Consider the following 61,598-nt stretch of genomic DNA (forward strand, 5'->3'; position numbering starts at 1 on the left):
CGGCGCCGCTGCGGCCGATCGCACTCCAACGCCCAAGTCAGTGACGGTATCACCAAATACTAAGAGAACAAGAACCGTGCAAATCCTCTCTCACAGTAAGCTCTATAACTCGCAAGCGTAAAGAGTATAATCTGAACGTGCGTACCTCAGAAAGTTCGTTGAGAACTCTTATATACCTGGTTGTTTTCTCTCTCCTGGCAGTTACAGACCTGGACACGTGGCTCGCATCCAGTCATACACGTGCCATCATCTGGAGCCTCCTTGACTTGGCGCTGCTTCTACTCTCATTTTGGCTAAGTTACTTATGCATGGTACTGCCCAGTGCATAGCTAACTTGGGAGTGCGATCTCTACTGGAACTGGCGAGTTAGGGGCCTTCATACACCTTCCCTGTGGTCTCGCCGGCCGCCTTCATAATCTGCTTCTCCTTCATCTTTGGCGATGTGCTTGCTCTGGCGATCTCCAATGACTAGGTCGCTTGAATCTACATCTGGCGACTTCATCTTTAACCTGGTGATCGCCGATTCTGGTAAGCTGGAGATCGGAACACGCCAATTTAACAACTGGCGACTACACGAGCCCCCCGACTTCCTTCCCTTCTGCCAACCTGGCGCCTTGTCAACACGCCTATACTGTAGCAGGATGCCACGTCATCACTCCCGACTACCAGGGCGGTACAGAATGATATACCAACAAAAACACAATGGAATTAATATGATGGAATTTGTGTGGATCTATCACACAAATATAAGAACTCAAACTAAAATTAAAAAAGCACCAAAGGATCAAAACACAGCAGATTCCAGATCTAGCATTCAAACCAAAAACAAGAAACAATTAAATCAAGAAGAGTACTACTAGGATTTGTTGACAAATATGGAAACACATGACTTAGAAAAAACTTATGCATTCATAAAATGAAAAGACTCAAGAACATCATATGACCCAAATGAAATTTCAAGCAAGACTCAAATACCTAAAAATAAAAACAGCAACACAAAGATATCAAGAATCCTACACAAAATTGAAAATAGATGTTCAAGCACAATTTTGAACAAACCCACCGATTGAAATGATTAAACAAGCATTCAGATCATATTAAAACACAAAAACAACAAGACAACTTGGAAAAAAATGAACAACTTTGAAATAAGAAGAGCCAAATACAAATGAAATGCTAGACAAATTACATGCAAGTGTGAGCACATGGCAGTACATGAGAGCACATGGAAAATGTGAGCACATGGGAGCCTAAATGAGCACATGGGGAGGGGTGTGTCTAGTTTGTATTCTCACCCCCTCCATGGGCTTTCTAGACCGGCCTTGGTAAATTTAGAGGTTTTCTTAAAAACTCTAAGTTTACCTAGGTTGGTGTTTTAGGTGCCAAAATTAATTCTAAGAAAAAATAGAAATAAAGTTCCTATGCTAATTTTGACAAGAAATTAAAGTCCACTCTACACTATAGTTTATGGCATTTGAACATGTAAAAAAAAACGTCTTCTTGGATACTCTTGGCCATAACTCTAGGGTTGGCCCAAATCTACCCTTTGGTGGCTTGCATGTGGGCTTGTGCTTGGGCCTCTTCCATCACTGGGGAAGTGTCACAAATGTATGCAAAATGAGGTGTGAAAAGTTTGGTTGCAAAAGGAATTGATCTTGGTTGGGATTGGCTTAGCCAAGTTGGGTGGATTCGCTTTTTGTGCCTTGGTAGCAAAATTGGTGAATAAGTGAACTCATGGTTTTTGAGCAATCTTGGTGGGGAATTGTCACAAATGTATGCAAAATGAGGTGTGAAAAGTTTGGTTGCAAAAGGAATTGATCTTGGTTGGGTTTTGGCTTAGCCAAGTTGGGTGGATTGGCTTCTTTTGCCTTGGAAGCAAAATTGGTGAATAAGTGAAGTCATGGTTTTTGAGCAATCTTGGTGGGGAATTGTCACAAATGCAACCAAAAAGAGGTGTCAAAAGTTTGGTTGGAAAAGTTATTGATCTTGGTTGGCTTTTGGCTTAGCCAAGTTGGGTGGATTTGTTTTTTTTTTTTTTTGGCTTGGTAGCAAAATTGGTGAAAAAGTGAAGTCATGGTTTTTTAGCAATCTTGGTGGGGAATTTTCACAAATCTATGCAGAATGAAGTGTGAAAGGTTTGGTTGCAAGAGGAATTTATCTTGGTTGGGTTTTCGCTTAACCAAGTTTGGTCGCTTGGCCTAGTTTTTGTGTCTTGGTAGCAAAATTGGTGAAAAAGTGAAGTCATGGTTTTTGAGCAATCTTGGTGGGGAATTGTCACAAATGCATCCAAAATGAGGTGTCAAAAGTTTGGTTGCAAAAGGAATTGATCTTGTTTGGGTTTTGGCTTAGCCATGTTTGGTCGCTTGGCCTAGTTTTTGTGCCATTGTAGCAAAATTGGTGAAAAAGTGAAGTCGTGGTTTTGGAGCAATCTTGGTGGGGAATTGTCATAAATGCATCCAAAATGAGGTCTCAAAAGTTTGGTTGCAAAAGGAATTCATTTTGGTTGGGTTTTGGCTTAGCGAAGTTGGATGGATATGCTTTCTGTGCCTTGGTAGAAAAATTGGTGAATAATTGAAGTCATGGTTTTTGAACAATCTTGGTGGGGAATTGTCCCAAATGCATCCAAAATGAGGTGTGAAAATTTTGGTTGCAAAAGGAATTGATCTTGGTTGGTTTTTAGCTTAGCCAAGTTGGGTGGATTGGCTTTTTGTGCCTTGGTAGCAAAATTGGTGAAAAAGTGAAGTCATGGTTTTTGAGCAATCTTGGTGGGGAAGTGTCACAAATGTATGCAAAATGAGGTGTGAAAAGTTTGGTTGCAAAAGGAATTGATCTTGGTTGGGTTTTGGCTTAGCCAAGTTGGGTGGAATGGTTTTTTGTGCCTTGGTAGCAAAATTGGTGAATAAGTGAAGTCATGGTTTTTTATTAATCTTGGTGGGGAATTGTCACAAATGTATGCAAAATGAGGTGTGAATAGTTTGGTTGCAAAAGGAATTGATCTTGGTTGGGTTTTGGCTTAGCCAAGTTGGGTGGATTGTGATGGCATTGAGCTCTTCTCTTTTACGGTTTTTGGGTGGTTTACGGAAGCTTTAATGGGTTGTAGGTTGATCAAGACTCTCCTAGGAGTTGTGGTAGCCTTGGAGGTGCATGAAGAGTAGGGAATTGAGAGAGGTTCGGCCAGTTCTCTTTGGTTGGTGAAAGGTTTGAAGATTAAGGCCCTAAATCTAGAGAGATTTAGGCGAGGGAGTATAAATGGCTTAAATTTGGCAGCATTTCAATACTCAAAATAATCTTGTGAGAACATGAGGTAGGCTCCTCCTTAAATAGCATTTGGAGGACCGGAAATGTAAATGCAAATGAAGAGGAAATGCTAGCAAAATTACGTGCAAGTGTGAGCACATGGAAGCACATGGGAGACATGAGCACATGGGAGAAGTGGCGCCTAAATGGAGGTAGGTTCTAGAATCCTTCGTTGTGTGGTTGGTCTAGAACTTACACCCATCAGGTCTAGTTAAATGGGTCGGTCCTAAGTTTACTGAGAAATAGGTATTTCTAATTAAACTTAGGTTTAGCCTTTTAAGTACCACTTTGCATGTTTCATCACATTTACAAAATGACTTAAACTATGCTACTTTGACTAGAAAAGTAAGAAGAACTATCACACACTAGAGTCTATGACATGTAAAAATGTGTCCTCTTGACCCCTCTTTGACCATGACTCTAGTGGTTGCCTCAATGTAGCATTTTAGTGGCCTCTCAAAGGATTGGTGTTGGGGTCTCTTCCATCATTCCCTCCCTCTTGGAAAGGATTTGTCCTCAAATCCATTGCTTATTCTTCTTCATGGCTAGGGGGATGGATGTGGCTGGATGGTGACCATCATCTCCTCCTCCTTGAGAAGATCTATCCTCAGATCTAGAGATTTGATCTCGGATGGCAGCCTTGTGTTTCTACAACTATACTTGTCCTCCCGGATCAAACGTCCATCTAGGGGAATTATCAAATAAAGCAAATGAGTTAGATTAAGTAGTTATATAAAAATGAAGTTGTCATTCTTTTTGTTTTTCTATTGTTTTGGGCAACTTTTCACAATATTTTTCTTTTGATTGTTGTATTTGTTCTTTAATCCTCTTGTGTATTTTAACAAATTCGGTCTTTGTTACTTTTTCCTTAGGCACAAATCTTTGTGGATTAGGAAATGGTAACAAATCAAAAGGAAAAAGAGGATTAAGTCCACATGCAACTTCAAATGTAGAAATATTAGTAGTTATGTGGACTACTCTATTGTATGCATGCTCACTATGGAAAAGATACTCATCCCAAGAGTTGTGGTTGTCTCTCATGATTACTCTAGGCAAAGTAGAAAGAGCTATGTTTTCAATTTTATTTTGACTATTCTTTTGAGGATGATAAGAATTTGAAGAGTACAACTTAGTTCCAAGTTTTTCCAAGAAAATCCTCAAATAATGGTTTTCAAATTTTAGAGCTCTATCCAACACTATGCTTGAAGATAAACCATGAAGACTTATCACTTCTCTAAAGAAGAGTTTATCCATATCCATAAGAATGGAATCAAAACCTTTTGTTGTCCTAGGAAGCTCTAATATAAAATCTAGGCCTATGACTTCCCATGGATCATTTGCAAAAGGTAAAGGATTATAAAGTTCATGAGACATCGCCTTAGATGTATTTTTAAAACAAGAAATGTATCTAGGGTAATGTCTTTGAACATCATTTCTCATGGGTGACAAGAATTTTCCTTCTAAAAGCTCTAGAGTTTTATCAACTCTAATTTGGCCCATGAGTTCTCCTTTACGAAAAATTTCTCTTTTATGTGTGAAAGTAGTCTCGTTGATACGACCATTGTTCATGAAAATTTTAATGCTTTGCAATGGTTGTCTCAATAAGACATGACAAGTTTCTTTAGGTACTACCTCGCATAAAAAATTATCTTTGTAATTGCCTATAGATAACTTGTCCTTCACTTGATGATATCTTAGCATGTATGTAAAATAATCTACTATCTTTTTATCTATGCAAGGCCCTTTTAAGGATTCTCTCTTTTTCACTAGGCTTGCAAGTGTTCCTTTACAAAAGGTAAGGTTAGGTTGTTCAACAAGAAGCATATTTTCAAAGGTATTTTCAACTTTTCCTTCTTGTTGAATGACCTTGTGGGAAGGAACACTTTTCTCCCACGTCTTTTGTTTCCCAAGGGTTTTCTCTTGATTTTCTATTTTTACATTTTCATCACTCTCACTAGCTACTTTTTCTTGGCTACTATCCTCATATTTGTCCCTTAAGATCATAAATCTTGCATTGGAACATTGAGATGCTAATTGATCATTACCAAGGTATGTAAGACATGGAATTTTTCTAGCTTGAGTGTGTGAGATATGCTTGGATAGGTTTTGGGAAACTTCTAGAGATGTTTCTTTTATATGTTCTTCCCCTCTATGGAACTCATTCTTGTCATAAGATACATAGTATGAACTTTGTTTTTGACTTGATTGTTTTCTCAAAATTTGTTTTTCAACTTTAATGCTAAGTTGAATCAAGTGATTTAAATCTCTATAAGGTAAAAGTTCAACTTTGTTTCTTATCTCAAGTTTGAGACCACTTAAAAACCTAGCTATGGTGGTATGGTTGTCTTCGTTAATCCTTGCCCTCTTAATATATGACATCATCTTTTGCCAATATTCTTCTACACTCATATCTCTTTGATGAAGTCTTTGGAGCTTGTCCATCAACTTCCTATTGTAAAGTGAGGGAATATGGCGACATCTCAAGGCTTCCTAAGGTCATTCCAATATGTAATGGGAGGGTCCTTGTGGAGATGTCTCTCTCTTTTTAGGGCATTCCACCAATACATAGCATCACCTTGAAACCTTAATGTAGCTAAGGGTACTTTCTTTTCTTCACTCACATGGTTGTAAGTTACTCTACCCTCATCTCCCAATATAGATATGTTTCTACATCTTCTTTTCCATAGAAATGAGGTAGCTCTACCTTAACCTCCTTTAGGTTTTCTTGTCTCTCTTTTCTAGCTCTCCTAGGGGATGATTGATGATATTCATTTATCCTAAGACTTTCTTCCCCAAAAGAATCATAAACTTGAGAGCTATATGCATGAGAATGTAATATTTTTGAAATTTGACACTTATCATCCTTTGCTTTTGTCAATTCATTAGTTTTGGCCTCATTCTCCAATTGTTTAGATGAAATTGATTAGAAGTGAAAACTTTGTGTTTAGAAGTACTTTACTTTAAGAAAGAAGAGGAAAGTTAATGAAGGTAGCTTCCCAGGTAAGAGAGGTGAGTCACAAAGGACTACTTAAATACCAAGTCTTGCCTTAGCCAAAAACTATCCCTCAAAATCTTCACACAATTCTTTCTTTAGGTAAATCACTTAGAACACAATGAGGATGGAGAAATCAAATTTTATGCAAGAAAACAATGCAAAGCTATCTAACAACTAAAGCAATTTATCCAAGCTTTAAACAATGATAAGCATAAGCAAATTGATCCTGCCGGTTGACTAAGCGCAAGAGCGTTGCCTCGTCACGGTCTTCCTCACCAACTTGACACCACGTGCCCTCCAAGTCCACACCACAAATGGCCTCTCTGAGAACCTGAAAAACACACGGTGGCGCCTCTGCGGCCGGTGGCTCTCCGACGCTCAAGTCAGTGACAAGAGCACCCAAAAAACTGAGAGAAAATATGCTCTGTAGGACCGTACTGAAAAGCACACAACCCTAGCAGAATGAGCCGTAATGAAAATGTACCTCTGCAAATTCTGTTAAGGTTATCTTTATAGCTGGGTTTTTTCTCTCTCCAAGTCGTTATGCTTTTGGACGCGTGGCTCGCATCCAGCGTTGCACGTGTCGCCATCTGGGCTGGGATGGCAGGTAGCACCCAGCCCTACACGTGTCATCATCTAAGCAAGGATAACTCGAGCGTCACTTCTTTATTTCTCCCAGCCCTACACGTGTCATCACCTGGGTTGGAGTAACTGAGAGCATCAAACCCTACACGTGTCGTCATCTGGGCTGGGGCAACTTAAACGTCACTTTTGCATAGTAGTCAGTCGCGCGGCTAAGTCCTCAACTCAAGGAGTAAACTAACACGCGACATGCTCTAGAGCACCACCCGACAAGGCGAGTATCGAGTGCAGCAAAGTGCACCATCTCTGTGATATCGCTTGTCTCTAATGGCACCCTCCTTACCGTTGCGCCATGTGTGTTCTGGCTGAGGAAACCTTGCCATCAACGAATGTCCACTCTGGGAATCCCGTCGCTGATAGGTGAGTTGTCCCCTCAACCCAAACACCCTTCACGCCCCATGCTGGCGCAACAATCGCCTCACTGGAGTTGTACACTTGAACTTACACCTCTGGGCCTTCACCAGCTTCAATCTGAGCTTGTCGGAAGATCTGGCCACGTGCTTCCTGCGGCGATATCGAGCTACATGATCGCCAATTGCCAAATACGTTGATGACGAGCCAACCCGGCGACAACCGGGCATGTTCATCGCAGAACGCCAGTTCCATGAACCGGCGACCACGCTCACCTCTGAACCATCCATCTTTTCTTGCCTACGTGTTCCACTGAGCACGCCCCCACCTAGGCACATGCAACACATGTCATCACACCCGATGACTTTGTCAGTACACAAGCGCCCCAGTCTCGAGCTGCGACTTGTTTAGTGAGGAGACTAAAGAGGTTTAAATCCGGCGGCTTACGTGGCTTTGCGCGTTGGCGCTAAAACTGTTCACCGACTTGACATTTCACCAACTCCTTCGATCATTCGACACGTGGACCCATCAACGGCCATTGTTCACTGTCATTTGCGCTTCTCGCAACGTTCGACATTCTTCGAAACTCTTAAACCCTTCGCGCCATTTCGTTGTTTCATTATCTTCCACCTCTCTTCGAACTCTCAAAACGCTCCAGCGAACGCTCCGATTCTCCCAACCTCCATCCTTTTGGGCTCTCTTCTGATCATACAAAGGTAACTCTTTTGTCACTCCTACTGATATTTGCTACATTTTAATCGGTTTGCATCATCCAATACTTTTCTGGAGCATACGTTGTGGGATGTTTCTCTGTTTTGTTTTCCTTTTTCCTCGCTTAGGGTTTCTCAACCTTTCTCTGCGAACCCCTATTGTTCTTCCTTCTTCTCCCCTTCTGTCAAGTCTTTCTGTTTGCGAACTCTTATGCCTTTTCGTCTTCTTGCAGCTTCATCACTGACTCGTCCAAAAACCACACCAAACCCTCCTCCATCTCCTCGCAACCCTCCAGCGAAAACCCGTAGGGCAAACCCCTCATCTTCCCTCGACCCCCCAAGGGGTTCCAACGTCCCTTCCGACCGAGTCGCGAGACCCGTGTCCTCTCATCCCAGCCAACCACAACCAAACCCACCACAAACCAAAGCGATGGTGAAACCTCTCCCAGACTATAAGCGTCTATACCCGTGGGCCTCCGCGACCTTGTTGGGTGAAACCTCATCCGTTAACTCCGACCTTGACATCCTCCGCCTCAAGAAGGGTGACAGGGAAAACCTCTCTTTCAATAAAGAGCATGACAACAGAATGGTCGTGCGGCCTTGTCCTCCCGGTGAGCCAATCTGCACCGATGATCAAGGGAGCGACGAGACCCCCTTCTGCTTCATATACACAACTATGTTCAAGAAGGTCAAACTCCGGTTTCCCTTCACACGCTTCGAGAGGGAGCTTCTGACCGAGCTCGACATTTCCCCTGCCCAGCTCCATCCCAACAGCTGGGCGTTCGTGCGAGCTTACCAGATTCTCTACGCCCACTTGGGATTCCCGGCTTCTGTCGACGTATTCTTGTACTTGTTCGAGGCGAAGAACCCGGGTGATCGCCAATGGGTCAGCCTCAACGGGGTCGCTGGGAGGTCTATCCTCTCCATTTTCCAGCAATCCTATAAGGATTGGAAGGGGAAGTTCGTGCGTGTGTGTTGCAACGATCAAGACCCTGCCCTTCTCGACGGATTTCCCTTGTACTGGGTGAACAAGGGAAAGAAAGACTCAAGCTTCAGGAAGGCCCGGGGGCTAGAGAAAATGGGAGACCTCGACAAGGACTTGTGCGGCTTCAGGAAAAGGGTCACCTCTTCCAACGTGGTTCTGCCCACTTCCTCCATCATCACCTTCGAGTTTCTCGAAGACCAGCTAGATGTTCACATAGGTTCGTTCTCGGGTCTTTGAGATCCCTTAGCTTATACTTGTATCGCCCTGCCTTTGCTTTGATGTTGCTGTTACGACTCTCATGTCGTTTTAACTTTCCCACGCATTGTTTTCTTTTGTTTATCTTTCTGTACCTCGTTGACTGTCGAAACTTTGTGATAACTGTGTGTCGCTAATGCAGATATGATGCTGGGGAAGAATCGGATTGCTGAGCTACGCGTCATAGGCAAGCTCCACAAACTCGCGGCGGGTTCCCAAACCGTGCCAAACTTTGTTGCGGAGATCGCCGCTGCTCAAGACAAGTCCCCGCTGGTTGGTCCACCCACAACTGCTGCTCCTCCAGCCCCCCAACGTGAGAAACTCCCCTTGAAGAAGGCTAAAAGGAAAGCCCCAGGGTGGTATCAGACGAAGAAGCGGATGAAAGCACCGAAGACGGGCTGGTCTGCAAGAGGAAAAGGAGGGTTGTGGTCGAGCCTCCAGCCGTTGAGAGCGCTGCCCTAAACTTCATCGAGAACCCCCCCCCCAGTGCCTCCACACCATTCGAGTCTGCTGGGGATGTCCTTGTTACAAACGCCTCAATGGCTGAGGCCGCTCCTGAGCAGCTCGCCGACACGCAGATTTCCTCTCAAGCTGCCGACACTAGTGCAAAAAGAAGAAAAGGATACGCTTTATTTAGTGCGGCTTTTGCGCTACCCGCTTTCGAAAAAAACGCGGTGGCATTTTTGAAATTATTTTGATTTACGAATGCGGTTATTTGAATAACCGCATTCGTAAATCAAAGCGCTTGATTTACGAATGCGGTTATTTGAATAACCGCACTTGTAAATCAAAGCGCTTGATTTACGAATGCGGTTATTTGAATAACCGCATTCGTAAATCAAAATTCTTTGATTTACGAATGCGGTTTTACCTTTAACCGCATTCGTAAATCCTTTTTTACCTTAAATTTTGAAGCGCGCCACACACAATTTCAAACTTTATTTCTCGTCTTTGCCTTCGTTTCGTGTTTGCACTCTGAGTTCGTCTCCTTCTACTGCATCTGCATTCCATTTGTGCAATGTAAGTTTCTTGAACTCTCTTTTTTCCTCTTCATCTTCACAAATATATGCATAAATGTTTTTCGTTTTTCTTATATATGTTTTTTTCCTTGCATTAGTGGTCTCGAAGCACTCTTTCATTGTCTTCGTGGTTTCTTGTGGATTTTTTGGTTTGCTCCGTTGCTGCTTCCCTGTCCGTCGTCGCTTCTGCTGCCGCCACCGTTGTTCGCTCCCGTGACTCTTCATCAATCTTGGCTTCACACAAGATTGACGATGTTTTAAAATTTTTAATTTTTTTTAATGATTCGGCATATACAAGTGCGGTTAAAGCAAATAACCGCACTTGTAAATGGTATTTATAAATGCGGCTATATAGCCGCATTTATATTTCTTGATTTACAAGTGCGTGTTGATCAAATGCGGTTATAAAGCCGCATTTATAAATTCAAAACAACCGCATTTGTTTTATGTTTCTGCACTAGTGCGAAGAGCTCCCGACCTCACCACCGCACCTTGAAACTTCCCTCGCCATCCAAACTTGTGAGGGCAGTGGTGAGCACCAGCCTCCGCCCCCACCGTCAACACCGGGCCTTCCGACTTCTCTCCAAGAGGCCTTGAAGAACTTTAACGCCCGCCAACATGCTATGGCCAACGAAAACCTTCCTCACATCGTCGCTGAAGGATTAAAAGACCACTTGGAGAAAGTCGAACTCGACTGTCGCATCAACAAAGAGGCGGCCAGCACCGCGAAGGCTGAAACCGACAAGGTCAAGTGCGACATGCTGCTGCAAGGCATCGAGTTTTCGCGGGTCGAGAACGCGCTCAAAGACGAGCTCGTAAGCGTGCGCGATGACAAGAATGAGCTGCGTAGAAAGCTGCATGATAAGGTTCAGGAGACCATAGACTTGGAGAGTAAGCTCGTCCCCCTGAGGAAGCAGGTTGCGGAGCTGGTGGAGGCGAGAAAGGCCGACGAGGCTCAAGTGTCCAAGCTCGAGAAGAAGTCAACCGAAAGGGAAGTTCTTCTGGGCAAAGTCGAGCAAGATCGGGATAAGGCGATCAAAGAACTAGGTGAGACTGCTGCTGATCCTGCCGGCAACTCGAACGTGGAGGAATCGCTTCGTAGCACTCTCTGTCCCGTCTACGCGACTGTGTTCTCTGCAAAATCACACAGACGGCGCCTCTAGCGGCCGTTTGCACTCCGACGATCAAGTTAGACCACAGAACCACCAAATGAGAAAACTAGTAGTGTGTGTGAAAAACTCTTGCTCTCTATTTTTCGTCCCCCCTCAATCTCTCCCTGATTCTCTTTTATGTCTCTCTCTCTGCTTCTGGGCCTAACAGAATTCTGTTATGCTTTTCTGGCATGTGTCAGAACCCTGTTATGCTTTTCTGAGACAATGTACCTCCAGAATCAGTAGAGTGTGGGTGTCTGTGTGTGTCTGTGCGTCTCTGCGCTTGGCTGCGCTTGTCTGTACCTTTAGCGGTACGGAGTGCACCTTTATCTGGACCGCACCCCTCTCAGATGATGACACGTGGAGGCATGCGACTCACATCTAACCACACACGTGTCACTTACTGGAAGGGCTCTAGCGCTTCTCTTTGTGTGCTAATTTATTCCCTTGCGGAGTAACTTAGCATATTTCTTTCATCTGGGCAAATCGCATACTCTCAGGAGAACGCCAGGTGTGGTCGGTCTAGGCACACTCACCAAGCGTTGCTCTCTGCGTAGACGGCTTACCCTTCACGCACGTAATGGGTTGAGGGAGTCACCAATCACTGATCGGTTTACTAGCTCCCTCAGGCCACTCTCGTGCGCGATTCCCTGAGATGTGCTCATGCGAGGTCCATGTGTAACGCTCTCGCTGGGAACCTCAGTCCCAGTTTAACTGCGTGTAACACGAGACCCCGATGACAATGCACCCGATGACTGATCAGTGCTCTATTTGCATCTCGCGTTCTGCCCCCAGGCGTTAGTCTGGGAACTGGTTTGTTGATGGCCATTTGGCTACTGACCACCGATCACCGTTCTGGGTGATCTGTCCCCTGACCTCTCTGCCGCCTGATCTGTCGGTGGTCACTTGATTACTGACCCCCGATCACCGCTCTTGGCGATCGCCTCCCTGATCTCTCTGTCACCTGGTCCACGTGTCACCCTGCGAGTGGTCCACGTGGTTCTCTGCTGTTGACGTCATCGACTACCGATGACCGATCGGATCACAAGCCCCCCAGTCTCGAGCTGTGAACTCGTTCTCGGGGAAGAGACTAAGTGGTCGTGCCCTCAGTCCACGTGGCAAGTGAGACCGCATCACGTGCCACCTCACGTGCTGCTTCTTTAACGTTTGGACTTCCTTCCTTAATCTTGCGACACGTGGCCCCATCGACGGCCAGCGTGGTGTGCCGCTAGCGCTTCTCTTGTTCAAATTGGCGCGCGCCTTCACTGTTCCTTCACCTTCTTCAATCGACTCTTAGACTTCCTGCGAACTCTTTCTCTGCGCACCCATCTTTCTTCAAGTTTTCTGCTTCCAAACCTCTTGCGATCTTCCAAAGGTATGGTTTTTCTTCTTCCTGGATCTATTTAGGTCATCTTTACCGATTGCATTTATCTTTCTCGTTATCATGCATTCATCTTCTCTATTTTCCCTCTCTCGACCCGCGCTAGGGTTTTTTTTTTCGCGTTCTTGCTCTGATTTCTGTTTCTCCTTCTTCCTCTTTTCACCTGGGCATCTCTTTCTCCTTCCCCTTCTCTGTTTTCACCGAACCATTCATCATTGCCTCTTCTTCCATTCATTCTGACTTTTCGTTTTTCCTCCATTTGCAGCTATCTCGCGATGGGTCGCTTGAAACAAACCGCACGCATTATTGCCTCATCTTCTGGTGCACAGCCTTCCGCGAGTGCGCCAGCTCCACCACCGCCTGTTGCCACCTCCTACCATGACAACGCCAGGGTCTACGACTGGGCCCCCCTGGCGTTGCTGGCCGAAACATCCACCCTGCTACCACAGGGTCATCTCACCTCCCTTCTGAGCCATGACCCGGATGAACCTTCGTGCGCCATAGACTGGGAAAACGATTTCAACATCCAAGTCTGCATTCCTCCTCGAGGGATGCCCATCTACGCGGACGATAGGGCCACCAATGGGGTGCCCTTCCTCTTCATCTACTCCGCCATCTTCAAAAGGTTGAAGCTACGCCTGCCATTCACCTTTTTCGAGAAGGAGCTGATGATGGAGTTGAACGTCGCGCCCTGCCAACTCCATCCAAATGCCTGGGCTTTCATCCGGGCATTCCAGATTCTCTGTAACTACTTCGGGCACAACGCCTCTGTGGATGTGTTCCTCTATTTCTTCGAGGCGAAGAATCCTGGGGACAGGTCCTGGGTTAGCCTGAACGGGGTTGCTGGACGGGTGCTCCTGGGCCTATACCAGCAATCCTTCAAAGACTGGAAAGGCAGGTTCTACATGATATCTGCCACCCCACAAAGTCCAAACCTGCTCGAGGGGTACCCCCTCTACTAGGTTCCTGGGGTTGAATTCAAGAAACCCAGGGACCTTGAAGTCATGGCCCCCTACGAGCGCGAGCTATGTGGGCTGTTCCTGGGGGCCAAGTACAACTCTGCTCGCCTCATCAAAGATGAGTTTGATGTGGTGGCTCTGAAAAAATACATAGGTAGCTCTTTTTCTTCCACCTCTTAGGATACTTGCACCTTCTCACGCATGCTTGTATATATTTTGACTTACTTGCGTAACTTGGCCATCTAACTCTTCCTTTTCTCATCTATGTAGATTCAATGTCAGGGAAAGACAGGAGGCAAGCTTTGCTGGAGCTTGCCAAGCTTCGGGGGACCAAGGGAACTGGCTCCTCTTCTTCTACCACCGAGCCCATTGCAGCCCCCCCACTCTCGGTCGCGCCAGCTGAAGGCCCCGAGCAAGGAAGGAAGAGAAAAAGACTGGTGAAGGCTTCTACTTCACTTGCTACTGCTGCTGCTGCCTCAACCGAAGAGGAAAGCTCTGGCTCTCCTCTTATACACCGCCAGAGGAAATTGCCAGCGGTTGAGGGGGCCTCATCTCTCCAGCCTGGGGAGATCGAGGTGGTGGAGGTAGAGGAAGGTTCACCCCCTCCTCCCTCTACTCAACCTGCCCCAGAGCCCACGTGCCTTCCCTCTCCCTGCCAACAGCCGCCTCCAGCTTCTCAACCGTCATCTCCCCCCCAGCAGGCCAATCTCTTGGTCCATCTGCTCCTCCTACTGGGGGCGCTTCCGCTCATCCGGGGGGTCTCCCGCCACCACTGCCAACCTCCACTGCAACTGCTGAATGTGGTGGATCCAGCTCGCGACCAAGCGCCTCTGGAGCTAGCCACGAGAACTTTAGCAGGGTCATCACCTTGTTTCGACAGCTCATCAGCAACCGAGAGCTCGTCGAATGGAACGGTGATGAGGTGGACATGCACCTGGCCAGGCAGATGGTGCTCTCTTTGGAATTTTCCACCCAGCACCGCAAGCAGATAGCCCTGAAGAAGAGGGTAAGGGAGCTTGAGCACGACAAAGAGTCACTGCGAAGTGACTTCGAAGCTGCCCAAGGGTCCGTAGAGCTGATGCGGGGCATGGTGGAAAAGGCTAGGAGGGAGTACCTAGCGCAGGTCCAAGAGACCATCAAGACGGAGATCTTGATGTGGCAAACTCTTAGCTCACTGGACTGCGAGGTGGTGCAGCTACGGGCCGAGACCTCCTCCCTACGCCAACTGAACTCTCAACTAGTGGGGGAGCTCGAGTCCACCAAGGAAGCGGCCGCTGCTGGAGAGAAGAGGCTTGAGGAGGTGGTGGGCAAACTGTCTGAAGCCAAGGGCCAACTGGAAGAAGTTGCCTCCTCCCTTGCTGCCCTTACCACTGAGAGAAATGCTGCGGAGGCCTCGAAGCAAAAACTGGAGGCGGAGAAAGCTGATCTGATGAACGTGGGTGCTGATGCCCTTACTGAAGGATTCGAGCTGGCACTCGAGCAAATCCGATGCGTTCTCCCAGACTTGGACCTCTCGCAATTCAGCATTTACCACGAAGTGGTAGATGGAAAGCTCACCCCTCCTCCCCCTTGATCTCTTCTCTTTCTTGTAAATTTTTACTTCTGCACAACTTTTTTAGTACTCAAAATTTGTATAAGACTTGGTTGTGAATACATACTCTCAATTCGTATAAGCTTCTTCTCTTGTATTTTTCTTGAGCTTCGCCTTTCTTCATGCGCTCGACTAACTGTTAGCTAGCTTAGGTTTAGCGCGATCTTAAGCTTTGTCTTTCCCTTTGCACACGACTAAGTGTTAACCAGCTTAGGCCTAGCGCGATCTGCCTCCTTTGATCTTGGCCTCTACTTGATCACGACTAGCTACTCCCTTAGCCTTGTGTTTAACAGTTCTTGTGCGCTGCTTTGCACCACTAACCAATCACTGACGACTCATCAGTGATCGTTCTTCGATCTTCACTTAGCTTCTCTGTCGCTCTAGCGCTAAGTGCATAGAGGATTTTGACATCGATCGCTCGAGGTGATGCCTCGTTTTGGGGAAAGAAAAGTGTTTCTCGCTAACCCCTCTTACTTTCCCCAAGGTCATCACCCTTCGGCGGATTGAGTCGTTCATTCCCTGCCTCACTCCTGGGGTGAGAAGGGTTTTGGACTAAGAGCCTTACTGGGCCAATATTGGTGTATGCCAAGTGGGTAAGGACATTTGTCAAAATCTTTCCTTTCCCTCTCTTGGTCTTACTAGCACCCCTGGCTTTTCAAACCCTTAGCTGCCTGCGCTCACACCTGGGGTGAGGAAGACTTAGATCAGTGCCAGTACTTGCGCCTAGGACGAGTAAGGCCTAACCGATCACCTGCACTTGCACCTGGGGCAAGGAGGATTTTAACTTTAATACTCGCGCACACTTGATATGCTGGAAATTTATTTTTTTTTCATTGGGTGGCCTCGTCAAAAACCCTCCTTAGGGAAAAGAGTGCCCCCTTGTCTGTTCAATTGTTTCCACTACATACAAAGCATGTATCTTTTAGCACGAGAACGCAACTACTTTACAACTTAACTGAAGTAAAATTTTAAATGGGTGGCGTTCCACGTTCTGGGGATTGCTCCTCCATCCAGAGTTTCTAGCCGATAAGCTCCGTTCTCCAACGTCTCAATCACTCTGTACGGGCCTGTCCACTTTGGAGACAGCTTGTTCTCCATCTCATTCTGATGCGCCTTTCTCATCACCAGGTCACCTTCCTGGAAGCGCCTGAGCCTCACCTTAGAGTTGTGCCTCCGTTCTACTCTTCTTTTTACGGCTTCAGCACTGACTCTGGCTTCTTCTCGCACCTCGTCCAGTAGGTCGAGATTCACCTTTCGCTCTTCATTGGACCCTTCAGCAATGAAATTCAAGAATCTGGGGGAGCTCTCCTGTATCTCCATAGGGATCATGCCGTTTGTCCCGTAGACAAGGCTGAAGGGTGTCTCATGGGTGCTGGACTGTGGGGTGGTATGATAAGACCATACAATTCTGGGGACCTCCTCTGCCCAGCCTCCTTTAGCCTTGTCTAGTTTTCGCTTTAGCCCCCTGAGCAGTACTCGATTGGCCGAGTCCACCTGCCCATTGGTTTGTGGGTGTTCCACTGAAGCGAAAACCTGCTGTATTTTTAACTCTTCACACATCTTCCTCAGCTGATGACTCGTGAACTGGGTGCCATTGTCGGAGACCAACCTCTTGGGTATTCCGAAACGGCAGACGATGTTCTTCCAGACGAAGTGCTCGACTTTCTGTGCAGTGATGTGTACGACTGGTTCTGCCTCCACCCACTTGGTGAAGTACTCGATGGCCACGATGAGAAACTTCATCTGCCTTATCACCAGGGGAAAAGGTCCTAGGATGTCGATCCCCCATGTGTGGAATGGCCACGGGCTATGGATGGACCTCAACTCCTCAGGAGGTGCCTTGTGCCAGTTTGCGTGCAGTTGACACTGTTTGCAGCACTGAGCAAACCTTACGCAGTCTTCCTTCAGCTTTGGCCAGTAATACCCCGCGCGGAGTATCCTACTTGCCAAAGCGCGACCACCTACGTGGCTTCCGCACACCCCCTCGTGCAGCTCAGACATGAGTCTGGTGCATTGCCGCCGTGCACACAGTCCTGCACAGGGTGAGAAAATCCAAATCTAAAGAGGTTTCCATCTATTAGAGTAAACTTACTTGAACTCCTCTTTATCCTTTTTGCCTCTGCCACGTCGAGTGGGAGTACACCATCTTCTAAGTATAACTGGTATGGCGTTATCCAGGTGTCGGGTTCCTTCACCGCGTGGACCTCCATCAACTCATCGATCTTCGACGGTCGCGCTCTCACCCTCGGTGCTTTCAACGTTTCTTGAGTCAACGACCGATGACCGATCGTCAGACGCTCCATTGATTTGCACACATGAAGTACCTGGTTGTCCGACACGAACGCTCGCGGTACCTTCAAGGTCTCCTGAATGACGGTCCTCTGCTTCCCCCCCTTGCCTGAGCTGGCCAGCTTGGCAAGCAGGTCTGCTCTGGCATTTTGCTCTCTTGGCACGTGCAGCAATTCGAACTCGATGAAGGACGTCTTCAGGAGCTGTACATGCTCCAGGTAGGCTGCCATCTGGGGATCCTTTGCCTGGAACTCCCCTGTGACCTGCTCTGTGACTAGCAAAGAGTCGCTTTTGGCCAGCAGGTTTCTTGCTCCCATTTCTCTTGCTAGCAACATTCCTGCGATCAGGGCTTCATACTCCGCCTGATTGTTGCTAGCCTTAAGGCAAAGCGGAGGGACTGCTCGATCAGTACCCCGTTCGGGCCTTCCAGGATGACTCCAGCGCCGCTCCCCTGCTGATTAGAGGAGCCATCCACCGATAACACCCATCGGAAATCGGAACCTTCTGCAGGTGTCGCGATCGACGACAGCTCGACTACAAAGTCCGCGAACACCTGCCCCTTGATCGGTCCTCGGGGCTCGTACTGAATGTCAAATTCTGACAATTCCACCGCCCACTTGACCATCCTTCCTGCTACGTCAGGTTTTTTCAACACGTTTTGGATGGGCAGATCTGTCATCACCACCACTGTGAAGCTGTGGAAGTAATGCCTGAGTCTCCTTGCTGAAAAAACCACCGCCAGGGCAGCCTTCTCGAGGGCCTGGTACCTTGTTTCAGGGCCTTGCAGCACCTTACTCACGAAGTACACAGGCCTCTGGGCCTGATCTTTGTCTTGCACCAGGACTGAGCTGACTGCTCTCTCCGTCACAACGAAATATAGACGAAGAGGGGTGCCTACCTGAGGTTTTCGCAAGACTGGTGGGCTCGCCAGGTACTCCTTCAGTTTTATGAAGGCCTCATCGCACTCCTGTGTCCAAAGGAATCTGCTGTTGCGTTTAAGACACTGGAAGTACAGATGACCCTTCTCCCCTCCAGCGGACATAAACCGGGATAAGGCTGTCAAGCGACCGGTGAGCTGCTGCACCTCCTTCACCGTCGTCGGGCTCCTCATTGCCACGATTGCTGCGCACTTCTCTGGGTTAGCTTCGATTCCCCGCTCTGTTAAGAGGAAACCCAAAAACTTCCCATCCTCCACGCCAAAAATACACTTCTCAGGGTTGAGCTTCAGTCTGTACTTGGCGATGGTGGTGAATAGTTCTTCCAAATCAGCTGCATGATCCTTCGGCTGGGTGGGGCCTTCTCTCACTGGCGATGACCGCCCTCGCGATCCCTGACTCGCGAGGAGCGATCGCGCCTTCCTCTTCTTCTTCCACCTGAGCTACCTGGGAGCCCCCCACCGTAGCGTTCTCCATCCTCTGAGCACCCTGTGTTTCCCTAACCACTGATCGCTCTTCGCACACACCTGGTGGGGGTGTCGTGGTGACGTGGCATACGCTTCTCTTCTGCTTTAGGCTGTTCTCATAACAGCGTCTAGCCTCAGCCTGATCCGACTTGAAGGTTATTACGGTCCCCTCCATCGACAGCAGCTTCAGCTTCATGTGCCTCGTTGATGGTATTTCTCCCAACCTATTGAGGGTTGGCCTCCCCAACAAAATATTGTAGGCGGAAGGGGCGTTCACCACCAAGTACTTTATCCTTTCAGTGCGGGCTGTCGTTCCATCAGTGAACGTTGTCCTCAGCTCAATGTATCCCCGCACCTCTACCTGATCTCCTGCAAAACCTAGAGACACCCGGTATACAGCCTCAGTTGATCAGGGGACAACTGCAACTTGTTAAACGTCGGCCAGAACATGACGTCTGCCGAGCTTCCTTGATCTACGAGCACTCTGTGCACTCGTCTTCCTGCTGTGATGAGGGAAATGACCACATGGTCGTTATCGTGCGGGATAACGTCCCGTAGGTCAGCTTTCCTGAAGACAATATCTACTTCAGGGTAATGGCTCTCGTCTATCGAGTCTACCACCATAACCGATCGGGCGTACCTCCTTCTCTGCGACGCGGTGCATCCCCGGCCAGAGAAGCCTCCCGCGATTGTTTGCACTTTCCCGTGCACAGGAACTTCATGCTGCTGTTCTCCAGCCTGGGATCCCGACGCGCGATCACCCTGCGGCTCGCGCAGGTAATCTGCTAGGAACCCCGACTTCACCAACTCTGCCAGTTGGTGTCCCAACGCCAAACAGGAGTGGAGTGTGTGGCCAAAGGCCTGGTGAAACTCACACCACTCATCCTTCTTTCTACCAAGTACCTTATCAGTCTTCTCCGGTACGCGTAGTCTTGCTGCTACACCAGGAAGCGCGATGAGATCCGCTAATCCCACCATGAAATTGTATCTTGGGGGTGCGTTATTCTCCCTTGCACGCCCTCTGCCCTGGTCCTTGCCTGGTGCGTAGGGGCGAGGTTTTTCCTGCACCCTTTTCCCCTCCTTGGCCTCATGCACCCTTGCTTGCTGCGGTTTCCCTTGCCCTCCACGCGGTCTTGGTGGTGCAGCACTCCCCCTTTTCTCAGAAACCTCTGTTTCTGCCACTATGTGCGCCACCGCACGACGCCGGATCTCTGCAAAGGTGCTGGGATGGCTCCTGATGAGAGACTCGCTGAAGGGGCCAGGCAGCACTCCCTTCTTGAACGCGTGCACCAGCATATCTTCATCTTTGCTGGGCAGTCTCACCACTTGTGCTCCAAAGCGGTTGAGGTAGTCCTTCAGCGACTCGCCTTGGTACTGACGCACGTCGAACAAATCATATGACACCACTGCAGGTGCTTTGTTGACGATGTACTGCTCAGTGAAAAGCTTTGAAAACTGAGGGAAAGACGTGATATGTCCTTCTGGTAAGCTCACGAACCACTCCATGGCGATTCCGCTTAATGTGCTCATGAACATTTTGCAGTACACAGCGTCTGAGCCCCCAGACAACATCATCTGGGTGTGGAACGCCGTCAGGTGCGCCTTCGGGTCTTCTACCCCTGTGAACGACGCCTTCACCCCCACCAGGTTGGGAGGCACCATGGTTCCCATGATTTCAGGGGAGAATGGCATGGGGAACGCTCTTGGAGGCGATGGCTGCCTCGACGTCCTTTCGTCAACCACGTGTTCCCTCTGCGCCTGCAGCGTCCTCCTCAACTCTTCGTTGACGCGATTCAGCTCGTCGTTCCCACTCTACGACGCAGCCAACTCCGCCTGAACCCTGTTATGCTTTTCTGAGACAATGTACCTCCAGAATCAGTAGAGTGTTGGTGTCTGTGCGTGTCTGCGCGTCTCTGCGCTTGGCTGCGCTTGTCTGTACCTTTAGCGGTACGGAGTGCACCTTTATCTGGACCGCACCCCTCTCAGATGATGACACGTGGAGGCATGCGACTCACATCTAACCACACACGTGTCACTTACTGGAAGGGCTCTAGCGCTTCTCTTTGTGTGCTTAGTTATTCCCTTGCGGAGTAACTTAGCATATTTCTTTCATCTGGGCAAATCGCATACTCTCAGGAGAACGCCAGGTGTGGTCGGTCTAGGCACACTCACCAAGCGTTGCTCTCTGCGTAGACGGCTTACCCTTCACGCACGTAATGGGTTGAGGGAGTCACCAATCACTGATCGGTTTACTAGCTCCCTCAGGCCACTCTCGTGCGCGATTCCCTGAGATGTGCTCATGCGAGGTCCATGTGTAACGCTCTCGCTGGGAACCTCAGTCCCAGTTTAACTGCGTGTAACACGAGACCCCGATGACAATGCACCCGATGACTGATCAGTGCTCTATTTGCTTCTCGCGTTCTGCCCCCAGGCGTTAGTCTGGGAACTAGTTTGTTGATGGCCATTTGGCTACTGACCACCGATCACCGTTCTGGGTGATCTGTCCCCTGACCTCTCTGCCGCCTGATCTGTCGGTGGTCACTTGATTACTGACCCCCGATCACCGCTCTTGGCGATCGCCTCCCTGATCTCTCTGTCACCTGGTCCACGTGTCACCCTGCGAGTGGTCCACGTGGTTCTCTGCTGCTGACGTCATCGACTACCGATGACCGATCGGATCAGCTGCTGAGTTGGCCCGGGCTCGCGAAGAGAACAACGAGCTCAAAGAAAAACTCGAAGAGCTCCAGCTCAAGGCCGCCCAAGTTCTCATTTCCGGCTTCGGGGTAGCTCTGGAGCAATTCGCCTGCAAGTTTCCCGATCTGGACCTGTCCGAGTTCTCCGTGTACAGCGAAGTGGTCGATGGCAAAATCGTGCCCCCAGCTGATCCATCGCCTTAAAACCCTTCGTGCCTCACTCTGACCCATATGTAATATTTTCATTCTGTTCGAACTGTTTAATACTTATGTGCACACATATAGATACATATGTATGTTAGTCTTTCGACTTATCTGTCGTGCGATTAATTGTTTCGAACTGCTTCTTAACTCATGTACTTCGCCCCAACCTGTACTTAACTTTTAAAACTCAACGCACATTGCACTCGCCGATGCTTAACTTTCTGCAAACCACCTTAACTTAAACAAATGGTTAATTTGAAGCGATAACGTTTAGTACGAAACTACTTACTTACCACCTGGAACTTCTCTCGCCTGACCCATCAAGGGCCAAAGGCATCTCTACATCGTCACCCAGAACTTCGGTGGTGCGGCTCTCGCCATGCGGTTCTCCTTATACCTCAATCTTAGAACATGGGTTTCTGGCGACGCCACCTTCCTTTCAATCAAACGCGTCCCGACAGGGCCGCTCCCGATTTTCCCACCTTCTTATTCTGGAACTACTTATCTCCTTGCTCCCCCATCTGGGGGTAGAGCCGCCTTTCGGATCCTTCTCTACCTCCCTGGGTTTCAGAATAATCATCTGGGTGGTGGGGTGCCCTCTGCGAACCTCTCCCACCACCCTTTAACTTCTAACTTAACTGGTCTTACTGGGTCAATATTGGTGTCTCACTCAAGGGGAAAGAGTTCTTCTCCAACCCTCCTTTCCCGTACTTGAGATCGTTAACACCCCTGACTTTTCAGTTTCATCTTGCCTGAACTCACTCGAGGGTGAGAAGGACTTTTCCTGATGCCTCAACTTGCCCAGGGGCTACATCTCCTCCCCCCCCCCCCCCGGATGCACTGAGGGCTTTCAACTTGCCTCAACTTGCTCATGCAAAGAGGTCTTGCGATCTGTTCTTGCCTGTGCTCGCTCATGGCGAGTAGGACTTTAATCTTTTCTCGCCTACGCTCGCCCGAGGCGAGGAGGTCTTTTAAATCTCTTTCTCGCCTGCGCTCGCTCAAGGCGAGGAGGTCTTTTTAAATCTCTTTCTCGCCAGCGCTGGCTCGAGGCGAGGAGGTCTTTTCTAAATCTCTTTCTCGCCTGCACTCGCTCAAGGCGAGGAGGTCTTTTCTAAATCTCTTTCTCGCCTAGCGGCGGTCAGAAAAAAATTTAAATCTACTTGTGCCTCCGATCGCCAGGTGGCGAAGAGGACTTAAAACTTAAACTTGTACCTCCGGTCGCCGGGTGGCGATGAGGATTTTAAAGACTTCACGTTTCGAAAATTTTGTACTGGATGCATGCGATTTGGGTTTACTATTTTTTATCTTTCCCCGCAAACTTAAAAAACAAACAGCATGCAAATTTAATAACTGGGAAACTTCTAGAAACTTCGAAACTTTCTTTATTGGGTGGCCTCATTAAAAACCCTTCTCGGGGAAAAGAGTGCCCCCTTGAAAAATTGTTTCAACTGATACATCTCAACTGTTGGAGTTTATTGCTACTTAGAATGCCTTAGCTGTAGTAAAACTTGAGGTGGGTGGCGTTCCATGTGCGGGGGATCGCCCCTCCCTCCAGCGTCTCCAAGCGGTAGGCGCCATTCCCGAGTGCTTCGGTTATTCTGAATGGACCGGTCCACTTGGGCGACAATTTGTTTTCCATCTCGTATTGATGGGCCTTCCTCATCACCAGATCGCCATCTCCGAACTGCCTTGGCTTTATCTTGGAGTTGTACTTGCGCTCGACCCTTCTCTTTACTGCTTCGGCCTTCACCCGCGCTTCCTCCCTGACCTCATCCAGCAGATCCAAGTTCATCCTCCTCTCTTCGTTCGAGTCTTCTGACACGAAGTTCAGAAACCTCGGCGAGCTCTCTTGGATTTCAACTGGGATCATCGCGTCGCACCCGTACACCAAGCTAAACGGGGTTTCGTGGGTTCCCGATTGCTCAGTAGTATGGTATGCCCACACTATGCGGGGAACCTCCTCAGCCCAAGACCCCTTGGCCTTTTCCAACCTCCTCTTCAATCCTCTGAGCAGAACCCGATTAGCGGACTCCACTTGCCCATTCGTTTGCGGGTGTTCCACAGATGCAAACACTTGTTGTGTCCCGATGTCCTTGCAAAGTTTCTTCAACAGGTAGCTTGCGAACTGGGTCCCATTGTCTGATAGTAGACGCTTGGGCACGCCAAAATGACACACAATATTCTTCCATACGAAACTCTGGATTTTGTGTGCGGTGATCTGGGCCACTGGTTCTGCTTCAATTCATTTTGTGAAGTATTCGATCGCCACAACCAAATACTTCATTTGTCTGATTGCCAATGGGAAGGGTCCCAGGATGTCGATTCCCCACGTGTGGAACGGCCAAGGACTGTAGATTGACTTTAACTCTTCTGGGGGCGCCTTATGCCAGTTGGCATGCTGCTGGCATTGCTTGCGTCTTCAGAGTTTCTTGCGTCCTCAGAGTTTCTTGCGTCAGGGATCTATGACTTCTCGCTGTTCTTTCCATTGATCTGCAAACATGAAGAACCTGGTGGTCTACCACGAATGCTCGAGGCGCTTTCAAGGTTTCTTGAATGACGGTCCTTTGCCTGCCCCCCTTGCCCGAACTGGCGAGCTTGGCTAGCAAGTCAACTCGGGCATTCTGTTCTCTCGGCACGTGCACCACTTCAAATGAAGCAAAAGATCTCCTTAGCTCTTGCACGTACTCCAAGTAGGCTGCCATCTGCGGGTCCTTGGCTTGGAACTCGCCAGTCACTTGTCCAGTGACCAACAACGAATTGCTCTTGGCCATCAGCACTTTCGCCCCCATTTCCTTCGCCAACAGGATTCCGGCGATCAAAGCCTCGTACTCTGCTTGATTGTTGCTTGCTTTGAAAGCAAACCTTAATGATTGCTCTATCAACACTCCGTTGGGCCCTTCCAAAATGACCCCAGCCTCGCTGCCCAGCTGGTTGGACGACCCATCAACCGAGAGTACCCAGCGAAAGTCATCCTCGGCGTTCTGTGCTACTTCGGAGGACAACTCGACCACAAAATCGGCGAAGACTTGCCCTTTGATCGATCCCCGGGGTTCATATTTGATGTCGAACTCCGACAGCTCGACTTCCCATTTCACCATCCTTCCGGCCATATCGGGTTTCTTCAAAACCTTATGGATTGGCAGATCAGTCATCACCAATACCGTAAAACTCTGGAAGTAATGGTGCAATCTCCTCGCCGAGAATACAACCGCTAATGCTGCCTTTTCTAGGGCCTGGTACCTCACCTCTGGGCCTTGCAGCACCTTGCTAACAAAATATATGGGCCTCTGGATCTGATCCTGATCCTGCACGAGCATTGCGCTGATCGCCCTCTCAGTTATGGCAAAGTACAGCCTGAGCGGTGTTACAGCTTGGGGCTTGCACAGAACTGGAGGGCTCGCCAAATATTCCTTGAGCTTTACGAAGGCCTCCTCACACTCCTTTGTCCAAACAAACCTGTTGTTCCTTTTCAAACATTGGAAGTATAGGTGGCCCTTCTCTCCGCTTGCCGATACGAATCGGGACAGGGCGGCCATCCGCCCCGTGAGTTGCTGCACCTCCTTCACATTGGCGGGGCTCCTCATTGCCAAAATGGCGGCGCACTTCTCGGGGTTAGCCTCGATTCCCCTCTCCGACAGGAGAAACCCCAGAAATTTCCCTGCTTCTACACCAAAAACACACTTTTCAGGATTCAGTTTCAGCTTGTACCTGGCTATCGTGATGAACAACTCTTCCAAGTCGGCGACGTGCCTGTCTTTCTCCAGGGACGTCACGACCATGTCGTCGACGTACGCCTGCACATTCCTTCCGAGCATGGGTGCGAGCACCTTGTCCATCAGCCTTTGGTATGTGGCCCCTGCATTCTTCAACCCGAAGGGCATTACCCTGTAGCAATAGCATGACCTTTCCGTCATGAAGGCGGTCTTCTCTTCGTCCATGGGGTGCATTTTGATTTGATTGTACCCCGAGAAGGCATCCAGAAAACTAAGCAGCTTGCACCCCGATGCACTGTCTACCAGGGCGTCTATGCTTGGCAAAGGATAAGAATCCTTTGGGCAGGCCTTGTTCAGGTCTGTAAAGTCAACACACATCCGCCATTTTCCGCTGCTCTTCTTGACCAGAACAAAATTAATGAGTCATTTTGGATATTGGATCTCCCTGATGTGGCCCGCTGCAAGGAGTTTCTGTGTCTCTTCCTTGATCGCATGTCTCTTCTCCTCATTGAACTTTCTTCTTCTTTGGCGGATGGGCCTGACTTGGGGGTCCATTGCTAAACGATGGCACAAGAAATCGGGGTCGATTCCCGGCATATCTGAAGCAGCCCACGCAAACGCATCCAAGTGTCTACTTATCACCTTGGCGATTTGGTCTTGCGTCTCGCCATCCAAGGTTCTTCCCAACTTAAACACCTTACCGATGATCTCCTTCTCGAGCCATTCCTCTACTGGCTGAGGTTTCCTTTCGCTGGCGATCAGCGCCCTCGCGATACCAGTTTCTCTGGCGGTCTCCGAGCAGTTTCTTTCTCCCTCCCAGCTCTCTGACCTCGCCTCTACATTCCCCATTGGCACATCGCCCTCGGCGACCACTTCTAACGCCGTATCCGAAACTCGCCGGGATTTGCGCTCCGGCTCCACGCCAAGGGGAGGCATTGTGGTTACGTGGCACACATACCTCTTGTTCTTAAGGCTGTTTTCGTAACACTTCTTCGCCTCCTTCTGGTGAGAGCAAATAGTGATGATCATGCCCTCCATAGACGGCAGCTTGACCTTCATGTGCCTTGTCGAAGGCACAGCTCCTGTTCTGTTGAGCGTTGGCCTTCCCAACAGTATGTTGTACGCTGACGGGGCGTTTACAACAAGATACCTGATCTTCTCCGTTCGTGAGGCCAGACCGTCAGTGAAGGTCATCCTCAACTCGATATACCCCCTCACCTCCACTTGGTCTCCGGCAAAACCGTACAAGCAGCCCCCATATGGTCTCGGTTGATCGGGGGACAGTTGTAACTTCTCAAAAGTCGGCCAAAACATCACATCTGCTGAACTTCCTTGGTCGACCAGCACCCGGTGGACAGTCCTTCCCGCTGTGACGAGCGAGATCACAATAGGATCGTTGTCGTGAGGCACCACGTCCCTAAAGTCCCCCTTGGTGAACGTGATGTCCACGTCGGGCGAGTGATCCTCAAAGATTTCCACTGACATTACCGACCTCGCGTACCTCTTGCGTTGCGACGCAGTGCACCTCCCGCCGGAGAATCCGCCAACTATGGTGTGGATCTCACCGTGAATGGGCACCTCGTGCTGCTGCCCGCCGGTTGAGATCCTGACGCTTGGTCCGCTTGCTTCTCTAGCAAGTAATCCTTCAGGAAACCACATTTGACCAGCTCGGCGAGCTGGTGTCCCAGAGCCAAACACGAGTTAATAGAGTGGCCAAAACTCTTGTGGAACTCGCACCATGCGTCTGGCTTTGGCCCCAAAACCTTCTCCGTCGTTTTCTCAGGCACTTTGAGCCTGGCAGCAATGTTTGGGATGGCGATCAAATCGGCCAAACCCATTACAAACTCGTACCTTGGGGGGCGATTAGTCTCCCTGGGTCACCCTGGCCCCTTGCTCTTATTTTTCTTAGGGTCGTAAGGATGGCGCATCCTTTGATCCCTCTTTCCCGCCGCCGCCTCCATTACCTTCTGCAGCTGTACCCTTGCTTGGGCGCGCGGTTTAGCTGGGGCCACGTTTCCCCTCTTCTCGGTGACCTCGCTTTTGGCGGCGATGTGAGCCACAACACGTCGCCGGATTTCAGCGAACGTGGCGGGGTGACTCCTGATGAGCGACTCACTAAAAGGCCCAGGTAACACACCCTTTTTGAAGGCGTGCACGAACATCTCTTCGTCCTTTCCTGGCAAACGGACTATCTGAGCTCCGAATCTGTTCAGGAAATCCTTCAGGGACTCCCCTTGGCACTGCCTTATATCAAACAGGTCGTAAGACACCAAAGGTGGTGCCTTGTTCACTATATACTGCTCAACAAACATCTTGGAAAACTTTTGAAACGTGGTAATCTGGCCAGTAGGTATACTGACGAACCAGTCCAACGCTGTTCCGCTCAAAGTGCTCATGAACACCTTACAGTACACCGCATCTAAGCCCCCCGAGAGCATCATCTGAGTATGAAACGCCGTGAGATGGGCTTCAGGGTCCTCCACCCCAGTGAAAGACGCTTTCACCGTCACAGTGTTAGCCGGGACCACCGAGTCCATGATCTCTTGGGAAAATGGCATAGGAAAGCTGCGCGGTGGGGATGGAGGTGCAAATCTGTCCCCAGTCGCACGCTCCTCCCGCTCCTGAAGGGCTTTGCGCAGCTCTTCGTTGATCTGTTGAGCTCTTCATTCCTTGCTTGCGAGGCTACCAGCGCCTCATGCATCCTTTCCTGTTCAGAACGCGATGCAGCCACGTTCTCCTGCAGCGTCCTCATCATGTCCATCACTTGTGTCATGGACACAGCATCTTCGTCTGTTGATGGCACGACTAAACTGGAGCGTGTTGTCCTCATCCTTCCTCAGCAAACTCAGCAACTCAAAGAACTCCAAACAAACGGTGAAAACTCCAGGAATCGACTGCGATAGCGAGCAGTCGAACAGAAAACACCAAAGACACCACAAACACGAACTATGGTTGGGAATCACCTTTTATACAGCCCCACGGTGGGTGCCAGATGATCCTGCCGGTTGACTTAGTGCAAGAGCGTTGCCTCGTCACGGTCTTCCTCACCAGCTTGACACCACGTGCCCTCCAAGTCCACACCACAGATGGCCTCTCTGAGAACCTGAAAAACACACGGTGGCGCCTCTGCGGCCGGTGGCGCTCTGACGCTCAAGTCAGTGACAAGAACACCCAAAAAACTGAGAGAAAATATGCTCTGTAGGACCGTACTGAAAAGCACACAAGCCTAGCAAAATGAGCCGTAATGAAAACGTACCTCTGCAAATTCTGTTAAGGTTACCTTTATAGCTGGGTTTTTCCTCTCTCCAAGCCGTTATGCTTTTGGACGCGTGGCTCGCATCCAGCGCTGCACGTGTCGCCATCTGGGCTGGGATGGCAGGTAGCACCCAGCCCTACACGTGTCATCATCTGAGCTAGGATAACTCAAGCGTCACTTCTTTATTTCTCCCAGCCCTACACGTGTCATCACCTGGGTTGGAGTAACTGAGAGCATCAAACCCTACACGTGTCGTCATCTGGGCTGGGGCAACTTGAACGTCACTTTTGCATAGTAGCTAGTCGCGCGGCTAAGTCCTCAACTCAAGGAGTAAACACGCGACATGCTCTAGAGCACCACCCGACAAGGCGAGTATCGAGTGCAGCAAAGTGCACCATCTCTGTGATATCGCTTGTCTCTAATGGCACCCTCCTTACCGCTGCGCCATGTGTGTTCTGGCTGAGGAAACCTTGCCATCAACGAATGTCCACTCTGGGAATCCCGTCGCTGATAGGCGAGTTGTCCCCTCAACCCAAACACCCTTCACGCCCCATGTTGGCGCAACAATCGCCTCACTGGAGTTGTACACTTGAACTTACACCTCTGGGCCTTCACCAGCTTCAATCTGAGCTTGTCGAAAGATCTGGCGACGTGCTTCCTGCGGCGATGTCGAGCTACATGATCGCCAATCGCCAAATACGTTGATGACGAGCCAACCCGGCGACAACCGGGCATGTTCATCGCAGAACGCCAGTTCCATGAACCGGCGACCACGCTCACCTCTGAACCATCCATCTTTTCTTGCCTACGTGTTCCACTGAGCACGCCCCCACCTAGGCACGTGCAAGACACGTCATCACGCCCGATGACTTGGTCGGTACACAAATTAAAGCAAGATTAAACAAAATATTGACGTAAGGAAAAAACTAGCTAAAAAATTAACAAAGGCTAACCTAGAAAGCTTAAACTAGTCGTTCCTAGGTGAGGCTTCTTAGACACTTTGAGCCTTTGAAGACACACTCACCGACTAAGTCGTGATTAATCCACTAATTAACAAGAGTGAAAAGTAATTACAATTCAAGAAATGCAAAGAAATTAAATTGCACAAATTAAATTTCAGCTAGGCACTCCTTTGACTTGTGTTACTCTTCTTTGTTGTGTCCTTCAAAGTGTATGGTGTATTTTGGTATTTGTATTTGTGACTGCCCCTTGCCTTGATCATCTTATGATTTAAGCAATTAATTTCTCCAAAACAGTACCTACCAAGTAGAGCTAGACTCTCCTTAAGTCAAATTCCACTCAATCAAACACCAATTGAAATTTATCCACCACAATATAGAGGTCAAGAAAAATTGCGTTGAGTTTTCTTCGTTAAATAATTGTATATATACACTTAGTTTGTCTATATTAAACTATATTTAGAAATACTTATACTTTGTACAAGTTCGCTCTATAAAATAATGTATAATATAGTGTTTTTGAAATGTTACACAATTGATTTTAAAATTTAAAAAATAACAGATAAACTAACTTCTTTTTAGAATACCTACAATTATAAAGCAGATGAATAATGCTTAATGCGAATGTGTTGATATTGACTTTAAAAAAGAGCTGAAATTAATTATGCGGAGGAAAAAAAACGATGCACATGCGCTGTTTTCGCTCTTTTATCTTAAAGAAAACTATTGTTGTAAGAGATACTCCCCTAGAAAATGTAATAATATTTTATATGATGTTATTAAATGACATTTATAATTCTTATAAAATAATTCATTTAAACCACTGAATGCGTAAATATCTATGAATGTATTCTTACTTGATAAATAGTCTTAAATACAAATTTTGATATCTGTAGTAAAAAATATTTGATTTTCTTAAAAACATATCTTTTACTTGGTAAAATTACATAAAACGGATTAAAAAAGTGTTAACAAACTTTGCCAAATAAGACATTTTTCTTTACTAAAAAAGTGTTAACAAATTTCACCAGTTCACGCTATAATTTTTTCAGCATGTATAAATAGTAAAGTAATTTGTTTGTATTAATAAAAATAAATAAAGTAGAGAGTTCTTATCTTTCTTAACGAACCTATTTTCATATATAATTAAAAAGTCCAATTTCAATTAATACAGTTTTTTTTTCTTATGCCATTTTAAAGTCACGTGTTAACCTACCTAATGATTTAAAATTGATTTAATAAAAAGTAACTACTTTGGTTGGTGAATGCAATGGTAGCACTACAAGGTCAGCATCATCTTCAACCTAATTACTTGTTTTGTTTGTTTACTATGGTATTAACAAGGAGAACAAGCATCATAGTATTAAATAGAATGTAATGGAAAGAAAGTTCTCGGTGCCGTGTTTTTTCATCTTCATCATCACAGTTTACAAGTAATGACAGGTGCACTTATTCCTTTCTTTTGGGTAATGAAAATTGAAAATTTGTAGTTCAAATAAAAGAACCTACTAACACAAAGATTACAAATAAAAAAAATGAAGAATGAAGAGGGGACCACAAAAATGGAGAAGAATGAAGAACATATGTGACAACTACACTACAATTTGATCCCTTCTCCATTGGTAGCCACCCCCACACTTCATCAGACACCAACACTTCACTGTTTCTCTTCACGATTCTCAACCTCTTTTGTTCTTCACCTTCCCAAAAATGTCATATCCTTTTCACCTTTTCCAAATTTATTTTTATCACTTCTAAGTTGTAACTATTAATATATTATAGATACATAATTTGACACGCGCGGAGTTCAGATAAAAATCCGTGTCACTGTTTCTGAGTGGTTCTGCTAAAGCTGATGCCACATATTCTTATCTTCTCCCCCGATTGCAACTTTTGTCGCTTTCATCACATGTGTTTATCTCCGAATGCTTTTTTCCTCCACCTTGCATTCGCGTGTCTTTTCACAACAACTCATAGTAATTAGCAATCGGCATTGCCACACTTTCCAGACTCTCTTTTTTTACAATTTTTCCAATTCTGTGTTTTTCTCATAGCTTCTAATAATTGGCTTGGGTTAGGTTAGACCCTTCTCTGCTTTCAGCTTAATTTATTAGCCCGTCACTTTCTCTGTGCTATTTGTATTATTGTGATACGATGATTGTATTGTATAAGAAAATATGTGGGCTACAACTTTTTTTAAATTTTGTGACGCTATACTGGCTGATGGAGCATCTATGAAGATATACTGATTTCTTTTTGTGTTTTGTGTCTTTTCATAAGTTTCTGTATAAGAGTGGCTTTGATAAATCCTGATGGAAACTTTGCATTAATTTTGCAGTTGCAAGGTTGACAAGGGTGGTCCCACAAAAGTGTTTAAGGAGACAGGTGCAAATAATTGTGTGTAAATTTTCTCTTTCCTTGAAGTGGTTGAAGAACTCACAAGATGAAGAAGCTAGCTGTGGATCAGCGTCACGAGTTAGTGTTGTTGTAGTAGTAGTATATGAGGAAAAGTGTTACTGGGGAAGAAGCTTTTTGAATAAAGAAAGAATCGTTGTGAGGAAAGTGAAATGGAGCCACTGAATCAGAAATCTATTGAGAGAGTGGTTTCGCAGAAAGCCTTGCAAATGGGAAGCTCGTTTCCTTGCCAAATTTGTGTGGTGGGATTTCTCTGTGGAGTATGCCTCACCTCTCTGTTCTTGGCTGCTTTGACTTCCTTTGGTACCTTTCAGTTTGGTCCCATTTCATTTTCAACCATGCCAATGGCTAATTCATCAGGGAATTCAACTTTTCGTAACGATATCAGTAAGTCAATTTCCTTCTCCTCTCTTTGATTTGGAACATTTCTTGTTTACGGAAGTGGGGTTGTGGATGCAGGGCATCTACCTCTGTGATCATATAACTCTTGCTTTGTAGATAGAACACTGCCTATCCCAGAAACTTTGAAACTGGGTTGTGAAGAATTGCCGTATTTAATTGAAAACCTTAAACGCACAAAAAAAGGAGGAAGGGGGAACCAGTTTTATTTCTCCTTTATGTTTCTTATTTTGTTTTTATTCTCTTCTTGAAGAAAAAGAACCGAGTTTATTATGAGTTCCAACCTTTTTTAAAGTTTGATATTTCACGAAGCGAACTTGATGTGAACGGGTTAGGCTTGGCCATGACGCAACTTTAAAGGATACTTTAATTAGTAATTACTGGTTTTACGTTAAGCTTACTCGAATAACCATTACTTTTTACTTGGACTGCATATTTTACACAGTATATACGTTGTTTTGCTTAATCAGCATCCAAATTATGACATGCTTGTAATAGTATTAGCACAGCGAGATACGTAGAACTGATCCCAATGATGTAGTAATACCGTGATCAATTCGATTGATTGTGATGAAAATATCAAATGAAATTAACAGTGAATTGTGTTTTCTTTGTGTTCTTAGACATGATTACTCGTTCGGACTGCCATTTCCAGCTTAAGGAAACTGAGAGATTATGGGATTCTAAAAGCAGGAGAGAGCGAGATAATGAAGAGAGAGTCTCATTCCTTTATTCAGGTTGGAGTGCTGTGTTGAATGAAACCACAAGTGGTGGTAAAGAGTACTTGCAAAAACATGGAATTAGAGGATCCAGTTTGCCTAATGCCCCACATTTGGAAAACTGCAAGGTGAAAACACAGCTATATGAGTATCTTGATAAGCGTACAGGAACTGATGCTTTCCCGCCATGGACAACTTGGAAGGGGTCTTTGCAGACATTTTCTGTGGCTGCATTCAGTGAGCAGATGCAAAAGCTTAGGCATGAGGCTGCATCCGAGGGGGCCTATCCACCATGGGTGTGTTCTTAACTATATCTGTAGTATTTTTGGATTCACCATAAATTATTTCACTATCAAACATGATTTACTTAGCGTAGTTGTGGGAAACCATCACTTGATATATTGTTATCTCCAAATGTACAAGTAAAGTGGCATTAGTTTCCATGACAATCATCTTTCATAACCAACTATTTTTTATATGGTTTCTTGTTTCTTAAACACTTTTTTTTTTGGCTCAAACTTATCAGTTATTAGTTTACTCACTAGGTATTGTCCAGTTCGATGTTTTTCTTTTAATGCATGGTTCCCACATTTAGGATACAACTATTAATAGAAAAATTAGAGGAATGCTGTTAGGTTTATTCATATAGAAGCTTTTGCAGATTGCAGGGTCAGATGAAGAAAACTATCCCTTGACAAGAAAAGTGCAGCGTGACCTTTGGATCCATCAGCATCCCTTAAACTGCAGTAGCCCAGATGTCAAGTTCCTCCTTACTGACTGGGAGAGATTACCTGGATTTGGTATTGGGGCTCAGATTGTTGGGATGACTGGACTTCTTGCTATTGCAATCAATGAAGGAAGAGTCCTTGTCACTAACTATTACAACAGGGCTCACCATGGGGGTTGCAAAGGTAAATTTGTTGTGAAAAACCCATGTCATTACTCATTGTGTTATCTGTTTCAGTTATAACAACCAATGTACAATGTTAACTTCTGCTCTCCACAAAAAATCTTCAAATATTACTAATATTATTATAAGGAACCTATACGAGTATGATGATAATACTGTTTTATATGCAGGATCTTCCCAGTCTAGTTGGAGTTGTTACTTCTTCCCTGAAACCTCCCTAGAATGTCGGCAGCGTGCATTTGAACTCATAAAAAGTGAAGATGCGTGGAGTAAGGGAACTATGACCACAAAGGAAAATTATACAACCAAGCATATATGGGCTGGACCAACTCCCAGGTAAACAAACCTCTCAATCAACTGCAATCAGATATTTATGATATCTTCCATGCTTAGAGCCTGAACTTATTGGAGTTTTATTCTTCCAATGTCAATACCAGGAAATGGGGGCTTCCGTGGAATTATTTGCAACCCACAACATATTTAAATGGAACCTTGTTAGCTTCTCATAGAAAAATGGATAGACGGTGGTGGAGAGCACAGGTGCCTGTCAGACCTGTAGAAAAGGAGTTATGTTGAGTCCTCATTTTAGTAATGGTTCATGATTTGATATTGTTGCCATAAATATTGTTTTCAGGCAGTACGTTACTTAATGAGGTTCCCAACAGAATACACATGCAATTTAATGAATGAGGCACGCCATGTTAGCTTTGGAAAATTAGCTGCAAAAGTTGTTCTTGAAAGACTTCCTGGGGATTGGCCAAAGGTTTGCACTTTTTTACTTAATGGATATTGAAGGATTAAAGGGTGGAAGTATATATTCATCATGTTTTTCATCTAAACAGGGAAGAATAAAATTAAGAGGATTAGAAAATTTACCAAATTTTGCCCTCAAGTCACTGTCATTGTTAGATAAAAATGGTAGTGTTATATTTTTCTTAGAATTGTATTAATGAAAAATAGTTGCATGCATGTATTCAGGAAAATAGTGCGAAGGAAAGGTCTGGTGATATTGATGAATACGTGTGGTCCAATCACAAGCCATGGGTCCCAAGGCCTCTTCTAAGTATGCATGTGAGAATGGGAGACAAAGCATGTGAAATGAAGGTAGTTGGATTTGAAGAATACATACAGCTTGCGGATCGAATTGGGAGACACTTCCCTCACCTTAATAGCATTTGGCTGTCCACTGAGATGCAGGTATTACGGTTGTTGGTAGACACAGCTTTGTAATGGCTAATTATTTGGACTCATCTTTTAGATGATAGTAGTTTGTTATACACTGACATTACAAGACTAATTTGATTCAGGAAGTGATTGAAAAGACCAGAGAATATTCTCATTGGAACTTCTACTATACAAAGGTAAGACGCCAAGTTAAGACTAACATGTCGATGGCAGACTACGAAGCCAGCCTGGGTAGGGAGACCAGCACAAACTATCCACTTGTTAATTTCTTGATGGCTGCTGACTCAGATTTTTACGTCGGGGCGTTGGGTTCTAGCTGGTCCTTTCTTATAGATGGAATGAGAAATACTGGTGGAAAGGTTATGGCTGGGTACTTGACTGTCAACAAAGACAGATTTTGGTAAGAGTTACGTTTGTAAATTAGATCATCAGTGGCTGCCATATCAATATGATTCTTTGTATGTATAGTTATTGTACATATATATATATATATATATATATATATATATATATGCAAAGAATAAAAACAACACCATCTCTAATTGATAATGATGTTCAGAGAATCAAAATGTTTGCACCTTGTTTTTCCATTACGCTATTTCTTGCCTAGTTCTTTCTTGGTGTGTGTTTCATGCGGAGTTCCTGGGTAACAACAAATTTATTAAATACCTTGTTCAATTTAACTCGTGAAACTATCAAAATTATGAAATCTTGCATGCTTCAGAAAATTTGTCAAAAACTAGATCTGAACTATGTGTATGAGTGTTTTTTTTTTTTTTTTGCTTTGTATTCGTTCCAGAAATAAATAAAATTGGTTATGGATACTTGGATTAGAAAAATGATGGAGCTTATATAAGAATTTATGTATGCTCTTTGATAAAATTATGATAAGCATATCATCGTTTACATCTCGTACAGAAAATTGATACAAGAGAAAGAAGTGATCATAGAATAATATACACGTTATATTTTTATTAAAAAAACTTTAAAAGAAATACAAACTATATAAATCTTAGTTTGTCCATTATAAACTGTCTCACTTCGGGTTAAAAAGAAAAGAAAAGAAAAAGAAAGAAGATCCTAACTATTGCCAAAGTGAAAAATGTTAAAAAAAAAACTATTAAAGTGAAAAAATAGAGAGGTTCTTGTATTCAATGATGTAGGTACAAATTTCCACAAATTTTACTAGGCCAGAGTCAGTTCAAAAGAATATCCAAAACTTCATGAACGAACAGTGATGAAAACACAAATACCACTCAAAAAAAAACAAAATCAATAATCAGCGATACAGATGTACATACAAATATAGGTAATGTATCTTGGGAAAAATCAGAATGGAGCCAACTAATTCAAGGCCATAGAGACTCTTCCTCTTCGTTTTCTCTTCAAATGACAATACAATTATTTCCAGATGATGTAAACTCTTCATAATCCAACATCGCGAAAGGGGGAAAACATAGAGACACCCTTTTCTTAAGGAGTAACAATGGATCCCCCAAAAAACTTCCAGTAAATTCTTGGCTAGATCATCCAATGTGAAAAGTAAAGTCAGCTGTGCACAATGACACATACACTTTCTTTCTGACAACGATCATCAAGGCAGCAATTAGGGAGATACCTTGCTATTAGTATTCTTCCACATCCTCACCCACTAGCTGCACTCCATCTCCTCCTTTAGCAGCTGTCTGCTTCTTATGTTTCCTATTTTTGGCTCTCTTTGCCTTCATACGGCGTTTCCTCTCATTGGCATCCACCCATTTGTAGTCCGAAGGTATATTGAAAGGGTCGAATTCATCCCTATATCTATGACTATCAGAGTCACCGGACTGTGTACCACGACTTCCTTTCATCCATGATATCCATGATGTAGACCCTTCTGATTCCTTGGATTTGGCATCCTGGAAGTATGCTGGGCTGGAGAGTGGAGTTGAAAACTCCTCCGCTGGCTGAAGCTCCTCAAATTTGGTAAAAGTGACAAGGACCCTTATAGTAGGGACTATAGGGATAGCTACCTGCATACCAGTAAGAATAACCAGGGCAATATGAAAAACTTGCATTGATACAAAGTATCCCGCAATAGAGAAACAAGAACACAATGTTATTTTATCATGGCACGATGGGAAATTGGTATGAGCAATTATATGATAAATAAATAAGCAATGCACGCGAAATATTAATATTATGCGATACATTGACATGTATGAAATATTAAGTAGCATAATTTTCATATATCAGTATGGATTTGACATGTAAAAGTGTCTCTAAAATGTTCAGAAAAGACTGCAGCGGCATTCAGTATTTTTCATTTGAGTATCGTACAACAATTGTATTTAGAAGTGGCATTCTAAGTGTCGATGTCCATTACACTTAGAAAACAAGCACGAATCCCCTCTTGGGAGTGCTAGTCAATTCATATCTGGAAGAAAAATCTGGAATGAACAATACAAAGGAAACCAGCGCTACTTCTGCATAAAAAATGAAGAACTGTATATCTTCACAAATTTATCCGCATAAGGGAAACCACATGTGTCAGTCTAAAGAATGCTAGGTGTAAGGCAGAGAGAAAAGTTTCATTCTTCTAAGCGTAACAAAGATCCGAAGAAATAGACATCTAAAAATCATAAATAACTCAAATAATGATGCTACGAACTTCTAACCACATATTTGGCAATAGAATTTGTCTAATTTTATTCATCAATCTCTGTTTGAGTCATCTATTCATCAATTGGATATAAAAAAATGTATAGCACCAACTTGTGGCAGCAGGAGAAGAATCTGTAACATACGCAAAATCAAAGAAAACCCGGTCCTCAGACCCAGCAACAATAACTTTGAAGAGGAGGAGGAGGAGGAGGAGGATGAAGATGTTTACAACTCAAATAAACTATTTTTTGTTCTCCAAAAGTATCAATATTGACCACAAGAGTGCAGAGCAAAGCAACAGTGAAAAATAAACTAAGGTTGAGAATATGATGATATTTGGGTTACCTTAACAGGAAAGGTTCCATGAGGAAGTTTAGTCGTCAAAAGTTCTCTGAGTCTCCTAATAGCCTTAACCTTGTTTGCTAAGATGTCAAGCAAGGGCAGAAGCTCGTCTGTTTTCAAAGGAAAGTCTGGTGTCAACCACAAGACAGGTCTTAAGCCCTTCTTGTACTCACTCTCATTCTTAGATTCATTAACTCCTCCTTTCTTCTTTTTCCTCTTAAAGTTTTTATCCTTCACAACCTCAGGTTGTGGCTTCTGCTGATCACCCGAAAGCTTCTTCGCAGTCTTCAAATCCTCAAGCTCCTCACCGCCGCCACCCTTCATGTTTTTCTTGTTCCAACCAAACCAGCTCTTCTTCTCTTTAGCCCCACCATTGGGTTCATAATAAGAAGCTGCTGAACCATTCTCATGACCATCAAAACCCCCTCCAGGTTCCTCCTCCTGACAAATACCATCAGAGTTCCCCATCCGCAGCGCCGAATCCAACTGCATTTTTTCCTCAGCAGTCAGCACATCATCATACTCATCATTGTTCTCTCCATTCACCATACTCTCCCCATCATCCACAGCAAAAAGCTCCTCATCAGTCATAGCACCCGGAACCCTCCTCGACTTGACACTCACCATCACATGAAGCATGTCATAAACCTTAGCCTTCCAATTCCCCACCATCTCAGTCTTCTCCTGTCGACGCCAACTCAGATGGGGAACAAGCTCCGCCTGAGTAACATCAATACCGGGCCTATACATATTAGTCTGAGACATCAAAGAAACTTCATGATTAACCTCAGATTCCGTAGGCTGCGTACCAGCTCCCTCCAAAGCATTGGTAACCTCCTTCTCCTTATGAGAAAGCGCAAGCAAAGAACCCGGCGGCAGGTTCAAATTCCCATCCTGGGAAGCATAACCCTCTCCGAGGAACAAAAAGGTCTGGTCGGAACGTTGGATGCGGAAGCCGTCGAAGCCAGCGAGGGTCATATCAGCGCGGAGGTTGGAACCACGCTTCCAAATACGGTAGGTGTCAGAAGGGGCAATGCGACCAATGAACGGAATGACGGAGCTCTCGAAATGGAAAGATATCTCCATGTAGAAGTCGCGGATTCGAGCGGCGGAAGCTACAATGCGGGGAAGTCTGCGGCACCATTTGGCCCACGCAAGAGGCTGGTAGTGGCGCGCTATGATCACCGCAATAGCTTCCTCTCTAGTGCACACGGCTTCTTGAAGCGCACTCCAACCCTGCTCGTTCTGAAGACTCCAATCCGCACCGGCACACATGAGAATCTCGGCGGAGACAGCGTCCCTGAGACGCACCGCGAGGTGGAGAGGGGTTTCTCTTCCCGGAACGTCGCGGCGGTCGATAGCCGCCGACACCTGGTCGGCTTTGAGCTCCGCCGCAAGCGATTCGGCTTCTGTTTTGACCTCACCGGCTTTGGCGAGTCGAGGAATGGTGGAAACGAGGTGGCGCAGTGCGGCGTGGTCACGCCTGGCTACTGCCACGTGTGCAGGACTGTGCGCGTATTTCGATATATCTTCCATCTGATTTCTCTCTCTGTCTCTATGCTGCTGCTGCTGCTTCTATCATGACCAGAAAAAGAAAAAATGAAATCGATTCAAGACAGGGATCGGTTTAGGCTTCAAGGAAGAGTGGCGGAGGAAGATTTGATTTGATTGGCGGATCGAGGAGAGTGAATTACAGGAAGAAAAGGAAGAGGTGAAGAAAGAAGGAGAAAATGAAAGAAGAGTTAGGGTTGAATTGAGGTAGAGAGAGAGTGAGTGAGTGAGTGAGAGTGATTGGATCTAGGAGTGAGAGGAGATGTTATTGCTGACACGCACAACTCAAAAGCACATGAAGGCAGCGAACACCGTCTCACACTGAGAGAGAGAGAGAGAGAGAGAGAAATGAGAGATGGCATCGTTGCTCCCTCCCCTCTACTTATTATTATTACTGTCTCTGCCCTCTCCCTCTCCCTCTCCCTCTCCCTCTCCCTCTCCTATCTATTCTATAATTCTACTCTCTTACTCTTTGCTTTTAGATTTCCTCTCTTTCTTCATTACACTTAATAATAAATGCTTATGTTGTCTTGCACTTCCCCTTCCCCTTCCACCAATTGGATACTCATATTTCAAGCATTACATTTAGTTTCTTCCTATTTACCCTCACCACTCCTTCTCTTCCATCACTATTCTCGTTTACACTATTGCAATCAACCATGTGTCATTATGGTGGTTCATTTTTATCTTTAACCTTACAACCATCATATTTTCGCTAGTTTCAAACAACACTTCTCTTAGAGTGATTTCGCATGTATAAGTATTTTTAGGGTTTAAGGTTTAGAAATATGAGGTAAAATAATGTGTTTAAACCTGTAGTAAATATATATGTATATATATTTATTAAATATGATAATAATGATTTGATTATTTAGAAAAATTTAAATAATTATTTATTATTATGGTTAGAGAAATTTGTAAATAAAATCAGTAGGGTTTATAGATTAATTAAAAAAAATAGCAACAATTTGAACAATAACATTATTTACATAATAGTGAAGAAATAATTTGAATAAAATAACATTATTATAATTAAAAAATTGTTCATTATTTTGTGGTTTAAAAAAATTGTAAAACAAGTAGGATTTAGATTAATTAAAAAATAAAAATATAGCAATATTTTAATAATAACATTATTTACACAATAGGGAAGAAATCATTTGTGAGACAAGTGTTACTTTCTTTGTCTTGATCTTTCTCTTTTAGTTTTTGTTGGATAAAAATGTTTACAAGAAGATGACACAATAGTTTTTGTTGGATAAAAATGTTTACAAGAAGATGACACAAGTGGACTTTTATCATCATTGTTTTTTATTTTGATTAAAAAAAAAAATTCTATTTATATATCGATTATACATACAAATCTAAATCACGTTACATATAAATATTTACCTACTTTCTTTATATATGAATTTATTTTCTTTATGTACATCAAAGTAATTATATAAGAATTTAATTCTTATGTAATTTTAACGTAATAAAAAAATAATTATATACAAATTATATTCGTATATAAAACATAATTAAAAAAAAATAAGTTTTTTTTTTTTTAGATATTCAATAAGTTTCATATCTTTCAAAATCTAGTGTGCATCATTCACCTCTAAACCTCTGCACCGCGTCCTCCCTCGGTTTCCTCAACCAACACTCCACCTTCGTCACCGTCCTCTCTTTCTATGCTCCCCCAACCTCCTCCCCTTCCCCTGCACCCTCATTTCCATCGACGCCTCTGGCTCTCTCTCCATATTCGATGTCAACAACTTCGTCCACCTCACCGCGCTCTCCGTCCACCGCAACTCCAACGCTTTTCCCATTGCAACTCCGCCATCAACGACCTCGCCCTGCACCCTCCAGCGAGTGCACCCTAACGCATATTCTAGTTTTGTGGATTGATAAGTTCCGCTTCAACTTTTTCCTCTTTTCAACTGCTTTATCTTCAAGTTTTCCATTTTCTGCTACCAACCACTCCTTTCTCTAAGATTCTTCTTCGCCACACTTGCTTCTTTTGTTATTTCAAAAACCTGGTTTGTTACTTTTTTATATTTTTTTTAATATGACTCTTTCTCTCTCTATTTCATCTCGATTCATTTTCTTGAGAATTCTGATGTTTTCTCTATTTTATGTTAAAACTTTTGGATTTATTTTATAAAAAAACTTTACTGTAAGAAGGGTCGAATGGAACTACCGGAGAATGGGAATGGAGAAGGATCAACAATCCTCCACGAAACAGAAGTTTCTGGAAAATGATAACCAGGATGATAGCAACGGCTAAGCATTAAACCTCTTCAATTTTGAAGTTGGGTCGGTAGCTTCCCTTTGCCTTGAGCTGTTGCTTTTGCTGTGGTGGTAACCAACTAACTAACTCTTTAACCCTTGTGTGTTTTGGTTTTGTTTCTCAGTCTTTGTTTGTTTGGGTTTTTAATTGCTGTAAGGGGATAATAGGTGTTTCTTTCAACTGGGTTTTCTGAATTGCTTCTGGAAAGTGTTATTTTGTGTGGATTTTATCTGGGATGGTTGTTTTCTTCCTACCGGTGAATTGTGATTAGGATAAAATGAAGATGAATTTTTTTTAGGTGATTTCGGTAATTCCTTGGAGTTTTTCTAAAAAGTGAAATGAAATGACTTATAAAAAGTTAAGTTGTACTATCCGAACACATCTTATCTATTTCTATACTTATTTTAAAATTTATTCATTTGTGTAAAATTGTATAAAATTTCCAAACTAAAATCCACTGAAACTTGGTTAAATTAATGAGTTAAAAGTTGAATTTGAATATAGTCCCAAACTTCAAAAAAAAACTGTCATTTCAGAGTAAACAACTTAAACTTAGTTTCGCTAAAATATCACTCTCTTACTCATAAATTCCACACAATTGATTTAATAAATGAATTCTTTAATTTATTTATGTAAAAAAATTAGAGAAATATAAAATATCATACAATAATCTCTGTTATTCAAAAGATAGTAGTCTTCCCACTGTTGAAAAATATCCTAATGCAAGAAAATATATATTTACCATTAAATTAGGTTCTCCTTTTTTATATTATATTCAACACCCTCACAACTATCATTATATACTTAAAATAAGCTTCGGTAAACTTTTATATAAGTCTTATAAAAGGAATATAAATATTTTTATGATATAAAATTAACTTACTCCTAAACTAAAAATTAATATAAAAAGTACAAATTAGTTTACACAAAATTAATTTTATTGGAAAAAGAATTCATGCGGAGAATTTTGTTCGAAAGTTTAATAGAAAAAGAAATCAGGATTTTCGTAGTTGATAGAAGAATACTTGTCTTAAATATTGTGGAAAAATCAGATTTAAAATTTTTCATATTTTTCGTGAAGAAAATGTGTGTGCTGATAAGTTGACTAATTCATGATTAATTATAGAAAACAATTGTATTAGTATAATAGACTTTCATCTATTCTATTCTTAGATTTTTTTTTTATGAATAAGTATAATTTACTTACGTATCGTTTTTGTTAATATATAAGTTTTAGTTTAGTCTCTCATATTTTTGTTGTATTTTTTTTAATAATATATTTTTTATGTGATGATAGATGATTGTTGTTACTTGAAGTGTCAGCCTAGCTAAGATGTGAAGTTAATAATAATTCCTAACATAAAAGTTTTTATAAAATAAAAAGTATCACTACAAAAAAAAGTGTATATTATGGCGGTTTTTTTTGTATAAAGTGACGTTTATAACCGTCACAATATACGCTTGTGTCGGTTTCCCACCCCGCCATAGAACTGGCCGCCACAAAGTTTAATGTGGCGGTTTTATGTTACCCGCCACTTTAAACATAGTGTAAGTAGTGGCGGTTTTTATATGTAACAAGTGTCAGTTATAACTGTCACAATTTATATTCATTGAAGAAGGTTTTGGCGCCATAATATACATAAGTAGTGTCAGTTATAACTGTCGCAATTTACATTCATTGAAAAAGATTCCGACGCCATTATATACGTAAGTAGTGGCATTTTTAACTGATGTAATTTTAATTCTGAATAAATAAAATATAACCACCACCTTTTTTATAATTTTTTTATACAATTATAAAATTTAACTGCCACCTTTTCATAATAAAATAAAATAATGTATAAAGTTATAATCATCTATTCATTTCATTGAAAATTAAAACACAAATAATAATATTCAAAAGTTTATATGTAATTGAAAATTAAAACACATAAAAAGCATCTCTAATCAAATTTAAAATTACAACACATAATTGTTCAAAAGTTCATACATCCCTAATCAATTTGCTTCGAGCACTTGATCCTATTACTTGATTCTATTATTTTATTAGGTGATGAAGAACCAGTCACTGTTCCTTTAACTGGATCTTACCATTGCTTGAAAAGATCCTGAATGAGTTCCTATCTATGAACTTGGGCTCAGACTAAACCAGCCTACTTTGTAATTTCAGGATAATCTTGAGAAGCCACAACCTGCAGTTTTAACACACCATTATTATTTAAATAGCTAAAGAAAATGTCAGTATTTCTCCCAGACACTTTTACATTAATTTTCAATGCAACATTTGCAAGGTATTGCTTGCTCATTTTAAACACATGCTTAATCCAACAACATTGTGAAACTAGTCCAAGATTTGTCTCACATATACATTTGAGGTCACCTACACAAAAAATAATACAAAATTAAGATATTTTCACATACGTGTGCATGAAAAAAAAAACAGTTACAACTATCACAGTCAATGCACCAACCATAAAGAGATCCATTATTGTTAGGCAAAATAAGAATGAGCAAATCAGGCTCCTTTCCCTGAAACTTATTCTTTGCATCATGATAACGGGTTTTCAGATCTTTCTCCACTTGATCAGGGCGAGCACTAACCAGTGGGACAATTGGCTCGGGATTAAATGTCTGAGCACATGAAACAAATGAGTCAAGCAATCAAGCAAGCTGCATGCAAAACAAATTGATTAAAGAGGATGTATACAAACCATGCCAGATATATAGCACATCTGAGCAAGTTCATAGCAAAAGCCACGGGAAACACTATCTTGAACACTCTTTGAAAAATTTATGCAGAACCAGTTATTAACAGTACCCCCATTCTCCATTTTCTGAAAGAAATAAAAAATTATTATTCATAAAAAAAAAGTTAAGAAATAATCTAATTGCAAAAAACAAGCCAGACATCCTAATAAAGTCATTCAAAAGACAAACACCTTGTAACCATGCATGTATTAGAATTTCACTCAAACTTAAAAACTAATTAACCTAATACGGCTCACATCTTTAAACCATTAAAGATAAAAAAAACACACATTTTATATTATTATCATATAATATACACAAGTACCTTGTTCATCATGTTCCATTGCCCAACTTGAGGAAGACAATCCTTCTCTCTACCCGTGTCATGATACTTGAGCTGAAAGAAACATAAAATCAATGGTATTATGAATAATTTATATTCATCTCTTTCTCAAAGGAGTATACATGATAAAATAAGAGAGGATAAGGTGCAGAGGGGAATAATTTACTCTAAACTAAAACTATACTAAAATTAAAGTTGCTTCTAGATATTGTTGATGAAGAACTAACCAGTTTCCAACTACAATGCTCTCTACAGACTTACTAAGAAAGATGGATAATGAGATTTTGTCATGTTTCTCGAGGGCCATCAAATGATTGTGTCTTTCTCAAATTCCAATGGAGGCCTTCATGAATGTTGCGCAAGAAGTCATTAGTGGAATCATCCAAACAAATTATTTCTAGTATAAATCACCGGTAATGTAATTGCTGGAAATATGAAGTTTAATAATAATAATAATAATAATAATAATAATAATAATAATATAAATACAGTGTATTATTTCTAGTCTTTAATATTTATGGTAGTTTAGACTATTTTTTTACATCCTTTTCAGTAAAGTTTAATTTTAATTTTTAAATTAAAATAGAAAAACATTTTAAGGAACTAAAACAAAAAACTAAAAAGAAAATTTTATAAAGATCAAAAACAATTTTTTAATAAAACCTAAAACCAAAATTCTGCTAATCATATGATAAAAAATATATTTAATTAACGTACAGGTATTTCAACGCTTCTATTCGGCATCCAACTAATCTCTCTTAGTGGATTACCCATTTGGAGCAGATGAAGTTTATGCTGAAGCTAAAATCGAAGTCCAAACTTTCATTAAGGAATCCAATTGTGTTAACAGTGAAAGCTTGATCTGTTTGAAAATTGTTTACTGTTTTATATTTTCAGAGAAGGGAATTTGAAACGGGTGAAGTGCATTATAGAGAATCTGAAGGTAAAAGATACAATACCTCAAGCCATCTAGGAAAGCCAAAGCCACCTCTTGGACTATATTCAGGTGCATGTCCATCATTCTTGACTATTGAGATGCCTTGACAATTAATTTTATATATAGCCTTATCTTCTGTACTTCTGTTAGTAATAAGCAAGAACGAAGTGTCCATGTTCTGGAGGTTTTGGGCTGAGAGTGGCTTCTGGAACATAACATAAATCTTCAAGAACAGATCTTATTTTCTCATTTGATTTCATAATCACCCCAAACTCCTTTCTCCTTATTGATCTATCAATATGAGAAATTTTTACATTGAATTTACACTGGACAGATTTGTGATCACTATCAGTCACATCCATGCAAGCATCATACCTGTCAAAGGGTTTCAATGATGACAAACTGTACCAACAAGAAAAACAGAAAATAGAAAAGCAATAGTGGTGATCAAGTAACATGCTGCAAAATTGATGACAGAACAGGGCAATCTAAATTGCACTCATAATGAACTTACAGCAATGATAGCCAGTTTGCTATGTGATAGTGACTTCAAGATTCAACTAGTCTTACAGACATTCAACTAAATGTCAAAATTCAAGATGGCATGTAATATTCTAAATAGACAAACAGGAAAACATGATTACTTTACTCACCTGATCAATGAAACCCTTAATAACATGTTTGAAACTCTCAATAGAAGTTTTCTCAAAGACCTTCTTTAGGTTTTTAAGTGGAGTTGTCGCTAGCTCAGGAAATGATATATGATAGCTCCATTGTGCAAAGTGCTCTGAAAGGGGTTCACAGGCGGATAAGATACACTCTTCTTGGAAGCCACGTGATTTTAACCAATGCTTTGGAAGCTGCAGTAATTTTAAACTGTCAACTATAATGATCAAGTAAATGGTCCATATATGTCTACGAAAGAGGCCGAATGATATTAGATATGTATAATTGTTTAAACCAAAGAAATTATTGTGTTGGGGGCGAGGGTGGTGTCAAATTCATCTAACCTTTACGGTACACATTGGTTGCAAGACTTTGCTAGGTTCCCACTGTCCTTGGCAATTTTGTATTCTAAAACATCCAGCACCAATGATGTAACAGGGATGAAAACCCCACTAGAACTAGAAAGATTATTAAGCCATCGGATAATTAGGCCCAGGAAACAGGAGAGCAACTCCATTTATAATCTGTACAATCATATACAACAATGGCAAATATCATAGTCATGCACGCTAGCTAATATTAAAGTAACCCACATATCAATGCAATTTAAGAATACCTTAAGAAGATTGCGCAGTATTCTGCCGATTAATTGCTTCCAAATGTGCAACCATGTTACAATTCACAAAGCACATTATCCTGTCATACATTCTGATTCTCAAACCCATTCCTCCCTAATTGATCAACATTTATCATGTAACAAGTATTTGACAAATTAAAACAATAGATTTCACAAATTAGGAATAATCCGGTAGTAGATTTTGAACCTGAACAAAAGATGGTGGAGGAGGTGACTATGGCAGACAGTGGCGGACGATGGCAGATAGTGGCAGACGATGGCGGACAATCGCGAACCGTGTAACGTGTGAACATGAGAGTAAAGAGAGCTAGGGTTCATAGACAGCGATGCGAGAGTGAACGCGAGTGAAGAGAGCTTGCGTTTCGTGAGTGTGTACTGAAGAGAGCTAGGGTTTTGCAGAGAGAAAGAGAGAGGGGAAAAATGGTAGGATTTCGTGAGAGAGAGGGAATGAAAAGTGTGAAGAATGGTGTATGGAGGGAAGGAAAACGCGGGATTTTCAAAAGTGTGAAAAGTGGTAGGATTTAGTTTTCAAGAGTCAAAACAAGTTTAAAAAAAAAATGGGAATAATGAGAAATGGTGTATGGAGGGAAGAAAAACGCGACATTTTATTTAGGATAATTGTGACAGTTATTAAAACGTCGTATTATACGGAAAATTGTGGTGATTATTAATAACCGTCATATTAAAACTGTCACTTTATAAAAAAAAAAAAATTTGTAATGTATACTTTTAGCATGTAAATTTTACAAATTCTAAAAAACTATTCAAACTAAATTATTACATTTTCCTTTATTAGCATTTTAATCTATGTCATTAAACATTTTAATGTATGTAAAATCTTTTTTTTTAATTTTAAATAATTAATTTAATCTATATTCTTTTATTTTTTTTTCTTTATTAATATTTTAATCCACGCTGTTAAATATCATTATTAAGTGAATCACGTCAGCTAACACATAATCAATTTGTCTATGATATTCCCTTGTAATTTTTTATTAAATTATTTTTAGTGTCTCATCTTTTGAAAACAAAAATTAGTGTCTTAGTATATTTTTTATTTTCAATATATTTTTGTCACTGTTAGTTCTTCAACTGTTCATAGTATTTTAGTTTTTCCCATTAAATATCTTCTTTAATCAATAAGGTAGTAACCTAATGACTTTGAGTATTGGCCTTAAAGTCATATGATAAAATATTGTTTTTTATCAGCAATATATATGATAAAATATTGGTAGTTCAAGTTAAATTTTAATCAATTTAAATTTTGTTAAACAATGTAACTTGTCAAATAAAACTTTAAAATTTGAAGAAAAAATTATAAATGTGGTGTGAAAAATTACTATCCAATAACATTCTTCGAGTTGTGGTCGAAAATGTCTCATGCTCTTTCTATGTGTTGATATCCTTTATTCTAAAGTTTTTCAGTTCTCAGAAAGAATGTTGAAGGAGTATTTGTAAAATGTTCTTCGACAATCAAGTTAGTATTTGGTATTGGGTAACTGTGTGTAATAAATGATAGTAAATGTGTACCTTGACATGATTTTGTTCAACCTATTTATCAGTTTGAGTTGGACTTTTATGTTTTATGGATTTGTATTTGGACGATTTTTGTGGTTAACGTTTTGGCACCATGTGTGAGTTTGCCCCTAATCTTCCTTTAATCTTTCTTTCAAGGTGTTAGAGTGAGGTGTAGTCAATGTATTTTTTTAATGGTTGAGGAGTAGCCCTTAATAAGACAAATATAAATTGATAACTATAAGAAAATGATATGTAAGAAAATGGTAAGAAAAAAAGATATTTCTTATTCTCTTGTGTGTATTTACATCACTCAATGTATAGCAAATATATAGAAGTGTATGGAGACTTTCTCTCTCCAAATTACAATCTAATTAGGTAGGGATCCACTAATCATGGATTCTATAATTATTAAATTAATTACATATAATTGTGTACAATATCGCATAATATCGCACAATATCATACAATAATTGTGTATAATTTGATAATTATTATTTCCTTAATACTCCCCCTCAAGTTGGTAGGTGAAGATCATGAACCCGCAACTTGTGTCGCATCGTCAAAAACTGTTCCTTGCCGAGTGCCTTCGTAAAAATATCTGCGAGTTGATACTGTGTCGATACATATGAAGGACTGATTATCCTAGTTTGTAATTTTTCTCGCACAATATGACAGTCTATCTCAATGTGTTTTGTGCATTCATGAAATACTGGATTTGTTGCTATATGTAATGCTGCTTGATTGTCACAGAAAAGTTGAGTTGATAAGTTACATAGCACCTTTAAATCCTGCAACAGATATCGCAACCAAACTATCTCTAAACAAGTATTGGTCATCGTGCGATATTCTTCTTCCGTGGAGGATCTTGATACATTTGTTTGTTTTTTTTATTTCCATGAGATAATAGAGGAACCAAGAAAAATACAATACCCAAATACTGATCTCCGAGTTGTCTGACAACCTCCCCAGTCTGAGTCGCAATAAGCTATCAATGTCAAATTGTTCTTAGATGGAAATAACAATCTTTGTCCCAGTGATCCTTTGATGTACTTTAAGACTCGAATTGCAGCATCCCAATGAGGTTTACGTGGAGCTTGTATATATTGACTTAGGGTCCGAACCGAAAATACTATGTCAGGCCGAGTAACCGGGAGAGGTATATCAGTCGTCCCACAAGTCGCCTGTATTTGATTGGATCCTTTAACAACTCTCCACCGTCTGGTGTGAGTTTTAAGTTTTGTTCCATTGGAAATTTGTCTGAACGAGCATCTGTGAGTCTCATATCCTGCAAAATATCAAGTGCATATTTTCTTTGTGACATGTAAATACCAGCTTTGGAACGGAAAAATTCAATCCCTAGAAAATATTTTAAGTCTCCAAGATCTTTAATGCGAAATTGTTGTAAGAGACAGTCTTTAACACGCTAAATTTCTGTCAAATCATTTCCTGTCAAGAGAATATCATCCACATAAATCAAAAGGGCAGTAAATGATGAGTTATTCTGTCTTGTGAATAGAGAGTAGTCTGTCTTGGACTGTTGAAATCCTGCAGATTTAATCACATGAGAAAATGTTGAAAACCATGTCCGGGATGCCTGTTTGAGACCATAAAGGGATTTGTTGAGTCGACATACAATGTTCTCCCCCTGTCGATGATGCCCGGGTGGCAAGTTCATGTAAATAATTTCATGCAATGTGTCATGTAAGAAGGCATTTTGCACATCTAGCTGGTGAGTAAACCAATTTCTAGTTGTTGCAATGGTGAGGAGACACCTCAAAGTTGTTAATTTTTTTGTTGGTGTCAACACCTTCAATCTGAGTGTACCCCTTTGCGACAAGGCGTGCCTTATATCTGTCGATGCTACCATCTGAGTTGTACTTTATTTTATAGAACCATTTGCATCCGATGGGTTTCTGCCTAGCGGGTAACGATGTCAAGGTCCACGTTTGATTTAGCTGCAAGGCGGAAAACTCTTCGTCCATTGCTTTTTGTCAATTTTTATCAAGGATAGCTTTAGCATAAGTGTGAGGTTCTTTAGTTGCTATAATATTAGCAAGATATGCACTATGTGTAGAAGAAAATCGTGAATTAGAAAGAAAATGATGCATAGGATACCTGGTTCCATTCAACCGGTCTTGGACAGTGGTCGAATGATTGGCTTGGGATTTCGTTACGTAGTCTTAAAGCCAGGAAGGTGGGGTTGATGTGCGACTTGATCGTCGAATAGGAAGGTTGGCTGGAGAAGGTTCGGTAATGGGTGCAGGACTTCCTGGAGTGGGAGAAGAAGGTTGATCTGCTGGAGGTTCAGTAGGAGAAGATGGTGGATCAAGGGAATGTTGGACAGTTGTGGGTAAGTCAATGTCAATGGCGGGTAAAATATCTGGTAATGGATGTGAGGATTGTGTTTGAGAGTGTTGACAGAATGGGAAAACACTTTCATGGAAGGTGACATCCTGACTTGTAAAAAAAGTACCTGCATCTATATCAAATAATTTGTATGCTTTTTTACTGTGAGGATAACCAATGAAGATGCATTTTCGGGTGCGCAGATCAAATTTTTGCTTAGGTGAAACAATAGTTGCGTAACAGAGGCAACCAAAAGTTTTTAGGTGAGAAGGTGAAGGTGGTTGATTATATAGTAGCTGAAAAGGTGATTTATTTTTTAGTAAAGATGATGGCAAACAATTAATGATATATGTGGCAGTTAAAACGCATTCTCCCCAAAATTCTAATGGTAAATTGGACTGAAATAGGAGGGCTCGTGTTGTGTTTAAAACGTGTCTATGTTTGCGTTCTACTACTCCATTTTGTTGAGGAGTGTAGACGCAAGTGCGTTGACATTCAATACCCTTTTTGAGAAAAAAATCATACATTGAAATAAATTTCAATCCGTTGTCAACGCGGATGGTTTTAATAGATGCCTGAAATTGATTTTGTGCAAATGTAATGAATGACTCTAAGAGATGTTGGGTTTCAGATTTGTGATTCATAAGAAATAGCCAAGTACATCTAGTATATTCATTGATTATAGTGAGAGAAAAAAAACGTTTTCCAAAATGAGTTGGGGTTTTATGAGGACCCCAAATACCACAATGCAATAAATTAAATGGAGAATGAGATTTTATTGTGCTTAAAGGAAAGGGTAGCCTTGTCTGTTTGGCTTTGGGACAAACACTACAATTATTATGAATGGAAATGAGATTTTTATTGATAGGTAGTAATGAAGATGCAAGTTGCCAGAGAAGGATGTCCGAGGCGCTTGTGCCATAAATCAGGGTCGGTCGAAATTTGAGGTGCGTGGGCTTGGTTTGGAAGAGGAGACATGTAGTATAAACCTGCGTATTGTTTACATGAGCCAATCATCCTCCCTGTGGCCAAGTCCTGCAAGATGCAACCATGTGGAAAAAGAACGACACAACAATTTAGTGCACTGGTTATCTTACTAACAGACATGAGATTTAAATTAAAAGAAGGAAAAACATCTTTGAGAGTGATATTATCATTGAATTTAATCGTGCCTGTAGATGAGATGGTCGCAGTTGAGCCTGTGGGAAGATTAACATTTGAAATAAATGATGATGTAATGTGTGTGAAAAATTGTGAATCAGATGCAATGTGATCGGTTGCTTCGCTATCCAAAATCCATGGTTTTGTAAAAGCAGAATTAATAGACGAGTTATGAGCAAATAGACCTGCAACATTTATAAACGCTTCACTTTTACCATTATTGTTGAGCGAGTAAACAACCTTTGCCAATTGATGAATTTGCTCGGCAGTGAACCCTTGTATATCAGACTCATTGCTGTCATGTGGTAATGAAGAGGAATCTACCATGTTTGTTGTTGATGAATGAGAGCTTTTGGGGTTATTTTTTATTCGTTGTTGCTGGCCATGACGCCCATTGGAGTTCCACGTCCCATTTTTTATGCGACACCCATCTTCCGTGTGTCCTCTTTTATCACAGTATGTGCAATGAAATTTCAAAGTACGACATTTGTCTATGGTATGACTTGGTTTGTTACAGTGTTCACAGGTCTTACCTTTTGATTGCTTCCAATTGGTAGATCGACCCAGTACTGATGCTGCGATTGAAAAATTCGCGCCAGGATCCAAATTCATCTGTTGTTGTGTCTCTTCTTGTACAATCAAAGAGTATGCTTGTCGGAAATTTGGTAGAGGATTCATGATGAGAATATTGGACCTGATTGTTTTGAACGAATCATTCAACCCCATGAGGAATTACATCAGTTTATCTTCTTCCTTCTCGATCTGGTGCTCCTTTGTTTGATTACAAACTATGGGTGAACGATATAGCTCGAGTTCATCTCACAACGTTTTGAGTTTGATGTAGTATGAAGCCACTGACATCGTACCTTGGAACATGGTTGCTATTGCCTTTTGAATTTGAAAAATGGCTGGCGCATTCTTCTGTCCGAACTGGTCGCGGAGATCTTCCCAAACTTGACGGGCGGTCTTCGCGTGAATTACCCCTGCTGCTATCTCTGCCTCGATGGAGTGACTTAACCATGAAAGAATCATGGAATTACATTGATTTCACAATTCGAATTGGGATGGGTCTTTTTCTTGTGATGACATTTCTATGGTATTGTCAACAAATCCCAGTTTCTTCTTCGCCGTGAGTGCATGTATCATTGTTGTCTTCCAGGATTGATAATTGGCGCCGTTCAATTTGGTCGACACCAACATGTGTCCTGGTTGGTCTAAATGATGAACATAGTAGGGATTGGTTGGATCCATGGCAGCCGACTTGGCGGCGTTACTGATGCCTTCTTTGTCAGACATGATCTCTTATTTAGGGGATAAAAATGGAGAGGCTATCAGAGCACCAAGATCGGTGTTCTGATACCATATAAGAAAATGGTAAGAAAAATATATATTTATTATTCTCTTGTGTGTATTTACATCACTCAATGTATAGCAAATATATAGTAGTGTATGACGACTTTCTCTCTCCAAATTACAATCTAATTAGAAAGGGATCCACTAATCATGAATTCTATAATCATTAAATTAATTACATATAATTGTGTACAATATCGCATAATATCATACAATAATTGCACACAATAATGGTGTATAATTTGATAATTATTATTTCCTTAATAATAACTCAATTAAATAATCTGATCCTGCCGGTTGACCAGAGTGCAAGAGTCTTGCCACGTCAAAGGTTTCTCCTCTTGATCAGCTTCGCACCACGTTAGCCTTTGCTCCTCACGCCCTAATTCCTCGCAAGAACCTGAAGAAAACAAAGTGGCGCCGCTGCGGCAGATCGCGCTCCGACGCTCAAGTCAGTGACAAAATCACCAAAAACTCAGAGAGAATATCTCAACTCAAGGAACCGTGCACCGTGAATCTCAGTGTACTAGAAGGTATTCTGAAAGCGTACCTCAAAAGTCTGTTAAGTGTTCCTTATATACCTGAGCATTTTCTCTCTCCTGACGGTTACACCTCTGGACACGTGGCTTACATCCAGCTGTACACGTGTCACTATCTGGAGCCTCCTCCACTTGAGCGTCACTTCTACTCTTCAAGCCATTTGACTAAGTTACCCATACAAGGAGTAACTTGGTGCACAACTTTCCTTGGAGCGCGACCCCCTTAAGTGGCGAGCACGGGGTGTCACCATGCACACCTTCTCTGTGGTCTCGCCTGTCGCTATCACGATCTGCTTCACTTGCACACCATGCATGTTCTGGGAAACTGTTCCCTTGCCCCGACCTCTGGCTAGGGAATGATCATCTGATAACCTCATCCTCCACTGCTGCGTGACAAGCATATCACTAGTCCCCCGTACTTGTACCCCTTGGAAACCTTAAGCAAGCTTTCCTGATCTTTCGGCGATGTGCCCCTTTCGGCGGTCTCTAACCACCTGATCTCCTAGTACTCACATATGGCGACTATGACGCAACTCTGGTGACCGCTGGTTACACACACTAGAGATCGGAGAACGCCAAGTCAACGATCGATGACTACACAGACTTCCCGATGTACTTCCCTTCTGTCAGCCAGGTGTCCCGTTCAACACGCCTATATTATCGCTTGCTGCCACGTCATCACTCCCGATTACCTGATCGGTACACAAGCCCCCCAGTCTTAAGCTGAGACTTGACCAGCGAAAAGACTAAGAAGTCAAATCATCGTCGATCTACGTGGCGCCTGTACGGATTTCCGTACGTTCGTACCCTTTGCTTCTCTGACGCTCCACCAACCCCCTCTTTAATCAAACGACACGTGGCTTCATCAACGGTCGCTTTTAATCGTCGTTTGCGCTTCCTACAACGTTCGAAACCCTTAAACCCTTCGCGCTATTCACTGTTTCATCATCTTTCTTCATCCTCAAGCATTCCTCACGCTTTCTCTGCGAACCATGAAACTTCTCGTCTCTCTCAATCTTCAACTTTCTTCAGCGTTCATCCGATCATAAAAAGGTAACCCTCCAAGCGCCTCAACACCGTTTGTATCTGTCGGAGAGGGTCCTCCTTCGACCACATCCATCGCAGGGGCCGCATTAGGAGAAGATGAGGGCGCTCAGGTTTCGCCAATACTTATAACAGAATCTCCGACCTCACCGCCACGCCTAGAAGCCCCCCTTGCTTTACAAGCTCAAGAGGGTGGTGGTGAAAGTCAACATCAGACCCCACCAGTGCCTCCAGCATCAGCCTCAAGCCTCCCAGCTTCCTTCGAAGAGACCTTGGGACCCTTCACAGCCCAACTGAAAACCACGGGAAGATCTTCCTTTGCTCGTATCAAGAGCTGTGAAGGATTCACTCAAGAAGCTCCAAGAGGAGAACTCCGCGCTCAAGGAGTCACACCTTATGATAAGGGCTGAGGCTGAAAAACTCTCTTGCAATCTGATGATGGTGGAGATCGAACATTCAAGGCTGGAGGACGCAATGGATGCCGAGCTAAGGAACACACGCAAGGAAGCCTCCGATCTGCGCCAAAAACTGCACACCCAGCTTCAAGAGAAAATTGACCTGGAGAGTAAGTTGGTTCCATACAGGGTCAAGGTGGCAAATATGGAGGCCGCACGAAAGGCTGAAGTTTCCATGGTGGAGAAACTTGAGAAGAGATCAGCAGATAGGGAGATCCTCCTAGGGAAGGTCGAGAAGGAAAGGGACAAGGCTCTTGCTGAGCTCGCCGAAGCTCGTGAGGAGACCAAAAAGATTGCTGCAGAGCTGGCCCAGACTCGGGACAAGCAAAAAAGCTGCTGAAGAACTCGCTCGAACTCATGAGGAGAAGGAAGAACCGAAGAAGCAAATACATGAGCTCGAGCAGAGCGCTGCTCAAGTCCTCTCCGCCGGGTTTGACGCTGCTCTGGAGCAAATAGCATGCCAATACCCTTAGCTCGACCTCTCCATGCTGTCAATCTGTAACGACGTGGTGGACGGGAAGATCGTGCCCCCTGAAGACTAACTACCTTCCCCCATCACCTCTTCTTTGTAAACCTTTTATCTGTAATGACACTGCTTATGTAACTGTTTATATCTGTGTACAAACTTGAATTGACGCTGCTTATGTAACTTCCATTTCTGGGATGTTGTTTTTCTATTTCGCCTTATATGCCTCTATTCGCTGTGTGGTTAACCAGCGTAACTGGTGAAACTTACTCAAACGAATTAACTCAGCAATACTTGAACTTCCCTTCACATATTGCTTTTAACTCGAGTAAACTGTTGATCTTATAACAAACTTAGCAAACTGTTAACTCAAAGTGATCCTGCCGGCAACTCGAACGCGGAGGAATCGCTTTGTAGCACTCTCTGTCCCGTCTACGCGACTGCGTTCTCTGCAAAGTCACCCTCAGAACCTTCTCTTGATGCTCCAAACGTGACCTGCAAAACACACAGACGGCGCCTCTAGCGGCCGTTTGCACTCCGACGATCAAGTTAGACCACAGAACCACCAAATGAGAAAACTAGAAGTGTGTGTAAAAAACTTTTGCTCTCTAATTTTTCTCCTCCCCTCAATCTCTCCCTGATTCTCTTTTTATGTCTCTCTCTCTGCTTCTGGGCATAACAAAATTCTGTTATGCTTTTTTGGCATGTGTCAGAACCCTGTTAAGCTTTTCTGAGACAATGTACCTTCAGAATCAGTAGAGTGTGGGTGTCTGTGCGTGTCCGCGCGTCTCTGCGCTTGGCTGCGCTTGTCTGTACCTTTAGCGGTACGGAGTGCACCTTTATCTGGACCACACCCCTCTCAGATGATGACACGTGGAGGCATGCGACTCACATCTAACCACACACGTGTCACTTACTGGAAGGGCTCTAGCACTTCTCTTGTGTGCCTAAGTTACGCCCTTGCAGAGTAACTTAGGATATTTCTTCCATCTGGGTAAATCGCATACTCTCAGGAGAACGCCAGGTGTGGCTGGTCTAGGCACACTCACCAGACGTTGCTCCCTGCGTAAACGGCTTACCCTACACGGTGTCACGCACGTAATGGGTTGAGGGAATCACCAATCACTGACTGGTTTACTAGTTCCCTCAGGCCACTCTCGTGCATGATTCCCTGGGATGTGCTCATGCGAGGTTCATGCGTAACGCTCTCGCTGGGAACCTCAATCCCAGTTTAACTGCGTGTAACACGAGACCCCGATGACAATGCACCCGATGACTGATCAGTGCTCCATTTACTTCTCGCGTTCTACCCCCAGGCGTGAGTCTGGGAACTGGTCTGTTGGTGGCCACTTGGCTACTGACCACCGATCACCGTTCTGGGTGATCTGTCCCCTGACCTCTCTGCCGCCTGATCTGTCGATGGTCACTTGGTTACTGACCCCCGATCACCGCTCTTGGCGATCGTCTCCTTGATCTCTCTGTCACTTGGTCCACGTGTCACCCTGCGAGTGGTCCACGTGGTCCTCTGCTGCTGACGTCATCGACTACCGATGACCAATCGGATCACAAAGTAAATTTGAGCAATTACCAACACTTCGGCGATGATATTCAATAAAACTCGTGAACTGAAGGCAACATACCTTACCGCAAAGTCACTTGCTAGGCAACAGGTTTTTAACTCAATTTAATATTCTAAACACTGCTTACCTGATCTGCCAAGTGAAGTTCACGTTTCGTCTGTCATCGCCATTGGGTTCTGGCGATGTCACCCTTCTTTGTATAACCTGATCATGGTTCCCTCATCTGAGTTTTAGAACAATGATATGGGTAGTGAGGTGTTCTTTACGAACCTACCTCTGTTCTCTTTCAACTTCTTCCACCCTTCACGCCGTACCTGAACCCGTTCAAGACGGGAAGGATTTTATCCATCTTCACACCGCTCGCAGGCGTAGAAGTTTTATCCGATCTTACTGGGTCAATATTGATGTTTCACTTAAAGGGGAAAAGGCGTTTTCCATCAACCTTCCCTTCCCGCCGTTTAAGGTCATGAACACCCTTGGCCTTCCAGTTTCATCTTGCCTGAACTCACTCTGAGGTGAGAAGGGCTTTCTCTAGTGCCTCAACTTGCCCGGGGTGTGCATCTCCTCCCCCCTGGATGCACTGAGGACTGTTAACCTGTTCTCGCCTGCACTCGCTCAAAGGCGAGGAGGACTTCTTCTGTTCTTGCCTGCACTCGCTCAAAGGCGAGGAGGACTTCCTCTGTTCTCGCCTGCACTCGCTCAAGGGCGAGGAGGACTTCCTCTGTTCTTGCCTGCACTCGCTCAAAGGCGAGGAGGACTTCTTCTCTTGCCTCAAGACGCACGAGAGCATTGAGGTCTTTAATCATCACTGGTGCCTCCAATCGCCGAAAGACGATGAGGTCTTTTAAACTTTTTAACTATTGCCGCCGATCGCCGAAAGACGACGGGGACTTTAAAACTTTTAACTATGTTTTAACATGCAATCTCAGAAACTTCAAACTTGAAAACTCTTCTTTATTGGGTGGCCTCATTAAAAACCCTCCTTAGGGAAAAAAGAGTGCCCCCTCGAAACTGTTTTAACAGAAAGCATGTAAATCTCTTCATGTTCGTCTTTACTTACAAGGCTTTAACTGTAATACAATTTGAGATGTGTGGCGTTCCAAGTGCGATGAATCGCCCCTCCTTCTAACGTCTCTAAGCGGTAGGCGCCGTTCCCGAGCACCTCGGTTATTCTGAACGGTCCCGTCCACTTAGGCGATAACTTGTTCTCCATCTCGTACTGATGGGCCTTCCTCATCACCAGGTCGCCTCCTCTAAACTGCCTTGGCATTACCTTAGAGTTATACCTTCGCTCAATCCTCCTCTTTACCGATTCGGCCTTCACTCTCGCCTCCTCCCTGACCTCATCTAGTAAATCCAGATTCATTCTTCTTTCTTCGTTCGAGTCTTCCGCCACAAAGTTCTGGAATCTCGGCGAGCTTTCCTGGATTTCAACTGGAATCATCGCATCACATCCATAAACCAAGCTAAACGGGGTCTCGTGGGTTCCTGACTGTTCAGTGGTATGGTACGCCCAAACTATGCGGGGTACCTCTTCAGCCCCTGATCCCTTAGCTTTCTCTAGTCTTCTCTTTAAACCTCTCAGCAACACCCGATTGGCAGACTCCACTTGGCCATTCGTCTGTGGGTGCTCAACGGATGCAAACACCTGCTGTATTCCCACCTCTTCGCACAGCTTCTTCAACAGGTGACTTGCAAACTGAGTCCCATTGTCCGACACCAGGCGTTTAGGCACACCAAACCGGCACACGATGTTCTTCCATACAAAGCTTTCGATCTTATGTGCGGTGATCTGGGCTACTGGCTCCGCTTCGATCCACTTGGTGAAGTATTCAATCGCCACTACCAAGTACTTCATCTGCCTGACCGCCAATGGGAAGGGTTCCAGAATGTCAATTCCCCAAGTATGAAACGGCCAAGGGCTGTAAATTGACTTTAGCTTTTCTAGAGGTGCCTTGTGCCAATCGGCGTGTTGCTGACATTGCTTGCAACATTGAGCATACTTCTTGCAGTCCTCCCTCATCGTTGGCCAGTAATAACCTGCACGGAGAGCTCTTGCAGCCAGAGCTCGACCCCCGATGTGACTCCCACATATACCTTCATGGAGCTCGGCCATAATTCTTGTGCATTTCTCTCCGTGCACACATACTAGAAGTGGGTGTGTAAACCCAAACCTGAACAGCTCGCCGTCGATCAGGGTGAACTTGTTAGAGTTCTTCTTTATCTTCCTAGCCTCCATCGGATCCAGCGGGAGAATGCCATCTGCTAGGCAGCGCTGGTATTGCGTTATCCACGTGTCTGGCCTATGCGTAGCGCAGACCTGTGCTATGTTCCCCCTTTCCCCTGGGCACGCTCTTATCCTCGGCGTTCTCAAGGTCTCCTGGGTCAAGGACCTGTGACTCCTCGCCACTTTCTCCGTCGACTTACTTATCTGAAGAACCTGGTGGTCTGCCACAAATGCTCTAGGCGTCTTCAGAGTTTCTTGGATAACTGTCCTCTGCCTACCCCCCTTGCCCAAACTGGCGAGCTTGACCAGCAAGTCAGCTCGGGCATTTTGCTCTTTGGGTACATGCACCACCTCAAATGAGACAAAGGAACCCTTCAACTCCTGCACATACTCCAAGTAAGCCGCCATTTGTGGGTCCTTGGCCTGGAACTCGCCTGTTACCTGCCCCGTGACCAACAATGAGTCACTCTTGGCCACCAACACTTTAGCTCCCATCTCCTTGGCCAGCAAGATACCTGCAATCAACGCCTCATATTCTGCTTGATTGTTGCTGGCTTTGAAGGCGAATCTCAGGGACTGTTCTATCAGCACGCTGTTGGGCCCTTCTAGAATGACTCCAGCACCGCTGCCCTGCTGGTTGGACGACCCATCTACCGAAAGGACCCAACGAAAGTCGTCCCCCTAAACCTGAGCTGCTTCCGAAGAGAGTTCGACCACAAAATCAGCGAAAATCTGCTCCGTGATCGGTCCTCGGGGTTCGTATCTGATGTCGAACTCCGACAGTTCCACTGCCCACTTCACCATTCTCCCAGCTACATCAGGCTTCTTTAAGACTTTCTGGATAGGCAAGTCGGTCATCACCAACACCATAAAGCTTTAAAAATAGTGGCGCAACCTCCTCGCCGAGAATACTACTGCCAAGGCGGCTTTCTCCAAAGCCTGATACCTTACTTCCGGTCCTTGTAACACCTTGCTGACGAAATAAATAGGTTTCTGGGTGTGATCTTGATCTAGGGCGAGTACTGCACTCACCGCCTTCTCAGTTACAGCAAAATAAAACCTGAGAGGCGTTCCCACCAAAGGTTTGCACAGAACCGGCGGGCTCGCCAAATACTCCTTAAGCTTTACGAAAGCTTCTTCACATTCCTTCGTCCAGACAAACCTATTGTTTCGCTTCAAGCATTGGAAATACGGATGACCTTTCTCTCCACTAGCTGATACGAAACGAGATGGGGCGGCCATCCGACCTGTAAGCTGCTGCACCTCCTTCACGGTAGCCGGGCTTCT

The 61,598-nt window shown here is 43.6% G+C and overlaps 4 protein-coding genes and 1 long non-coding RNA gene across 6 annotated transcripts; 2 read left to right on the forward strand and 3 right to left on the reverse strand.

Annotated features, from left to right (window-relative positions):
* The first annotated feature begins 14,691 nt into the window (after nt 1-14,691).
* On the forward strand, nt 14,692-17,604 carry LOC137817303 (uncharacterized). Its single transcript, XM_068620555.1, has 2 exons — nt 14,692-15,180; nt 17,515-17,604. The coding sequence occupies exons 1-2, from the start codon at nt 14,692-14,694 to the stop codon at nt 17,602-17,604; spliced, it is 579 nt and encodes a 192-aa protein (XP_068476656.1).
* Nucleotides 17,605-31,661: 14,057 nt separating this feature from the next.
* LOC137817300 (uncharacterized) lies at nt 31,662-36,049 on the forward strand. 2 transcript variants are annotated; one of them, XM_068620551.1, is made up of 9 exons: nt 31,662-31,828; nt 32,191-32,654; nt 33,290-33,681; nt 34,047-34,296; nt 34,466-34,631; nt 34,733-34,835; nt 34,930-35,058; nt 35,274-35,492; nt 35,603-36,049. In XM_068620551.1, exons 2-9 carry the CDS (start codon nt 32,420-32,422, stop codon nt 35,882-35,884), a joined length of 1,776 nt encoding a protein of 591 aa, XP_068476652.1. In that variant the 5' UTR covers nt 31,662-31,828; nt 32,191-32,419; the 3' UTR covers nt 35,885-36,049. The 2 variants fall into 2 exon arrangements, with proteins under 2 accessions (XP_068476652.1, XP_068476651.1); XM_068620550.1 differs by having other exon boundaries at nt 31,753-31,930.
* Nucleotides 36,050-36,600: 551 nt separating this feature from the next.
* On the reverse strand, nt 36,601-40,609 carry LOC137817299 (uncharacterized). The gene is made up of 2 exons (XM_068620549.1): nt 38,469-40,609; nt 36,601-37,492 (listed from the first exon to the last, which is right to left on the reverse strand). Exons 1-2 carry the CDS (start codon nt 39,999-40,001, stop codon nt 37,106-37,108), a joined length of 1,920 nt encoding a protein of 639 aa, XP_068476650.1. The 5' UTR covers nt 40,002-40,609; the 3' UTR covers nt 36,601-37,105.
* A 3,683-nt stretch (nt 40,610-44,292) lies between these two features.
* Nucleotides 44,293-45,766, reverse strand: LOC137817295 (protein argonaute 1-like). The gene is made up of 4 exons (XM_068620546.1): nt 45,644-45,766; nt 45,365-45,436; nt 45,003-45,125; nt 44,293-44,922 (listed from the first exon to the last, which is right to left on the reverse strand). The coding sequence occupies exons 1-4, from the start codon at nt 45,671-45,673 to the stop codon at nt 44,668-44,670; spliced, it is 480 nt and encodes a 159-aa protein (XP_068476647.1). The 5' UTR covers nt 45,674-45,766; the 3' UTR covers nt 44,293-44,667.
* Nucleotides 45,767-46,296: 530 nt separating this feature from the next.
* On the reverse strand, nt 46,297-47,837 carry LOC137817296 (uncharacterized). Its single transcript, XR_011081950.1, has 3 exons — nt 47,602-47,837; nt 47,330-47,509; nt 46,297-47,179 (listed from the first exon to the last, which is right to left on the reverse strand). It is a non-coding gene; the product is annotated as an uncharacterized lncRNA (long non-coding RNA).
* Between the last annotated feature and the right edge of the window lie 13,761 nt (nt 47,838-61,598).

The sequence above is a fragment of the Phaseolus vulgaris genome, unplaced genomic scaffold (assembly GCF_000499845.2).
Source record: "Phaseolus vulgaris cultivar G19833 unplaced genomic scaffold, P. vulgaris v2.0 scaffold_29, whole genome shotgun sequence".
Lineage (NCBI taxonomy): Eukaryota > Viridiplantae > Streptophyta > Magnoliopsida > Fabales > Fabaceae > Phaseolus > Phaseolus vulgaris.

Bases quoted from the DNA above. Each gene is read 5' to 3' on its own strand.
- LOC137817303 (XM_068620555.1), top strand. From the start codon at position 14,692: ATGGTGCTCTCTTTGGAATTTTCCACCCAGCACCGCAAGCAGATAGCC. The intron at 15,181-17,514 runs GTGGGTGCTGAT...GGCGTTATCCAG, and splicing joins AGAAAGCTGATCTGATGAAC to GTGTCGGGTTCCTTCACCGC.
- LOC137817300 (XM_068620551.1), top strand. From the start codon at position 32,420: ATGGAGCCACTGAATCAGAAATCTATTGAGAGAGTGGTTTCGCAGAAA. The intron at 32,655-33,289 runs GTAAGTCAATTT...TTGTGTTCTTAG, and splicing joins AACTTTTCGTAACGATATCA to ACATGATTACTCGTTCGGAC. The intron at 35,059-35,273 runs GTTTGCACTTTT...GCATGTATTCAG, and splicing joins TTCCTGGGGATTGGCCAAAG to GAAAATAGTGCGAAGGAAAG.
- LOC137817299 (XM_068620549.1), bottom strand. From the start codon at position 40,001: ATGGAAGATATATCGAAATACGCGCACAGTCCTGCACACGTGGCAGTA. The intron at 37,493-38,468 runs GTAACCCAAATA...ACTGGTATGCAG, and splicing joins ATGGAACCTTTCCTGTTAAG to GTAGCTATCCCTATAGTCCC.
- LOC137817295 (XM_068620546.1), bottom strand. From the start codon at position 45,673: ATGACAAAATCTCATTATCCATCTTTCTTA. The intron at 45,437-45,643 runs GTAAGTCTGTAG...TGTTTCTTTCAG, and splicing joins CTCATTATCCATCTTTCTTA to CTCAAGTATCATGACACGGG. The intron at 44,923-45,002 runs GTTTGTATACAT...TCATGTGCTCAG, and splicing joins TGTGCTATATATCTGGCATG to ACATTTAATCCCGAGCCAAT.